Raw genomic sequence first — 63,856 nt, 5'->3', positions numbered from 1 at the left:
CCCCCGCCGTGATATTGCTGGAATATTGCTAGAAGCGGTGTAAAACCATACTCACTCACCATTAAGACTCTGCAGATGGTCAGGGCTGACGTTTGAATTCTTCAAAATACTCTGCGATGCTCTGCGAATGCAGGAACTACAGAAAACATTTCTGAGAGACATTCTAATTTAAATTATAGCTTCACAAAGGCCTCAAAGGAATGCTGGGACATTATGGATTCCCGATTTGCCTGTTAGAGAGATATAACATCTCATGTATCGCCTCTCCTATTTACTTCTGAATTAATTGCCATTCTTTAAGCAGTTTATTCAGTTAATGGCAACCCCCTTGGGAAAGACACAATGGTATCTTCGAGCCACTGATTTTGGAGCACAATCTTATTTATTGTTTACACTGCTTGGACAGTTCTAAGTATATATTTTGTTATACTACTACTACTACTACTACTATTGCTGCTGCTGCTGCTACTACTACTACTACTACTACTGCTGCTGCTACTACTACTACTAATGCTACTACTACTACTACTGCTACTACTACTACTACTAATGCTACTACTACTACTACTGCTACTACTACTACTGCTGCTGCTACTACTACTACAGCTACTAATACTACTACTACAACATCAACTACTACTACTACAACTACTACTACTTCAACTACTGCTGCTACTACTACTACTGCTGCTACCTCAACTACTCCTACTACTACAACAGCAACTACTCCTACTACTACAACTACTACTACTACTACTACTTCAACTACTGCTGCTACTACTACAACAACTATTACTACAACAACAACAACTACTCCTACTCCTACTACAACTTCTACAACACTTACTACTACTATAACTACTACTACAACAACTACTTCTATAACCTACACCACCGCCTCTGGTGTCGAGATTGCTTATTAAATATATACATTGATGAATATAAACAACAGCAACTACTACTACTACAACTATTACTACTACTTCAACTACTGCTGCTACTACTACAACAACTATTACTACAACAACAACAACTACTCCTACTCCTACTACAACTACTACTACAACTTCTACATCACTTACTACTACTATAACTACTACTACAACAACTACTTCTATAACCTACACCACCGCCTCTGGTGTCGAGATTGCTTATTAATACATTGATGAATATAAACAACAAAATACCCCAACTGCTCAAGAAACCCATGCTATATCATTAGGAACTAAGTAATTTATCAAACTACAAGACAAGATATTAAATAAAAATTACACAAGTACATGTAGTTTAAAGGTCACATGCAACGTAAAACACAACTTTGCAGATTCTGATACCTTTCGGTATGGACTTACCGAAACAAAGCGTCAAAAATGCAAATTCAACTTATAAAGTTGAAAAATAACGCGATGAAAAAAAACGCGCGAAATCGGAGTTCAAACGTTTCACTTATTTTCCCCAGACTTTTCTGGGGAATACGGGTTTCAACAGCTGGGCTGCGCTCATAGCACGTGCGCAGTGAAATAGGTTCGCGCAACTTGGAAGCGGGCTGTGTTGTGAATACTCGGTGAAGGCTTTGGTGTGACCTATTTTCATAATGTTTTGTTGATATCTCACAGGCGAGATGTTATGACAGTAAATAAACTGTTTATATAATTTCATTTGTCTATTTCACCACACGTTCTTCTTACCGAGTCCCTTTCTCAGTTCCATACTTAAAAGCAATGTCATTATTTAGCGTTGACACAATTTCTAACTGTGATATAGATATGTCGCTGTCACAGACAAAACTCAATGTCTTGTTTTATTGACACCTGTGTGTCTGCCTGCCTGTCTGCTAATGACAATATTCAATACACAACTGCGATCAGTGACCACATGCAATTTGAACTTAACACCAATCAGGCTATACACCATAAACAAAACGCATTGATTTATGGCCCGAGTTCGGTCTCTGTCACATTATGTAATTACACAGACAGGCAGGTGTGATACTTGAACACATGACATGTTATGATGTCTGTTGATTGCAACATGTTATACACAAAAAATGAGCATGTATTTACAAAACCCAACATCTCTATATATAACACACACAATGAGCCGTGAAGGCGGCATCTGCAAATGAACCAGCCGTTACACTTGAGTGCACACCCACCCGCTCTGACTGGGTTCGGTATCCCGGCTGCTTCGTTTCGTGGGAGGTAAACCCAAGTACAAAATATTGCACTTTTGATTTGCGATTATACGCTTATAATTTTGTTTATTTGTTTTTTCATAATCAGCAATGCATATTATATGTCATGAAGAAGTGATAATTGTGTTTTAATTATGTTTGATTTTTTGGTTGCATGTGACCTTTAAAAACATCTCTATTTCTTTTTTGAAAAATGAGCATTTGCAGTTGTCTTTTAAAATCCTGAGGCAATGTTCGTAGATTTGAATAGAAAACCATCATCACATCTGGTATGAGGAAAATAAGAAAAAAAACCATCATTATCTCCCTTTGAATGCATACCCGTGTAGATCCAGGTTAGAATTGTCTTCAGCAACTCATGCTTGTATTCGGAGGTGACTAACGGGATCGGGTGGTCAGATTCGCTGAATTGGTTGACACGTGTCATCGTATCCCAATTGTGTACATAGATGCTCATGCTGTTGATCATTGGAATGACTGGTCCAGAGTCGATTATTTACAGATTGCCGCCATATGGTTAGAATATTGCTGCGTTAAACAGCAAACAAACAATGAGTGAGTGAGTGAGTGAGTGAGTGAGTTGAGTTTTACGCCGCACTCAGCAATATTCCAGCTAAGTGGCGGCGGTCTGTAAATAATCGAGTCTGTAATCCAGTGATCAACAGCATGAGCATCGATCTGCGCAATTGGGAACCGATGGCATGTGTCAACCAAGTCAGCGAGCCTGACTACCCGATCCCGTTAGTCGCCTCTTACGACAAGCATGGGTTACTGAAGGGCAATATTCTAACCCGGACCTTCACGGGTCACACAAACAAGCAACACCGTTTGCATGCAACAAGGCGGCTGTATATACCTGCTGCCTAGTGACGTCACGTTAACTACACTAGCATTAGGCCAGCCACCTCTTTATATCTGTAATATAGTCATCGAAGTGTTCTTCATAATACCTTTTTAAATCCTCACTCTATTAAGCTACAAAGTCTAAAACATGCCTTCAGGAAGACGTGAAATTGAAACTATTTTCGTTCAAGGTTATCTTGGAAGATGCCAAAACGGTCCCACCGACGCCGCAGCATCAGTGACCAGCTGACACGGCTCTTCACATCCGGCGCAACAATATGGCGGTTTTGAGTCATTATCACATTCATCTTAAATGCTTTTCAAATGTGATTGAAAACGTTACCCAGGAGAGTTGGGTTTTTACTGAAGTTACGTGGAATATTGTTCTCATCCGTAATGGATTCTTAACGACATGTGATTATTACATAACACCGAGAAATTATCACTGATCTTCGTTAGTATAGTTGCGAGCAGTGCGCACGTTTCGATGTAGTTTTCGTCGTACGTGTAGCCCGGAGTAATAACTTCGTAACAGCCCATATATCATAAAGAAGGGGGCGGTGGGGTAGCCTAGTGGTTAAAGCGTTCGCTCGTCACGCCGAAGACCTGGGTTCGATTCCCCTCATGGGTACAATGTGTGGTGCCTATTTCTGGTGTTCCCCGCCGTGATATAGCTGGAATATTGTTAAAAGCGGCGTAAAACTGAACTCACTCACTCATAAAGAAGGGATCTATGGACGCCAACTTCTTTATTATGAGGCTACCCCATCGCCCCTTTATTATGAGGAACACAGCGTTTCGGAGTATATACCTGATGAAGGAGTAAGGATATACTCCGAAACGTTGTGTTCCTCATAATAAAGAAGTTGACGTCCATGAAACTCCCTTCCTTATGTGTACCACTTTTAAATGCCTTTCAAATCCATTATGTCGATTAGACCAGAGCAAGCCATGTTGCGTCAGTAAATGCACTATCGTATCACTGGATATTCTGGTAAATAGATCACTTGATTGTCTGGTGTGTTTTGAGGCCGCCCTCGCATGGCAACAGTACGTCCAGGCGGCGTCAAACAATGAAAACTTGTTTTTACGCAAATTGTGTGAATGGTTCGTTCTACTGGTAGGGCGGGTTATGCTGACCTTCTTCAACCAAGTGCAACCATGGATTTTCACTGTCCCTTCATATACTATTCGGCGGATTATAAACTAGTTTTCTTTAGAACAGGAACAATTAACTTTGTGTGGATAGACAACTTCCTTATTGCAATGGATGCGACGTTTCGCTGTAGATGTAAACACCGTTATCAAGCACGTGATAACTTGCTTGCTTGATAACGGTGATGACGTACTGGCTTGATAACGGTGATGACGTACTGGCTTAATAACGATGATGACGTACTGGCTTGATAACGGTGATGACGTACTGGCTTAATAACGATGATGACGTACTGGCTTGATAACGGTGATGACGTACTGGCTTAATAACGGTGATGACGTACTGGCTTGAGAACGGTGATGACGTACTGGCTTGAGAACGGTGATGACGTACTGGCTTGATAACGGTGATGACATACTGGCTTGATAACGGTGATGACGTACTGGCTTGATATCGGTGATGACGTACTGGCTTGATAACGGTGATGACGTACTGGCTTGATAACGGTGATGACGTACTGACTTGATAACGGTGATGACGTACTGGCTTGATAACGGTGATGACGTACTGGCTTGATAACGGTGATGACGTACTGGCTTGATAACGGTGATGACGTACTGGCTTGATAACGGTGATGACGTACTGGCTTGATAACGGCGATGACGTACTGACTTGATAACGGTGATGACGTACTGGCTTAATAACGGTGTGAGCAACTACACCCAAACGTCGCATCCATTGCAAAAAAGAAGTTGTCCTTCCATAAACAATCGTTCCTGTTCACCAGCTTCTAAATTCCACTCCTCGTTCTGTTTCATTCATGCTAGTACAACCATCGTCATTCATCATTCATTTAAATCAGCACTTCAGTTTCATTGTTTCAAAGGTCCTCATGGAATAGACCATGTGAAAATGTGGGTTCGAGTCAAACAATCTATCTACTAATACACATACTGATACACCAGCAGTCAGCTAATGCCACGGAGTCCTTGAAGTGCGTGCATATGTTACCTTCGCGGATAGAAGGTCAGTGCCAGCCCGGTTGTACAGAGTTGTGTCCCTTGGGAACACCAGAAACCTATGATTGTAGTCATGTGTGATTTGTTTCTGTGTTAGTTAGAGCCATACCGTGGTGCTCGTGAAGACCCGGGTTAGAACTGCTCTTCAGCAACCAATGCTTGTCGTAAGAGGCGATTAACGGGATCGGGTGGTCAGGCTCGCTGACTTGGTTGACACATGTCACCATGTCCCAAATGCTCATGCTGTTGATCACTGGATTGTCTGGTCCAGACTCGATTATTGACAGACCGCCGCCATATGACAACAACCAACCGACATGACGCCGTGTCCAGGCTCAGTGGACTACAGCTTGTTCATGTCTAGGATATTTTATGTCACAAAGTGGTTTCTTGTCGTCCCGATTAAGACTCGATTATTTACACAGACCGCCGCCATATAGATGGGATATTGCTGAGTACGGCGTAAAACTAAACTCACTCACTCACAAGCGTTTCTTTTACATAGTTTAAAACAAGAGTTGTCCTCCACAGTTTAAGAGGCTCCTTCCTAACCTACAGGATTTGCCCTTACCCAAACCACAAACTCTTTTCCATCACAGTATAAGACAGGAGTTGCCCTCACGCTATTGAAGAGGCTCCTTCCTAAACCACAAGGGTTGCCCTCACGCTATTGAAGAGGCTCCTTCCTAAACCACAAGGGTTGCCCTCACGTAATTGAAGAGGCTCCTTCCCAAACCACAAGGGTTGCCCTCACGCTATTGAAGAGGCTCCTTCCTAAACCACAAGGGTTGCCCTCACGCTATTTAAGAGGCTCCTTTCTAAACCACAAGGTTTGCCCTCACGCAATTGAAGAGGCTCCTTCCCAAACCACAAGGGTTGCCCTCACGCTATTGAAGAGGCTCCTTCCCAAACCACAAGGGTTGCCCTCACGCTATTGAAGAGGCTCCTTCCTAAACCACAAGGGTTGCCCTTACCTAAGCCACAAACGTTTCTCTTACACAGTTTAAGACAACAGTTGCCCTCACGCAATTGAAGAGGCTCCTTCCCAAACCACAAGGGTTGCCCTCACGCAACTGAAGAAGCTCCTTCCTAAACCACAAGGGTTGCCCTCACGCTATTGAAGAGGCTCCTTCCTAAACCACAAGGGTTGCCTTCACGCTATTGAAGAGGCGCCTTCCTAAACCACAAGGGTTGCCCTCACGCTATTGAAGAGGCTCCTTCCTAAATGACAAGGGTTGCGGCGTAAAAACCATACCCACTCTTCTAACGTTTTCACAGACCGCTGCCAATAGTTGGAATATTGCTGAGTGCGGCGTAAAACTAAATTCACTCACTCACTCATTCATTTTAAGGGTCCTGTAATCCAGAATACGGAGATACGTACTGATGAAACACTGTTCAGCTTAAACATTTCAAAAAGTCTAAACAATAACACTGCAAAATGTTCGAATACTTTACTTCATTTAAGCCCCACAGTTTCCAACGACACAGAAAGAACACAGATTAGTTACGTGTTAACGAACATAGATCACAATCGTGACCAAGGAAGAAGTAAAGAATATTGTAAAATGTTTTATCCAATTCCTGTTGGACACACATTCACTTCGGTCCTGTCATAATCACTGCGACCACTGCTTTGGGCTACTTCCGGTTCCGCTGAGTCCACATAAATATCTACAGTAGGCTGTCTTGATACAGTATAACACCATGCACGGGGACACCGCAATGCGTTGCAGATACATCCTCAAAATGACTGAAGAAATAAATTGTAAGTATCTCATAAAAATGTTCCTCTTTACACCCCTTTCTTGACATGCGCTCTGTGCCGGAAGCTTCACCAGTTTCGCCATGACGATATGCGTTGACAGCCAAAAGCGTCTTACAACAAACTGTCATCATCAGCGTTGCTTCTGTAAAGGAATAAAATAATATTTTAAACGAATCTATTTTATTTTGTTCTCATTATCAGACCTTAATCCGTTTCAAAAACGCCATTGACCCTCACTTGCAGTTACTCGTTTGCTCGTCAAGCGGAAGACATGGGTGCAATGTTTGAAGCCTTTTTCTGGTTTACCCGCCGTGATATTGCTGGAATATTGCTAAAAGCGGCGTTAAACCATACTCACTCACCCTTCCAGTTACTCGTAAATGAGGCCTCGCCGGTCCGTACATTATTAATCTGGACCCTCTAATTGTTGGACATTTATGGCAATTTTGGTCTATATACACACGGAGCGAAATCATTGTTCCAAATAAATCAAATATGTCAATCTGAACGATTTCATTTGTAAGGCAGCTAAATATATCATTCAAAGTTGTAAATGCTTGAGTTTGCAAATAAACAGAGGTGTATTCATAAATGAATCTTTTGATAGTGCGTCTGTGGTCTCATGCAGGCCGAAGACAAACATCTTTACTTTGCCATTTCCGGTGTCTTGACGCAAATAAGGCATTTCTTCAAGCGCTAACAATGCCCCGCCTCCTTCGGAGTCGTCGTCTTTGTGACATATTGCAGATGCAGAATCAATAAGTCTGTTAATAACATCCGCTATTGTTCATAAACAATAAAAGCCTGGAGGTTTCAAGTGACCGTAGACTGAAGTGTCCGTGGAGTCAATACACCACGTGACTGTACGGGATGCATGCATGGAGGCATTGATTTCTTAATTCAATATGCTATTCATTAATGTGTTCAGTCATGGTCGGGAACATACAATACCAGCCATGGAGATTATAATTCTTCTTTTTAAGTAGCTCTTTAGCGTCTTTACTATTTTTTATATTCCAAGCTAATTGTTCCAAAGTCGTTCAAATTCACACCAACTCCGGAGAATATTCCGTCCTGTTTTTAAGCGGAACAGATTCCATTGTGCGTAAAAGGCAAACTCAAAGATGGCATCCCTGCATAATTCCTTTAAAAATATCTTGGAGGAGGGGTAGCCTAGTGGTTAAAGCGTTCGTTCGTCACGCCGAAAACCTGGGTTCGATTCCCCACATAGATACAATATGTGAAACCCATTTCTAGGGTGTCTGTCGTTATGTTATTTGAATATTGCTAAAAGCGGCGTAAAACCATAGAGCCAAAGTTTCTGCCATATAAGTCCTGTCGTCTTAAGTGAACTATCCAGCTAAACGAGCTCGAGTTGAGGATGTGATAATGTATACAAAAGAACCACCGACGACCCTTACATAAGATCAAATAGTGAATATGACACATAAAAATATGTTCAAGCAAAGAACATCTTTACATGTATAAATAAAAAAAAATCAAAATAAATCAAAATGGCTTCATACCTGTCGTAATAGATAAGGTCATGCAGAGATAGAGCTTGAACAGGCAATGTCCGGGTCATTTGGTTTGAGGCCCGATCGGACAGTGCGGGACTTCCGGATCGCTTAAAGTAGCCAGTGTCTACCATTCCCACGCAGTTCGCGTACAATTGCCAGTTTCGTTCCAACCGCCCGTATAGGTCTGTGTTAGCAGAGCGTAGAATGCCAAGTAGGTGGTTGACGTTCTTGCCTGAAAGTAATAAAATACAAAAATATAAACAGGGTATTTGATAATGCCTGTTTGGTTTAATGCCACTGACAACTTTATATCAAGATGAAAATGGTTTGGGTGTAACGTATGTTACATTTGGGATTAGATTTTCTCAGAAAAGTACAGATTCTAGTACTTTGTCTTAGGTTGAATCCCATCCGGGATTCGAACCCACACTCTCAGAGGCAACGCTATTCGCAACGTCAACCATCTAACCCGCTCAGCCATCGCGGCAATCATGAAGATGGCAGTCGGACAAATGACCAGTTTCTAAATGGCATTGTGTATTCTTGGTGTAGGTATGAGTGAGTGAGTGAGTCAACCAAGTCAGTCAGCCTGATCACCCGATCCCGTTAGTCGCCTCTTACGACAAGCATGGGTTACTGAAGGCTCATTCTACGGGTTGGTGTAGGCATGTTGATAGCAAGTCAATAATCATTATCATGACGTATCCGGGATTAAAATCAAAGAACACTGAATTCTGCTGTTCTGAAAGGCGAATTGTTACCTTACCGAACCCCATTGCCCCAACCAACGATGTTAACTTGAAAAGACAATCCTCATTAAACTGTGTGCAACTGACCCATGACCTTCACATCTCCAAATGAAACATCATTCTTGTACCACAAAATGATGTGCACTCAGTCACAATGTATAATAAGAGGTACAAGCCCCGAAGGTGTCTGCACGCCGAGTTAAGATGCATGGCAGTGAGGTGTAAGGACCCCCACGAGGAAGATCTCATATCCCAATGGCATCGCAAGACAGATCAGACCTCATGATCTCATTAACAACACCAGATATTAACACTGGTACCTATGAGACAGGGCGGTAGGGTAGCCTAGTAGTCAAAGCGTTAGCTCGTCACGCCGAAATTCCGGGTTCGATTCCCCACATGGTTGCAATGTGTGAACCCCAATTTTGGTGTCCACCGCCGTGGTATAACTGGAACATTGCTAAAAGCGGCGTTAAACTAAACTCACCCATTCATATTCAGGAAGTAATGCTTCATTTAAAAAATAATTATGAATAAGTCACGTCTTTCGAACAACGAATTCTGATCACTTCAGCACCGAATTCGATGCTGACGCTATCCCGAAACCACCATGAGATTGTACACATACCACGCCATAGACTACGCCGTTAAAGAAAACATAACAATAGCATTGTTAGGGCTGGGGTTTCTTTTGCAAATATTCAATAATGGAAAAGCGCAAAACAAGTATTGACACCTCCTTTAAATCTTAAAAGAGTTATTTCATCTTTTGAAATCACAATGCTTCGTGTCTACAAGAAAACAACTGCAGCCCACTACCATGTTTTCACAATGTTCCTCATAGAAGGAAATATTTATAATATTGACACACTCCTGGGAAATGTCTTCGACTATGAAGTAAATATTGACAGAGCGAAGCTTCAATTATGGTATTATTATTTCGGTCAACCGCCATGTTCATCTCAGCTCAGTATATTATTCTTATATTTACATAAGCTATAAGTCTACCGTCGCGATGTTATGCTCGTTGTACACTACTCTGTATTTTATACAATATATTAATGACACACAACCTAATCAGATAAAGTAAATGCGTACAATACAAATATTGCATTCTCTGTCTGAGAATATTGATTATTGGGTCCTACTCTACGGACTGAGCAGAGGAATCGGTTCAGTCAGTGTAAATCTTCACAACCCATTTTTATGAATACGTTTAAATCTTCACAACCCATTTTTATGAATACGTTTAAATCTTAACAACCAATTTTAATAATACGTTTAAATCTTGAATACGTTTAAAACCTCACAACCCATTTTATGAATACGTTTAAATCTTCACAACCCATTTCTATGAATACGTTTAAGTCTTCACAACCCATTTCTGTGAATACGTTTAAGTCTTCACAACCCATGTTTAATGAACACACAATGACATTATGAAGGTCGTCAAATGTAAAACATGTTATATTTTGGATTACACTTTCTTTATGGCATTGTGAATGCCATCCGTGGGGGCCGTGCCATTTACATTCGTCACGGGGGTACACAAAGTCCATGGTCTGGACTACTAGATGTCTGACTTCCATTTTTGCAGAAACTGTGGTGGCTTAGTGGGTTAGACGGCTGACTTTGTGTGCTGGCGATTAGGTGCCTGACTGAGAGTGTGGGTTCGAATCCCGGATGGGACTCAACCCAACAAAAGTATTAGAATCTGTACTTTACTGAGAAAGTGTAATCCTAAATATAACATATGCTATATTTTTTATTGAAAGAAATCCCAAAACTAATTTACACAAATGAATGTTTTTCACATCATACATGATAATTTCTGCTCGGGGAACTGAACAGTTGAGTTGTCTTTCACAACACATATTTTATGCCATTAAGCATATCCCACGAAAGATTTATCGCATGCCACCTTATATCCTTTCGTTTCTCTTTCTTTCTCTTTGTGCTTTTCTTTTCTTTAATCCTTTCTTATTTCTGTTTCTTTCCTACACATTTGTGAATGTGTTCTACAAACCACTTACGTAAACCATGAAACTAATGTCACAAGAACGTTTTCCTCGACTTACTATACTGATAAATGACCTTGACTTTGAACTTCAAGACAATTAGGTAACCTTTTAAAGTAATAGGTTTGAGTCCGTACACTAATGCCACTGAATCGCGATCTCGTTATGAATTGTGTGTAAGGCCGTCTTAAAGCAATCCATTTGTAGAATACCAACTCCAAAGAAACCATCTTTGAAGACGTCATGGATTGAACGTTAAAGGGGAATTCCTCATCACGGTTTCGCTGCTCATTTCCAGTCCATGTCTAGTCGTCTAAAGCTTTGTGTGTTATTAAGACATTCACCAAGACGTCGTATTTACGAGTAATCCGTCATTAAGAGGTCGTATCTATTTTGATACTGTTACTTTTTGATGTGTAGCGTAGATATTGAACATGTAAGTATGCCAACATACCCGTGAACATCCGGGTTACAATTGGTCTTCAGCAACCCGTGCTTGTCGTAAGAGGCGACTAACGGGATCGAGGTGTCAGGCTCGCTGGCTTGGTTGACACATGTCATCGTATCCCAATTGCGTAGATCATGCTGTTGATCACTGGATTGTCTGGTCCATGCTCAGTTACTTACAGACCGCCGCCCTATAGCTGGAATATTGCTGTGTGCGGCGTTAAACAACAACGACTGACTGACTGACTGAGTTTGGTTTTACGCTGCTTTTAGCAATATTCCAGCAATATCACGGCGGGGCACACCAGAAATGGGCTTCACTCATTGTACCCATGTGGGGATTCGAACCCAAACAACAACGAAACCAAATCAAACTTGCCAACAATCTCACTCACTCACTCGGCATTTGGGACCGTCAGCAACGTACCTGTGAGCCTGGATAAAGACATGAAGCCTCGCAGTGGGTTCTCCCCACACGGATGAGCGGGGCACACGGAGAAGAGACACAAGTAGATGAAGAATACCTTCCCTAGATCTTTCTTCCTCACCATTCTTCTATACGACAGTAGCCCTGAAACAAACAACAACATTCTTCAGACAGTGACACATTTAGTTTTTTAAAGGTTTTGTGTGAGTGAGTATATTTTTACGCTGCGTTCAGCAATATTCCGGCAATATCACAGGGGCACAAAAAATGGGCTCCACACATTTGTACCCATGTGGGGAAACGAACCCGGGTCTACGGCGTCACAAGCAAACGCTTTAACCATTAGGCCACCCCACCGTCCCTTAAAGAATCCAAATGAAGTTGGTTAAAGGATCTTATTTCGGCACATCGGAAGTGTAGTTAAATTTATGGAAAACGTAGTGGTTATGGCATTACGTCGAAAAGCCGGGTTCGATTTCCTACATGGGTACAATGTGTGAAGCCCATTTCTGGTGTCCAATGATATTGCTGGAATATTGCTAAAAGCGGCGTTAAACCCAACTCACTTACTGAGTGAATATGGTTTTACGTCGCTTTGAACAATATTCCAGCAATGTTGAGACGGGGGACACCAGAAATGGGCTTCACACATTGTACACATGTAGACAATCGAACCCGGGTCTTCGGCGTGACGAGCGAACGCTTTTACCACTAGGCTACCTCACCGCCCCTTGTTGACATGAACACAGCTGATCATCTTCATAACAAATAAAAAATATACTTCAGTTTCTTAATCATGCAAATCCCGAGGCCACGTAGGAACCCTTAACCACCTTGTCCTTTTTTGGTTAAATATTGATTCAATAAACATTATTTCATTTGGTACATCATACTGTATCGCATGACATATCTTTGACACCACGCTCATGTCTCGTCAAACATGATCAATAAGCGTAATTTGATAGACGGCGGTAGCCCAAGGGGGGTGGTATTGGATCCTATACCTCCTGGTGATCCAACTTCGGATTGGCGTCTGGAGACGTTGTTCTTGACGAGACTCAAGAGAACTTTAATATATACATCTTATGTAAATGACTGTCATTTGCATAAATGAATAATAATTAGTCTTATCAAGTTAATAAAGATACCATTGGAAGGTATATCGATATTCATGTGGGACCTGCTGGAGATCAACATACACTGATGGGGCTGTGGGTGAATCGTGCTTTAAGGCCGCAGATGTTACTGTGATAATTGGAATACTACAGGCATTGTACATTTCCCTGCATAATTGCAGATGTGAAGTACAACACAACAATCGGTATTGTACTTATTGTGAACTGCTATTGTGAATGAATGTTTGGATACCAGGTGGCTTTGACGACTGAGGGTTGAAGAAGTGGTTGCCGCTTCTAAATGATTAAGGTGGCGCTGGGTTAGTTCAGTAGTTAAAGCGTTCGCTCGTCACGCCGAGCCAGAGTTCGATTCCTCACATGAAAGGCTCTATTACATGGGTAGTAATGATTGTTTTGTAGGCAATGTTGAGTCAAAATCGCGATTTATCAGAGGGAATTTCATTATCCTACAGAAGGGAAGTTGATATGTTACTTTCCGGCAGCAGTTTTGTCTTGCTCGTTTGTTGGTTAACGCCACACAACATCCTATCTAAATGGCGGTGATCTGCAAATAATCCAGTCTGGACCAGACAATCCAGTGATCAACACCATGAGCATCGGTCTTCGCTATTGGGATACGATTACATGTCTCAACCAAGTCTGGAAGCCTGACCACCCGATCCCGTTAGTCGCCTCTTACGACAAGCATGGGTTGCTGAAGACCAATTCTAACCCGGATCTTCACAGGTTGACACGACTGGATATACCAGATACCAGAAGATATATACATGTAAATGGCCCAGTTAAAGGAAGTTCAATTACTGGAAGAAGCATCACTGGAAAGTGACGCACTATTACCCATAATGGACCTTCCTAGCAGGAACCCTTGGGAAATGGGATTTCCTTTTGAATGTGTCTGGATTAACGAGGTTGCACTCTTCATGATGACTGAATACTTTCAGAAAATAACATGGATATTTCATATCCGTTTTACCCTCATGTTTACCTAGCCCCTTTGGAGTAACTGACGATCAAACCACGACAGGGCAATATCGCTGAACTGAGTATAATGGCCGCCATTAAAGACAGATGTTTCTTTCATGTCTCGCGATATGACACGAGACCTAATTCGTGTTTTCCGCCCCCTACAACTTTATCCCGAATTTTATCGTTCGTGTGGGAGTCATGTTTTGTTTTGTAGTCTCATCATGCGCACAATGTCGTGAAGGTACTTTATATAACCATTTATTACCGTTAGTCCTTCTACATCGTAATTAGGGCTACCTGTAAGCCAAGGTCAAACCGGTTCCCGATTGGATGGGATATTTAGAACATGATTATCAGTTTATGCTTCAGTTTGACTATTAACTTACTTTAATACCGCATATTATGTAAAACGTGTAAAAAACTCCTTTCCAGTCATAAAATGAATAGCTGAAATACATTAACGTGATGTCAGCGAAATGAGTTTGCAAACCGGTTTTCTTGAGTGGCGAAACCGAAATACGAATGAAAGGAAAGGAGAAAGGTTGAATTCGGTCAAGATAAAGAGACACTTCAAAAAGGACGGCGCACTTTCATCTGTGCTAAGATGCATCACCAGGACGCAACCTAACTAATGTAACCAGTCGTTTATAGATTTAAGAGCGACCCTAATCGTAGCTTGGAAAATTAAGCGATATCCGTTAAAGAAGCCCTATGGCCGCTATTAGCGATTGTCATTCATTGAGAATGACCTCTGATTGGCCGACATTGTACTTTCACTTACCGCGGAAACAACATAGAAATACGAAACATATTTGGTCTCAAATAGCTGCGTCATCTGACGTCTCATGAATGATAAAATATCGGGACAGACCATCTGAAATTCGCTCCAGAAATAATTTTTTTCTTATGGTTTTAAAAAAGATGTTTCTCGTAGGAAATCATGCAAAAATCTCTGCTCAAATTGCTATGATACCAATTATTCTCTGAAAACTGAAATTTGAATAGAAAGAGCGATCATAATTGTACTTCAAAAACTTCAGTTATAGACACCGAAAACTAGATTTTGGAATATGGCTCGACGTAAAAGGTGACGATTGGAAAGTTGAAATCATCCAATCTCTGTGTCACTGCATAGAGTTCCACAGATCTCTTATATTTCTAATTTAGATGGATAAATCAGATTAGCAAAACCTCCATGGATCAGTGAATCGATTTTCCCCCCTAAGTTTGTCAAGTGAGATTTTACAAAGTTGACAGCTTAACTGACTTGACATGACCGAACTTGGTTCTTTTCTGAAACTGTTAAAATTCAAGCAAATCCTTTTAGAGAATCCACATAATGTCAATTTACTCAGCTCCGACTCCGATACTTTCTATGAATATTTGGAGCGTCCTTCCTTCATTATATGAAGGATTATGGTCAACCTCTGAGAAAGGGATTTGGTATTACATTTGCCGGGTCCAATAACATGCTTGTTCTTGTTAAGATTGTTATCGAGCTTTCAAATTAAATATGTCATCAGGTTTTATTTTTTTTAAAGTCAAAAGTTCACAGTACCAATGCGTGTTACTTTTTCCTTCTCGGTTAAGACACTGGGCATATACGAGGCATGTTCTTTGATAAAACAATATAAGTAGTTAGATTTACTCATAACGGTTATGCTATTGGGGGTGTTATCAGTGGGAACAACTATCACCTTTTCAGGCTGGGCGGCCAGACTGGTAAAATGGCAAGGATTTATTCCAATTCTTTTTCTCCCTTTTCGACGTGTGCAGTCTACCAATGACATCATAACACACTAAATCAACCCATTCTTGAAGACATTCAAGAGATTCTCCTCATTGGCTCATTTTGGGCCATACGTTTCAACAGCACCAACAATGAAAACTTTGTGGTATCAAAAGATAGGGGACTGCAAAGGTGACGACATTCAACATATTCTCCTCTTTGGCTCATTTTGGGTCATACGTTTCAACAGCACCAACAATGAACATTTTGTGATATCAAAAGATAGGGGACTGCAAAGGTGAAGACATTCAACGTATTCTCCTCTTTGGCTCGTGATTCTATGTCCAACAGATTGGTATCAGTCATGTCATTTACACGTGGCGGAGTTTACAGCAGGAGCAGCAACGTCCTCGACGTTGAACACTATTATTGAGCAACCTGGAGGAAACAGTGTTCGTATAGGAAAACGAAACTGTTCTTAATTTCGAAATAAGATAAGATAATGCTTTATTGCCCGAAAGGGAATTTTGTGTACATCAGAGTTGAGAACATAAGAAAACAACATTTAAGACATGAGCAGCAACAATGACATTGAATGCATAGTAAACAACAGTATTTATGAGAGAAACATCTAACAATAAATATACTAAGAGAATAATGTTTAAGACTTGTTTAAAAAGGATATGCTAACTGGTATAAAAGAGTGTTTACTTCTCTTTGACGTTACATTTGGTAAAAGATACCTACGGCCAGATGGTAAAAGTGTATAACAAGGGTTTAAAACATGGGTTGGGTCTTGTAAGATTCTGAAAGAAAGATTTATAACTGATGACATGTACAGGGTGTCTACACTATCAAAATAACAACAAGCAATTTTTCCTGCAACTTTAACAATCATCTTTAATTTGTTCTTATTTTGAAGCGACAGAGGTCCGGACCAACACTGCATAGAAAATGTTAAAATGGATTGAATACATGATTTGTAAAACAGAGACATAAAAGTGGAATCAATGTGGAATGAGCATAGCTTTCTCAGGAAGTGGAGGCCAGACTGACATTTGTTGTAGACTGCGTGGTATTTTGAGTGAAAGTCAGTTTGTTATCAATGATTGTCCCTAGGTACTTGTACTCCTCTACAACCTCAACTGTTTGATCGTTGACGATGACAGGTGTAAGAGTTTAAATATTGATGTATATCCAGGAAAACCTATTTTGTTTGAGAATCCTCTTCAGGTTAACATTACACCATTAGGGAAACAATTTGCGTTTGCTGAACAAACTTAAGTCAATTTTAATTAGTTGAAGCATGCGTGTTTATACACTAAAAGTTAACGTACGTTGTAGGGACGACTGTTAACCTTATCAGTATGTAAATAAACATCAGTGGTATTTGCGGCTGCTGGTGTTTTATCACCGTTCATTTGGTCATTATCCTTCGAAGGTCACAAGAAAGTAGTTGTCCATTACTCAGACAGGATTACTGACCAGAAACATAGACATTTCAGCAGAAGCAAGTGAACGAAATGTAATCGATAATTACACGTTATACCTTAAATCATCTGTTTTTCAATGTTCTTTTTTCGTATCTGTATAACGCCGCTTTTAGCAATATCCCAGCAATTCCACGGCGCGGAATACCAGAAATTGGCTTCGCACATTGTAACATGTGGGGAATCGAACCCTGACCGCTTTAACCTCTAGGCTACCCCATCGTCCTAACACAGTGTATGGAATGCTCGAGCTCCAGTGAACACACCTGTGCCTCATGTTTAATTAGGTTATTTTTTTACAGTTAATGCAGTTTCCGTATCAAGGACGTTGGGTCAAAAGGACAACCTTGTCTTATGTAAAATACTTTCATTACATGACGCCGTGACCAGGCTCAAGGGGTAGCCTATACGCCTTGTTCATGTCTAGGGTACTTTATGTTACAAAGTGGCTTCTCGTTGTCCCGATTAACGAGTCCGACAGGGCAGGTGACTAACACATCAAAAACTCATATTCAAAAGGGATTCCCCACATGGGTACAATGTGTGAAGCCCATTCCTGGTGTCCCCTGCCGTGACATTGCTGGAATATTGTTAAAGCGGCGTAAAACCCGACTCACTTACTCACTCGCTCATATTGTAAAGGACCCGTGAAGATGCGGGATATAATTTGTCTTCAGCAAACCATGCTTGTCGTAAGAGGCGACTAACGGGATACGGTTGTCAGACTCGCTGACTTGGTTGACACAAGTCGTCGTATCCAAATTGCTGGTGATCACTGGATTGTCTGGTCCAGTCTCGACTATGTACAGATCGCCGCCATATAGCTGGGATATTGCTGAGTGCGTCGTGAAACAGTAGACAAATTAAATGTCACCAGTTAGCGATGTTAGTTACAATGTGTGTTATAATGAAGTTTTTAATATAATATATGGAAACACAAGAGACGTACTATCGATGATAGAAAACCGAAAAGCCCTTTTTAGATTGATTGATTGAGTGAGTATATGAACATGGTTTTACGCCGCTTTCAGCAATATTCCTGCAATATCACAGCGGGGGACACCAGAAATGGGCTTCACACATTGTACCCATGAATCGAACCCGGGTCTTCCGCGTGACGAGCGAACGCTTTAACCACTAGGCTACCCAACCGATGTTTAGAGAACAAATGGGTTATTCACATTCACTTTAAAAGGCACTACGCTGTCACTGCCTTAGCGGACCGCCGTCGCCGTTGTGGGGATACGGCGTTCACCCGGACAGCGTAAGGTCGGTGGTTCTTTGTCTGCCCGGATCGGACCGAAAAGACGTTAGACGATGTTACTAGCCTCCGGTGTGTCGCTCGGCTTTAATGGGATGCTTCAACAGCCGTATAATGGCTCTGAGTGGGGTATTCATGTTCAAGTGCTATAAGGTTTGATGTATTTGGAGCTGGTAGTATGTAAGCAGCATCAATCCGGACAAGTAAAGCACCGGACAGACACACAGACATCCACTCGCGCACGTCAGTGCAATATTCGTATACATGACATTAAACGCCATTTCACCACACCTCAATTATCCTTAAAGATGCTTTTTAGGAGATGGGTATAGAGTTCTGATTAAAGACGGATACTGTCCAGCTGCACATTAAAGCATCATTAGGACTCTTCTGTTGGGGTCAAAGCGGAAGGTCAGTCAACGACCACAATGATGTAGCCACGCACATTGGGGGAAAGCTATCGACAACAGGAAACAGGACCCTTCTCATATACTCTAACCACATCAATATATAGCGCAGCAAAGAAAATAGCAACACATTGCAATGTTGTCGAAAACGCTAAAACAGAAGCGACTTCGCGTATTGAATCCGTGTCCAGTAAACATCAACAAAAAGTTAAGGTTGGTTTGTTGGTTTGTAAGTTGTTTTACGCCGCACCCATCAGTATTGCAGCTGTATGGTGGCGGTCTGTAAATAATGGAGTCTGGACCAGACAATCCAGTGATTAGACAATGTACGCAATTGGGATACGATGACATGTGTGTCAATCAAGTCAGCGAAGCTGACCACCCGATCCCGTTAGTCGCATCTAACGACAAGCATGGGTTGCTGAAGGCCAATTCTAACGATTATATAAATGTCTTGTATCTGGAGAACCACATGGATATAAGATAGGCTTTGTAAATGAAATATTTGTTTAAAAGGGTTTTCAAACTGCAACGAACTCACTTAATAAACAGCAATAAGAACTCTTACAGTAAAGCATTGACTGCTCGGAACTTTATCACCTTGCTATACTTTACAAGACCTAACAAGCCCAGTTTCTCGCTAAAACAATTTTTATTTGAGCGATCGACTCAACAAAACTTCAACCAGACATGTTTTACTCAACCTATGAAGGATTCACCTTTTTTCGAAAGCACTCCACCACTGGTACATTAAAATTCACAATAGTTAAATAATAATCTGATCTGAACAGATTCATTTGGACGCAAAAGGCAAAATTGTACTGGAAATCATAATGTATGTCTCACGGAAACAAATGATGACACCGTGAGTTCGCGACAAGGGTAAACAAAGCGACAAAAATCTCCTATGTTCATAAGAAGTTGCTTTCAAAGCAGTAAAAAAAGTGTTAAGCATACGGGGTAGTCTGGTAGCCTTGCGGTTAAAGCGTACGCTCGTCACGCCGAAGGCCCGGGTTCGATTCCCCACAGGAGGGGGCGCGGTGGGCGAACTGGCTAAAGCGCCAGGCTAGTGATCCAGCGAGCTTGAGGTGACGGGACCGAGCCCACCTGTGACCGGGTGTAAAAACCTTGGAGTCAACTTTGTGTGCAGACTCTTTCAGTGTTGTCACAACCCCTAGTGTACAGTACACAACCCTGTGCACTTAAAAGAACCCACGAATCCGTAGGTATATGACCAGATGGTGGCCACATGAATACGTGCAAACACCCAGTTGCGGGTACAGCAACGTGCAGTGAACTTGGACAAAGTACTGTGACTATGTGTCCCAGTGCACCCAGCTGTGAATGGGTACCTCGTAAGGATGGGAATGCCACAATAACTCGGTGCGCCTAGTGGCTGCAAGAGTTTGTATGCTCCCCAGGGAGTTGAGATTGACAATACGATGTGCCGTTGAGATTGACATCCAGTGAACGAGGAAAAAAACAAAGCGCCTTTGAGCAGCTGAGCGGAGCTGGATATCGGCGCTATACAAATGTATATATGATGATGATGAGGAGTACAATCTGTGAAGCCCATTTTGGTGTCCTCCGCCGTTTAAGTGCTGGAATATTGCTAAAAGCCGCTAAAAACCATACTCACGCACTCACGCACGCCTAACTACCATCCTTGTGTGCCTGTGTACGTTCTGAGATTACAGCACAGAATACACAACGGCATTAGAGCTAAGATTCTTTGCATTGTCAGAAAGAGAAATATTCATCCAATGTACACTTTCCTCGAATCTACTTGGGCAAGGCATCAATCATTCGAAACGTACAGAAACAACCGTTACATTCTATCTTTCAAACCAGAATACGTCAATATTATCTGGGGCGGTGGGGTAGCCTGGTGGTTAAAGCGTTCGCTCGTCCAACCGAAGGCCCGGGTTCGACTCCCCACATAGGTACAATGTATGAAGCCCATTTCTGGTGTCCCCCGCCGTGATATTGCTGGCATATTGCTAAAAGCGGTGTAAAACCATATTCATTCAGTCACTCAGTCTATATATATCTTTCTGCATAATATATTTAAGAACAGTACCGCTACCGATGAAATATTTGGTTTGTATTATTCCGACATGAATAATCAGGAAATACACAATGCCATTTTAGAAAGGCGTCAAATGTAACATATGTTTTATTTGGGATCACACTTTCTTCGTAAAGAACAGATTCTAGTACTTGTTTTGGGTTGAGTCCCATCCGGGATTCGAACCCTTACTCCCTCAGAGTCAGGCACCTAATCGCCAGCACACAAAGTCAGACGCCTAGACCGTTCAGCCACCGCGGCTTCCGCGACTCAACCCAAAAAAGGAACTACAATCTGTACTTTACTAAGAAAGTGTAATCCCAAATATAACGTGTTACATGAATAATCAGAGCCAATGCGATATCCGTATTTTTACAACACAGTACAGCACGAGAAATATATCAATTATTCAGAAATAATAATCCGTAGAAGAATGTTTTGAGGTGAAACTATTCTTTTTTGTTCAGAACATTACTTTCTACAGAATGAAGGACTGATGTCTTGACAGATGGTACAATGCCTGAAGCCAATTTCTGGTGTCCCCCGCCGTGATATTGCTGGAATATTGCTAAAAGCGGCGTAAAACCACCCAACTCTCTCACTCACTTGTCAGATGGGCGAAGTTAAGAAGACAAGAAATATACTGAGCTCCCTCATACATAAAATTACAAGCATTCTTAAAACTACAACATGACATCTTTCACTTTAACAAACGCTGCCTGAAGCCCCATTCGGTTTCAAGCCCAATATAAAATATGTTGTAACAATCACTATTTTTCATTATTGATTAGGCACACGAGATTTAAGTTTTACAGGTAATATTGTTCCAAGCTTAAACATGCTTATGAAGTTTTACTTTTAATGTCTTATCATTTCCCTCGAATATAACGGTCACTTAATGGATATTGACGCAATCTGGTTTGATGTACTGTTAGATCACAGCAAGAAAACCGGTAATATAACCTTACTATCTTAGTCGTTGAAACACCTTTCAGTACCACTTTTCTGACATCAACATAGCTTGAGCCACTGAATGAAGATTTCTAACACCATCGATGTGCATTATTCCATGAACAATAGACTACGTTGAAATAAACGCAAGAACATGCCGGAACGGGTATACGATAGATAAAGTTTCACAGAATTCTAACTGATCAAGCTAACGTGCCTAGCATACATGTCAGAAATAGATTATGAACGTCCATGGTTATTTTTCTCTCTTTATAATAGGACATGAAAACCAAAAACGACTTCCCATTCTTTCAAGCACGTTCATTGTTGCCGTGATGGAACATCGTCTCAGTCAGTATTCAATTTAGTTTTGTAAAGAAAATCGGTAAGTGCTTTTCTTCTCACATATTGAAAAGGACCAGTTGAAGGCCTTTGAACATATGAACTCAACTATAACATGTCATCCAACTGTTATTACTAATCGTATTGAGATGACAAGGCTTAAACCAACCAAACACCATACAAAGACTTTAAAAACGCAATACAAAGCAAGATTAATAAAAGTAACAATTTAACGTTCAAAACGTTCATACAAACAATGCATCAAATAAATGAAATAATAATAAACAAACAAATCAACAACGGCTATATATGCAAAAATGAAACATACAACTTTATGGATAACAACTTTTTTGCTCTATGCACTAAACCAGAAGTTGTCATCCATAAAGACGTATGCTTCATTTTTGACTCACCAACTTCTAGAATGCCGATCATATAACCATTTATGCGTTTGTTTCCAATTACATAAATGTCTAAACATTAATTCAAAAGTTTTGACTTAAAAGGTACCTTAAAGGTTTCTGGAGTTGTGTGGAGAAGGGCTATCTACGCGTTACGGATTCCATTGATGCCGGATTCCTGTCATCCGATCATAGTTGACTGTTTCCCAGCTATCATCTTCTAGATAGTGCCGGGTCTCTCTACATCTATATAATGCCGCTACCACCGCCTCACACTACAACCACAACCCGCGCAGTGGGGGCGTACTGAGCATCACGTGCAGGTGATGTTAACCACACGATATAGACACACAAGTCATTATTCCACACCGACCTCAAACGAATGGGCGCCGTCTAGGATTATTGGTCGTGCAAGCTAAGTATATGCTGGGAGCGTGACTGACTTGATTTGAGCTGATTGTTCAGTAGTATTACAGCTCCTGTCATCACGATTTTAAGCGGAATATCTATTTTATATTCACAAACCATCCCCGTGCCAAAGCGATTGATGAAGTCAGCCAAATGCCTTCACGACAAAACACAAATCATGCGTGGGACGGTTTGAAACAAAACTAGCATATCCTTTTACTGGAGCATGGTTTTATTGAGAACATTTTGATGTTAATATATTGCTAAGCCTTGGTGTTGACTAACATATTCTTGTTTACGTTACTGAGGCGACAGTTTGCATATTTCCCAGTGCGTTGTTAAGGAGAGCTTATTGGTCGGCACCAAACACCAAGTTTATAAAATAAGTAATAAATATACAACGCTCTATACCTTTTTTTGGAGGGTGGGGGTGGGGGGGGGTGTCGACATAATCAAACACAAACCCGACTCCGTTATTGAAAATAGTTTAATTGCACTGTGCATAATCAGTAAATTATCAAAATTATATCCCTACCAGACCCCCACTAGGGCACTGAAGTCTTCTCTGACTGAATGGATACACTCTTCCGTTACAATAGCTCACAACCTCCCTCAACATGAACAGAAAATTAGAATTTCGTTCACATTGAACAGTGTGATCCCAGCAGTGGTATGACAAATATTGTTTGTTTTTCGGTCGAACAGTTGACTAGACTTTGCATGTGTTTATGACGGGCTCGATCCTTATGGGGCAGGATACGCTCACCTTTCGCGCACCTTGTCTCATCACTAATTACTTGTCATTCATAAGCATGTGCTCATGATGTAGCTGGATTGTACAAGAGACTCTGCGTTCAGCGGAGACTTTTTACGAATGTGGAAAAGGTTTTGTCGCTTTGTTTCATTTTTAAAGTATTTAGTTACACAAAGGTGGGCTTTTTAGGAGAACTTCGAAATATTGGTGTGTTCGAACAGCCGACAAAAACGTATTATCTAAAAATGCATACAGCCACAGTTAAAATGAGTGAAAAATAAACGAACTTTGAGTGAAAAAAGTATTACTTGGTTGTAATATTGCTTCTTTCCCCCTCTAACATAATAACAATAACTTTTAGAGATATAAGTCTTTTCTAGTTAGATGTGCTGTATTTGAAGTTTTTGAAATGAACAAATTTTAATTCTGATTCATATGCACACACCTGTTAATTTTCATCGTGAGTTGATGCCAGAGTGTTAACCAACTAATAACGAAAAATATAGGCCTAACGTAAACCAAGCTATTTTTTCTGCAGACCCATATAAAATACATATATTGCTTGGCCTCACCATGTTGCCGATAGTTTTCTCTAGGGCGTCTTCTTCCTGTAGGCTTTGAGGCTATATGACATTCTGCAGCCCCCTTGGGGGATTCAGTTTGAAATAATACGTGGGAATAAAAGGGACAACCCCGCAAATCAAAGTGACGACTTGCAATACGGCAAATCTGGTTTAGAGTTCTCATTTGTCTTGTTCTCTGAATGAATTAAGTAGATTAAAGTGGTAATTGAATCCCCGGGATGGGTTATGAATCATAGATGTGTGTGTCCGTTAAGCACCGACCGAAAAAGTCAATCACATTATAACGGATAACGGTACTTCTATCATGGTGGCTTGTGTACCGAGGTGCCCTTTATGCCACGTTTTCTATACGACTTTTACATGCAGACTAAATCATTCAATAATGATTAGTATACGATTGCCTGGTAGGTATCTTAGTGCTTGTGAAACTCTTTCAGGCAGAGTAACAACTGCTGTCCTTTTACGTCGATTGGTTTGAGGGGGCCTCGAAATCGAACCACCGACCTCCCTTTAAAATAGGATGGTTGGTTTATTGATGGTTGATCAATAGCTTGAACATCGATCTACGCAATTGGGATACAATGACGTGTCAACCAAGTCAGCGAGTCTGACCACCCGATCCCGTTAGTCGCCTCTTACGACAAGCATGGGTTACTCAAGACCAATTCTAACCCGGATCGTTACGGGCGTATATTAAATGACCTTTATTGCATGGGATTAAATGGTTCCATTTTCTGTCTCGATTTCTTGACAATGGACAAGTTCCAAGTTCTCGTCAAGACACGTGGATTCTAACAACATCGATGCTTCTTTTTTGCTGACGTTTTAATGTGTTTTATCAATGCATACTCAAAAAACAAATACAGAGGTGTCTCAGTAATATTCATATGTGGTCTCAGGAAATCGGTGTTAATGTTTTACATTCTTTTTATTAAGCGGAAAATGCACAAAAGCTTTGAATTGTTCTTTTATACTACACTCATCAACGTAGTTAAAGAGACAGGTTTTACATTTGATAGCAAACTTTTATACCCATGGAAAAAATCTTAAATCCAAATGTTTAAAGGCACGTTATCCTCTTAATATTGTTCGTTGCAGAGGATATAAAGAAACACTTCTTCATTCCCACAGAGAGGTATTAGAATCTAAGCTGGACTAGTGACGTTACATTCATGGCTCAACTCTTAAATCACACTTGCGTGAGCTTGGTAGTATTCGCCATCGGAGGCTGTGCTTAGATGCATTCAGAAGTTTTCCTGTCGTAAGTCTGTATGTTAAGGCAAATGAACCTCGTCCAGTGAAGAAGGGTAAATCTTTCTTGGAATTATATTACTAAACTCTCTCTACATTATATTACTAGACTCACTTGGAATTCTTCTAATCCAAGCATTAACACTGCTTTGAAATCCGTGTCTCAAAAAGTCTAATGCAATACCTCATTTGGTATTCGCATGAAACCTCACATATAAGATGTTTAAGTCTCTCTTGTTTGATCACAGATGTCGGATATATTTCCCTTTCAATGTATACAACCTATAGCCAAAGCTGAAAAAGGCAATAAAACGCCGGTATCAAAATCGTTTCCTGAATTGAGATAACTTGTATGGCTCAATAAAAGAGTGGGCGATCTGGTAGCCTAGTGGTTAAAGCGTTGGCTTGTCTCGCCGAAGACACTAGTTCGATTTCACATATGGGTACAATGTGTGAAGCACTTTTCTGGTGTCCCCCGCCGTGATATTGCTAGGATATTGCTAAAAGCGGCGCAAAACAATACTCACCCACGTCAGAAGGGCAGAAAATATCAGCTGCTGCATAAACAAGTGGTAAGACCTTCTGATGGAAGTCCTCCCGTCAGAAGCAATGGCTATTTTGTTAGCTTTGTAGTATATTAGATAGTGAGTGAGTGACAGAGTTTAGTTTTACGCCGCTTTTTAGCAATATTCCAGCAATATCATGGCGGGGGACACCTATAATGGGCTTAACACATTGTACCCATGTGGGGAATCGAACCCGGGTCTTCGGCGTGGTAAGCAAATGCCTCAACCACAAGGCTACCAGACCGCCCACTCTTTAAATGAAAATTCAAGTAATAGTCATTCAGGATTGTCCATTTGCACAAAACCTAAAATAACCTATAGTACCAACTCTTTCTGAATATGCTTACACGGGCCACCTAAATCTAATTACAGTGTAATTGTGAACATTTGTTTATTTCAATTGTTGCACTTACTAATTGCAATTGTTACAGTCGCTTCTGGCTGTTGTTACAACCACGTATTTTATTTACCCCCAGCCGCGTATTGTTTCTTTCGCCAGCACAACAAAATTTACATTATAATACAATTATATTAACAACAACTGACTCAATATTCAAATATAGGACGTTGGTAAACAGTTCTAGAATGCGTTTTGCAATGACAACAATTTGTATGTTTGTGCCGGAAAACCTCTTCACAATACTTCAATCGAAAATATTATGTTCATGCTATGCATAACTCCCTTTGAAGCAATCACCGGTCTGAATCCGTCTTTTGTATCCCACACACCGGAAGTTGTAAAGGAAAGCTGAAATACAAGGCGCAGGTATACCAATGTAGCTATCACGATGGCAATTTCAACGCCACAGGTGCTACAACGCTGTGCCTGGGAGCACTCATAGACTTCATTCACTTGGAATCAATGACAGGAAAGATGGACAATACTTCCATTAGTCGAAATAAAGCGTGACGGCTTTCTGGTAAACAACGTACCTTTGTCTGGTTTGCCGAGACGGGACAAAACGAAATCCGGCTTGCCATTTGTGCAGTTTAATGATAAGCAGAATGTGTCACAAGCAATGATGTTTGTTTTTACCCTAGAGCGACTTTATCAAGTAGAGGGTATTTAAATGTCATTATAGTAGGATCAGATTCATGTAGGTCAATGTTTGCAGTGTGCACTTGACCACACTTGGCCTTTAAAGGTAAAACGTGTATTCAATCACAGAGGAATAAGACCATTCGTAACTACTCGTGTCATTCCGGCAAGCCGGATGGCTCTTCTTGTAGGTCACGGAAAGAGTCGAGTAGTTACGAATGGAATAAGACTTGCGTGGATAAGATTAAAGTATTCTTGTAGTGAACCGATTTTGGTCCATCCATAGCCGCATACGACGTTGATGTTTGCTCGGAAACATATAAACCTCTGGATTTATTTGAAAGCTGTTAGAAATATCATTATGGATAAAACGTGACACGACTAAATATAAGTTTGTTTGTTTATTGTTAAATGCCGCACACAGCAATATTCAAGCTATATGGCGTCGGTCTGTAAATAATAGAGTCTGGACCAGACAACCAGTGATCAACAGCATGAGCATCGATCAACGCAATTGGGATACCATGACATGTGTCTAAATATAAGTAGTTGCATAATATAACAATTGTACAATATACTTTCACTTATCACTTGAGCTAAGTTCTAAATGGCAAAGTATTTACGTTATATGAATATATGCTTGATGACTCCGTTTCACAAGTAACTCGGGTTGACGAGGGTGATGTTTATAATCCTGTAGAACTATATACATTCAAGTGACATACATTGAATTCGTTCCTGTATTTTAACGAGGAATTTTTCCCGTCCCTTTTGACTTGAAGTCATTATGGTCCTGAATAAATAATTCACACATTCCCATTTCGTTTCCCAGTTATATTCAAACGATTCAGCTTTTAAGCCCATCCTGAGGGAGCTTTGGCAGACATTGGTCTCACTAACAAGGGGTCGAGGTCTGCTATATCCCGTTATATTAACTAAGCAGAGAGCTATGTGAAAATACGGATTGGGGCGATTGAATTTTCCCATTTGCTGACATAAAACGATGCATGAGATTAACTCTTTTGATTGGTAAAAGGGCTGAAAGAAGTATGCACGTATATGCTCAATTTGTTCGAAATGCGGGATTTCACTCAGTGAAACAGGTAAGTGCTGTAAAAATGATCCAGGTGTTTGAAGTGGGTGTATATTGTGGAAGCATCTGCAAACAAATGTGTCCTGGTCAATTCAGTGTAAGCGCCGCGTTTCAGAAGAGTTGCTTCCCTTACGCGTACCAGGCTCCGCGTGTCGTGGTTTAAAAGCGGGTGTTCCTTCCTTAGTAAGAGGACAGGAAGCGATATAAATGGAAGTGGCGTAAAACAGAATCCGCTCTTGGTGCCTTCTATCCGAATTTGCTGATAGCCATGCGACCACAGAGTAAGTGAGTGAGTTGGTGGGTGAGTGATTGGGTGTGTGAGTGGGTGGGAGTTTTTTCGATGAGTGAGTGGTTAAGTGAGTGAGTGGTTGAGTGCGTGGCCGAGTTGAGTTGAGTTCATTTGAGCCGAAGTCTTCAAAAGAGCGCGTGTGTAAATAGTTTTACACGGCTTTTAGCAATATTCCCGCAATATCACGGCGGGCGGCAGCAGGAACGGACTTCACACATTGTACCCAAGTGGAGAATCGAACGTGGGTCTTCGTGACGAGCGAACGCTTTAACCACTAGGCTACCTTACCGGCCCTATTCAAAAGAGATTAATCATAAATTGAAAACACACTCTGAAATATACGAATAGCTCCGAACTTGGAATCACAGTTTTGTGGCAAATGGCAAATGGCCAATTTCCGACTTGATGAGCAAATGTTTGTTAAAAGTATTTTATAGAGTCAGAGACGCTTAGTGCCGCACTTCCGCGTACAACTCACTGGGTCACTACAAGCGTCATCTCGATCTGGATGATGGTCCTCGGGGAAACGGATCATCGCAAAATCGTCTCGAGATGTCAGTTTTGGCGAAGTGCTGCCACAAGACACACTCTCTAGCTTTTAGTCTGCTGGAATCCGAATAATGACGATGTTCATGATTCTGATGATTTAACTTTGTTCTTTCCATGGAAACCATGATATACATTTAGTGTTAACGTCGTTGATAATATGGTGTTTGTACTTTAACTGTTTGAATGATCAAATATACTTGGCACATATATTTGGAAAAAAGACCTTATGTCTGTGTGTGTTACACTGACAAAACACGGCCAGACAATCCAGTGATCAACATCATGAGCTTCGATCTACGCAATTGGGATACGATGACATGTGTCAACCAAGTCGGCGAGCCTGACCACCCGATCCCGTTAGTCGCCTGTTACGACAAGCATGGGTTGCTGAAGATCAATTCTAACCAGGATCTTCACTGGTAGGTAGCGTGTTACACTAACTGACACCCTAACTGCGATAAAGATTATGCCATCAGATCACAACGGTATATTTCGTGAGTTTAAAAGTAAATAAAGATGTCAGAGTTTAATGAAAACTAAAACGAAATAGGAAACATGGTTACATGTAAATTCGGAAAGGATCCAATAGCGTGTGATAGCGTCAATAACAATGGAATACATTGCGTCAAATGGCAATATCAGATTGTGTAGATACCGTCGAATAAATGTTCTACATATAGGACGTTTGTTCGAACATTCGACTTAGAATAGTCTCCCTGCATTTCCTTTTGAAACAAACTGCTAGATAAAAGCTTGTCTAAATATGATCCAAATATTGAAGTCCTTAAAAGCCTGCCAAAAAGTTCATACCTCCGGTCATTACCGTCAGACAACCTTCTGATCATAGATTCCCATTAACACTCCGTTCTTTGGAGACTTTATGAAAAAGTAATTTACTTGAGACTCGGGACACCCTGGGGTTTACCGTTATCGCACACTGAGGTGTTCTGGTACTTGTATAATGAAACCTCAACTGCTTTAAACAATGTGTGGGCGTTTAAATAAATTGCAAGTGTCCCTATAGTGGATATGTCGGTGGCTCGTATCACGTTCTTCACATCTGGGGGGTTCACAACACAAGGTCCGAGAACTCATCTAGATACCGTCAAGTTAGCTGCATCTATACTTCCACTGTATACAGTCTATGGAGACATGTCCTGCTCTTATCTACTGTGCCGTTCCGCGTTAATGTTTTCGAATAAATTGTCACTTTGTGCCTGTAGTGGTGTATCATCTCAATAATTCGTTTATGCGCTGGAGGCTAGTTGGTTTGTTGTTTAACGCCGCACTCAGCAATATTCCAGCTACATGGCGGCGGTCTGGACCAGACAATCCAGTGATCAGTCAGACAGCATGTCTACGCAATTGGGAACCGATGACATGTGTCAACCAAGTCCGATGACCCGTTAGTCGCCTCTTACGACAAGCATGGGTTGCTGAGGACCAATTCTAACCCGGATTTATATGTTGAAGGCATGGCCACAACTGTGAAGCGTTCCAGTTCTATTCCTGTTTCATGTGTTTGTAACTTACCTTTCATCGAATGACCTTACTACTTTTGTATCCATTTATACATGGTAGGGGCGGTGGGTAGCCTAGTGGTTAAAACGTTCGCTCGTCACGCCGAAGACCCGGGTTCGATCACCGCATGGGTACAATGTGTGAAGCCCATTTCTGGTGTCCCTTGCTGGAATATTGCTGGAATATTGCTGGAATATTGTTAAAAGCGGCGTAAACGTAAACTCACTCTCCCTCGCTGATCAAAGCGGCCCATCCGAGTACGCTGTATTATGTTATACGCATGCACTAAGGCACTCCTCCTTCTACAACCACCACTACTACAACAATAAACCACATCAACATCGACTACTATTACAACTGCAACTACTACCACAACAACTACTACTACAACTTCTACCACTATTACAACTTCTACTACTACTGCTTCTACTATTGCAACTTCTACTACTACTGTTGCTGCAGCCACTACTAGTGCTACTACTTCTACGACTACTACTACTGCTGCTACTACTTCTACTACTGCTGCTGCTACTACTACTACCACTACTTCTACTGCTGCTATTACTACTACTGCTACTACTACTACGTCTATTACTACTGCTACTACCACTTCTTCTACTACTACTACTACTACTACAACTTCTTCTACTACTACTACTTCAACTTCTACTACTACTACTTCTACTATTGCAACTTCTACTACTACTGCTGCTGCAGCCACCACTACTACTGCTACTACTACTACTACTACTACTGCTGCTACTACTTACTACTACTGCTGCTGCTACTACTACTACCACTACTTCTACTGCTACTGCTGCTGCTACTACTACTACTGCTACTACTACGTCTACAACTACTACTGCTACTACCACTTCTACTACTACTACTACTACTACTACTACTACTACTACCACTACTACTACAACTTCCACTACTACTACCACTTTTTTCAATGCCACACAGCAATCATTCTCTAAATACAGTTCAAGTCACTGTTTTGAAATTGAACTAAGCCGGAGTTTACTGCATGCGAGATTGCCGCTGTCAGCCAAGTGCTTTCAGATCCATATTTACAGGCCTTGTTACACTCTACACCATATCGCTAGGAACTCTCAAGACGACCATTCCTTGGAAACAAGGAGCCTAAGTGAGCGTTGTAAACATCTGCTTAGCAAAACTTAGATAGCACCTGTCAAGACAGAATCTTACTCGATTCTCACATATCGTTCTGCGAGACTTCAGCCCGTGCATACAAGTCCCCGGATGATTGGCTCACGAGATGTAACGGATGTTAATGCTTCCTATATGTCCCTAGTGCATTCTGGGATATTGTAGAGATTCTCCACGATGTCGAGATACATTGTGCATGAATCGGTGGCTTACAGTGCTGAGATGTAGTTTTTAACTAAGGCAATACCGTTCTGTTAAAGTGCATCGGGCGTATAATACGTAGTACCAAAATTTATTGTACGCAGACTGTCCCCTATGCCACAAAGAGCATGGTCAAGACGTTATTACTGGAGGTGACAAAACTAATGTTCCTCAAATACACGCCATGATACAAAATTGCGATTTAAACGTCGGAGCACGAACGAGGTCGGTATACAACAAACATCGTACCCTGGGGAACTCGCCGACAAGAGGGTTTCATGTTCATGAAGTTGTACCAAGACTCTTGCACGGTTCAAAGTCGTACTTGAATACGTACCTGAAGGTTGTTACACCAAACTAAACTCACCATTATGGCCTGAGGAATGCTGTCTCAGACCAATAAACTGCGGTTTACATAATGACGACATCGTCTCGGCATGAGAGACTACTGAGAAGGGCTATTCGGGCTTACTAGGAAGTGTCGGGTGATCAGAGTCATGCCAGGGTAGAATGGTCGCTGGGAGGCTTACACAATGAACATCAAGAAACAACGTTGCCTCTTAAAGTTGAGATGCCATAGCTGTTAAACATTTTCTCAAGACTTGTATTGCCACAGAAATCAACCAAAGTGATTGGACTCACTCTCATGGTGCCACAACAATTAACCAGATTCTCAAGACTTGTTTTGACACACAGAAATCAACCAAAGTGATTAGACTCACGCTTATTTTACCACAGTAATCAACCACATAGTGACGAGATTCACAAGACTCGTGGTGCCACAACAATTAACCAGAATCTCAAGACTTGTTTTGACACAGTAGTCAACTCGTGGTGCCACAACAATTAACTAGATTCTCAAGTCTTCTTTTGCCACAGTAATCAACAATAGTGACTAGACTCGCGCTCGTGTTACCACAAAAATCAACAATATTCACAAAAATGTGTTTTGACACGGCAATCAACTAAAGTGACGCGGTGCTATAGTAATTCCATATTCACCAGACTCGACCTTTTGGTCCCACGACAATCAACCATTTGCACACAAATCATAAGATTTAAGATCTTTACAGGCTTGGAACAATTGTAGTATGACATTTGTTACAAGATCTGGCTTATAACAGCATCCCAACCAATATGCAATCGTGGTACAATTACCCTGATGGCGATGTCTAGTTTCATTAATAAAAGAAGATTGAGTGTACAAATATTAGAAGTACTATCACTGCGCTAGGCGAGATCAAAGGACATGCCCATCAACTAAATACACGGCAGATAGAGCCATATAGTGGCCAGTCAGACTCTCGCTAGCTTACATTAAACGGACAACAGGGCTTTGAATTATATTTCAGCTATAAAATCATTACTGGGAGAGCTAAGATTGACTGAATCATGCGTTCAATGACAGGACATCCTCAGCCCCGCCAGGCTTTGGGTGGATAAAGTCTGAATGGGAAGGTTGTTCAATATGATTGCAGTAATTGTCTCCAAAAGAGTGGGATTTGATGTTTGTGATAAACGATAGCCTCTTGTCTTGTTCACCATACTTGCCTCATACAGCTTACCAGGCTTATTCTAAACTACAAGAGTTTCCCTTGTGCAGTTTAAGACAAGAGTTGCCCTAACACAGTATAAAAGGATGCTTCCTAAACTACAAGAGTTGCCCTAACACAGTTTAAGAGGCTGCTTCCTAAACTGCAAGAGTTGCCCTAACACAGTTTAAGAGGCTGCTTCCTAAACTGCAAGAGTTGCCCTAACACAGTTTAAGACTAAACTGCAAGGGTTGCCCTAACACATTTTAAGAGGCTGCTTCCTAAACTGCAAGAGTTGCCCTAACACAGTTTAAGAGGCTGCTTCCTAAACCACAAGAGTTGCCCTTACCCAAACCACAAGCGTTTCTCTCACACAGTTTAAGACAAGAGTTGCCATAACATAGTTTAAGAGGCTTCTTCCTAAACTACAAGATTTGCCCTTACCTAAACTACAAGCGTTTCTGACCAGTGAAGGTCCGGGTTAGAATATTGATCTTCAGTAACCCATGCTTGTCGTAAGAGGCGACTAACGGGATCGGGTGGTGGTCAGGCTGACTGACTTGGTTGACACATGTCATCAGTTCCCAATTACGCAGATCGATGATCATGCTGTTGATCACTTGATTATTTACACAGACCGCCGCCATATAGCTGGACTATTGCTGAGTGCGGCGTAAAACTAAACTCACTCACTCACAAGCGTTTCTTTTACATAGTTTCAAACAAGAGTTGCCCTCACACAGTTTAAGAGGCTCCTTCCTAACCTACAGGATTTGCCCTTACCCAAACCACAAACTCATTTCTATCACAGTATAAGAGAGGAGTTGCCCTCACGCTATTGAAGAGGCTCCTTCCTAAACCACAAGGGTTGCCCTCACGCTATTGAAGAGGCTCCTTCCTAAACCACAAGGGTTGCCAAGGGTTGCCCTCACGCTATTGAAGGGTTGCCCTCACGCAATTGAAGGCTCCTTCCTAAACCACAAGGGTTGCCCTCACGCTATTGAAGAGGGCAAGGGTTGCCCTCACGCAATTGAAACCACAAGGGTTGCCCTCACGCTATTGAAGAGGCTCCTTGAAGAGGCTCCTTCCTTCCTAAACCACAAGGGTTGCCCTCACGCTATTGAAGAGGCTCCTTCCTAAACCACAAGGGTTGCCCTCCTGAAGAGGCTCCTTCCTAAACCACAAGGGTTGCCCTTACGCAATTGAAAGCCTAAACCAAACGTTTCTTTTTACACAGTTTAAGACAACAGTTGCCCTTAAGCAATTTCAGAGGCGCACCAGAAATGGGCTTCACGCATTGTACCCGGGCCAGGTTGGGAATCGAACCCAGGTCAGCATGACCCGACGTCCCCGCAGCTTGCAGGATCGGAGCGCTTACGTTACGTCATATAATTCAGGTTGAGTTATCTGGACTCCTTTGTGGGGTTGGGTTACAGCCTGGATCCTCACACGTGGCTTCATGGCCCACACTCTGGGACATTTTCTCAAATACCACGATCTCATTACACAGACACTATATCCCGTATACACAAGGACAAAATAACAAAATAAAAACATGTTCCGCTGTTTGAATGCCTTATTGGAGTTTCTAAAGGTCGTCATGTTGACGTTACTGTCGTTGCAGATCGGAGTCTTCAATGCCATCATTTCATCAAGAAGACTTCAAATCTCTCGGCTGTCGGTCTCGCTGGCTGGCTTACGGGTCGGATACGGCCGCCTGACATTGTCAGTTTTCAATACCCTTCGTAATCGGAGAAAATGAAATGGTGATTGAAGTTTAGGTCTGACAAGGTGCACAGGGGTTTGCTTTGTCTATTTCAGTATAACGGTAAAATGTAAAGCTGAAGTTATTAAGTATAAAATTGGAAATCGATTCATTCAAAGATTGCAGATCGAAACTAAGTAAAATGAATGTTGTTATTTCTCGGGGGAAATCGAAAGGAAACAATTTTAACAAATGTTTTCTAGACGTAGGCGTCGGTGGTGCAGTACCTTACATTATCAAGTCCCAGTAGGGACGCCACATAAGACATCCACCCCTGCAGGGCGATGTGGTAGCCTAGTGGTTAAAGCGTTGGCTTGTCACGCCGAAGACCCGGGTTCGATTCCCCACATGGGTACATTGTGTGAAGCCCATTTCTGGTGTCCCCCGCCGTGATGTTGCTGGAATATTGCTAAAAGCGGCGTAAAACCAAACTCAGTCAGTCAGTCAGTCCTCCCCTGCAAACTAGACCTGTGAAGATCCGGGTTAGAATTGGTCTTAAGCAACCCATGCTTGTCGTAAGAGGCGACCAACGGGATCGGGTGGTCAGACACGCTGACTTGGTTGACACATGCCATCATATCCCAATTGCATTGATCTACGCAATTGGGACACTATGATATGTGTCTCTACGTTTTGCTGAGTAGAAATGAAAAATAGAAATCATAGAAATAAAACAAGATGACGTTAGACAATATTGGAACACACCTATTATGCACACTATCGTATGTTAGTACAAAATAACAAAATTAGTAATGAAATAATAATGTTTCAAAGTAGACTTTTTTTTGGTAATACCTATTTTGAAACCTTGCAAAGGTTGCAAAATATATAGTAGCGAACCGAAAAAAACTACAAACATATTTTTCCTCGGATTCAACCCCACTCATGCAATAGCCCAAATAACGTGTCGTGGAGTGGTCCAACGTCATCAATCAAATACATGAAGGGATAGATCTATCCCAGGAATACATAGCCGATTTAATCAACAGCATGGAACTCCGTATCCAACAGTGCATCGAGAGAAACGGCGCACTAACAGACAATTGACTTGCATATTCTTAAACTTCCGTATCCAAAGTACGTGTATGTAAAATATCTTTGAATCTGACTGAAGAAAATAAACATTTTACTTCTGTGAAAAGTCGCATTTTTTCTGCTCTTTACTGTACCTGTTAATATCCATCTTAACTATTCTCAAATACTTCGTCACGTGGACCCTTTCATACGGGTCAGATATAAACATATGTTTGTATAGTCCGAAGAGGCGTGACAAAAATATACATACCTTTTTGTTCCGTGAATATTCAAACTTCCATTCTCGTAGAGAGATATTTTCAATGACAATCAGCTTTGTGATACTTATCCCGTTAGAAGTAAAATCATTAAACTATCGCTCCAGTGTGAGGTAGGCCCTCGCTCCCTTATCTAAGACACAACCAACAATAATTGGAAGTCTTCGCCAGGCGCCGATGACGAAGTACATTTCACAACGACCTCAATCTGAGAAACAAGTACGACCCGTGACAATGCTGAGATTGTTGGGGACACTGAGACAATACTGAGATTGTTGGGGACAGTGAGACAATACTGAGATTGTTGGGGACACTGAGACAATACTGAGATTGTTGGGGACAGTGAGACAATACTGAGATTGTTGGGGACACTGAGACAATACTGAGATTGTTGGGGACACTGACACAATATTGAGATTGTTGGGGACACTGACACAATATTGAGATTGTTGGGGACAGTGAGACAATACTGAGATTGTTGGGGACAGTGAGACAATACTGAGATTGTTGGGGACAGTGACACAATATTGAGATTGTTGGGGACAGTGAGACAATACTGAGATTGTTGGGGACAGAGAGACAATACTGAGATTGTTGGGGACAGTGAGACAATACTGAGATTGTTGGGGACACTGAGACAATACTGAGATTGTTGGGGACACAGACACAATATTGAGATTGTTGGGGACACTGACACAATACTGAGATTGTTGGGGACAGAGAGACAATACTGAGATTGTTGGGGACAGTGACACAATACTGAGATTGTTGGGGACAGTGAGACAATACTGAGATTGTTGGGGACAGTGAGACAATACTGAGATTGTTGGGGATAGTGAGACAATACTGAGATTGTTGGGGACAGTGACACAATATTGAGATTGTTGGGGACAGTGAGACAATACTGAGATTGTTGGGGACAGAGAGACAATACTGAGATTGTTGGGGACAGTGAGACAATACTGAGATTGTTGGGGACACTGAGACAATACTGAGATTGTTGGGGACACTGACACAATATTGAGATTGTTAGGGACACTGACACAATACTGAGATTGTTGGGGACAGTGAGACAATACTGAGATTGTTGGGGACAGTGAGACAATACTGAGATTGTTGGGGATAGTGAGACAATACTGAGATTGTTGGGGACAGTGACACAATATTGAGATTGTTGGGGACAGTGAGACAATACTGAGATTGTTGGGGACAGAGAGACAATACTGAGATTGTTGGGGACAGTGAGACAATACTGAGATTGTTGGGGACACTGAGACAATACTGAGATTGTTGGGGACACTGACACAATATTGAGATTGTTGGGGACACTGACACAATATTGAGATTGTTGGGGACAGTGAGACAATACTGAGATTGTTGGGGACAGTGACACAATACTGAGATTGTTGGGGACAGTGAGACAATATTGAGATTGTTGGGGATGGTGAGACAATACTGAGATTGTTGGGGACAGTGAGACAATACTGAGATTGTTGGGGACACTGAGACAATACTGAGATTGTTGGGGACACTGACACAATATTGAGATTGTTGGGGACACTGACACAATATTGAGATTGTTGGGGACAGTGAGACAATACTGAGATTGTTGGGGACAGTGACACAATACTGAGATTGTTGGGGACAGTGACACAATATTGAGATTGTTGGGGACAGTGAGACAATACTGAGATTGTTGGGGACAGTGAGACAATACTGAGATTGTTGGGGAGACTCACACAATACTGAGATTGTTGGGGACAGTGAGACAATATTGAGATTGTTGGGGACACTGACACAATATTGAGATTGTTGGGGACAGTGAGACAATACTGAGATTGTTGGGGACACTGACACAATATTGAGATTGTTGGGGACACTGACACAATATTGAGATTGTTGGGGACAGAGAGACAATACTGAGATTGTTGGGGACAGTGAGACAATACTGAGATTGTTGGGGACACTGAGACAATACTGAGATTGTTGGGGACACTGACACAATATTGAGATTGTTGGGGACACTGACACAATATTGAGATTGTTGGGGACAGTGAGACAATACTGAGATTGTTGGGGACAGTGACACAATACTGAGATTGTTGGGGACAGTGACACAATATTGAGATTGTTGGGGACAGTGAGACAATATTGAGATTGTTGGGGACAGTGACACAATACTGAGATTGTTGGGGACACTGACACAATACTGAGATTGTTGGGGACAGTGAGACAATATTGAGATTGTTGGGGACAGTGAGACAATATTGAGATTGTTGGGGATAGTGAGACAATACTGAGATTGTTGGGGACAGTGAGACAATACTGAGATTGTTGGGGAGACTCACACAATACTGAGATTGTTGGGGACAGTGAGACAATACTGAGATTGTTGGGGAGACTCACACAATACTGAGATTGTTGGGGACACTGAGACAATACTGAGATTGTTGGGGACAGTGAGACAATACTGAGATTGTTAGGGACAGTGACACAATACTGAGATTGTTGGGGACAGTGACACAATACTGAGATTGTTGGGGACACTGAGACAATACTGAGATTGTTGGGGAGACTCACACAATACTGAGATTGTTGGGGACAGTGAGACAATACTGAGATTGTTGGGGACACTGACACAATACTGAGATTGTTGGGGATAGTGAGACAATATTGAGATTGTTGGGGACACTGACACAATATTGAGATTGTTGGGGACAGTGAGACAATACTGAGATTGTTGGGGACAGTGACACAATACTGAGATTGTTGGGGAGACTCACACAATACTGAGATTGTTGGGGACACTGACACAATATTGAGATTGTTGGGGACACTGACACAATATTGAGATTGTTGGGGACACTGACACAATACTGAGATTGTTGGGGACACTGACACAATACTGAGATTGTTGGGGACAGTGAGACAATACTGAGATTGTTGGGGACACTGACACAATATTGAGATTGTTGGGGACACTGACACAATATTGAGATTGTTGGGGACACTGACACAATACTGAGATTGTTGGGGACAGTGAGACAATACTGAGATTGTTGGGGACACTGACACAATATTGAGATTGTTGGGGACAGTGAGACAATACTGAGATTGTTGGGGACAGTGAGACAATACTGAGATTGTTGGGGAGACTCACACAATACTGAGATTGTTGGGGACACTGACACAATACTGAGATTGTTGGGGACAGTGAGACAATACTGAGATTGTTGGGGACACTGACACAATACTGAGATTGTTGGGGATAGTGAGACAATATTGAGATTGTTGGGGACAGTGACACAATATTGAGATTGTTGGGGACAGTGAGACAATATTGAGATTGTTGGGGACAGTGACACAATACTGAGATTGTTGGGGACACTGACACAATATTGAGATTGTTGGGGACAGTGAGACAATACTGAGATTGTTGGGGACACTGACACAATATTGAGATTGTTGGGGACAGTGAGACAATACTGAGATTGTTGGGGAGACTCACACAATACTGAGATTGTTGGGGACAGTGAGACAATACTGAGATTGTTGGGGACACTGACACAATATTGAGATTGTTGGGGACAGTGAGACAATACTGAGATTGTTGGGGAGACTCACACAATACTGAGATTGTTGGGGACAGTGAGACAATACTGAGATTGTTGGGGACACTGACACAATACTGAGATTGTTGGGGATAGTGAGACAATATTGAGATTGTTGGGGACACTGACACAATATTGAGATTGTTGGGGACAGTGAGACAATACTGAGATTGTTGGGGACACTGACACAATACTGAGATTGTTGGGGACACTGACACAATATTGAGATTGTTGGGGATGGTGAGACAATACTGAGATTGTTGGGGACAGTGAGACAATACTGAGATTGTTGGGGACAGTGAGACAATACTGAGATTGTTGGGGACACTGACACAATACTGAGATTGTTGGGGATAGTGAGACAATACTGAGATTGTTGGGGACAGTGACACAATATTGAGATTGTTGGGGACAGTGAGACAATACTGAGATTGTTGGGGACAGTGAGACAATACTGAGATTGTTGGGGACAGTGACACAATACTGAGATTGTTGGGGACACTGACACAATACTGAGATTGTTTGGGACACTGACACAATACTGAGAATGTTAGGGACACTGACACAATATTGAGATTGTTGGGGACACTGACACAATACTGAGATTGTTGGGGACAGTGAGACAATATTGAGATTGTTGGGGACACTGACACAATACTGAGATTGTTGGGGATAGTGAGACAATACTGAGATTGTTGGGGACACTGACACAATACTGAGATTGTTGGGGATAGTGAGACAATACTGAGATTGTTGGGGACAGTGAGACAATATTGAGATTGTTGGGGACACTGACACAATACTGAGATTGTTGGGGACAGTGAGACAATATTGAGATTGTTGGGGACAGTGAGACAATACTGAGATTGTTGGGGACACTGAGACAATACTGAGATTGTTGGGGACACTGACACAATATTGAGATTGTTGGGGACAGTGAGACAATACTGAGATTGTTGGGGACAGAGAGACAATACTGAGATTGTTGGGGAGACTCACACAATACTGAGATTGTTGGGGACACTGACACAATATTGAGATTGTTGGGGACAGTGAGACAATACTGAGATTGTTGGGGATAGTGAGACAATACTGAGATTGTTGGGGACACTGACACAATATTGAGATTGTTGGGGACAGTGAGACAATACTGAGATTGTTGGGGACATTGAGACAATACTGAGATTGTTGGGGAGAGTGAGACAATACTGAGATTGTTGGGGACACTGACACAATACTGAGATTGTTAGGGACACTGACACAATACTGAGATTGTTGGGGACACTGACACAATATTGAGATTGTTGGGGACAGTGAGACAATACTGAGATTGTTGGGGACAGTGAGACAATACTGAGATTGTTGGGGACACTGACACAATACTGAGATTGTTGGGGACACTGACACAATACTGAGATTGTTGGGGACAGTGAGACAATACTGAGATTGTTGGGGACAGTGAGACAATACTGAGATTGTTGGGGACAGTGAGACAATACTGAGATTGTTGGGGACACTGACACAATACTGAGATTGTTGGGGACACTGACACAATATTGAGATTGTTGGGGACACTGACACAATACTGAGATTGTTGGGGACAGTGAAACAATATTGAGATTGTTGGGGACAGTGAGACAATACTGAGATTGTTAGGGATAGTGAGACAATATTGAGATTGTTGGGGACACTGACACAATATTGAGATTGTTGGGGACAGTGAGACAATACTGAGACTGTTGGGGACATTGAGACAATCCTGAGATTGTTGGGGAGAGTGAGACAATACTGAGATTGTTGGGGACACTGACACAATACTGAGATTGTTAGGGACACTGACACAATATTGAGATTGTTGGGGACAGTGAGACAATACTGAGATTGTTGGGGACAGTGAGACAATACTGAGATTGTTGGGGACACTGACACAATACTGAGATTGTTGGGGACACTGACACAATACTGAGATTGTTGGGGACACTGACACAATACTGAGATTGTTGGGGACAGTGAGACAATACTGAGATTGTTGGGGACAGTGAGACAATACTGAGATTGTTGGGGACACTGACACAATACTGAGATTGTTGGGGACACTGACACAATATTGAGATTGTTGGGGACACTGACACAATACTGAGATTGTTGGGGACAGTGAAACAATATTGAGATTGTTGGGGACAGTGAGACAATACTGAGATTGTTAGGGATAGTGAGACAATATTGAGATTGTTGGGGACAGTGAGACAATACTGAGATTGTTGGGGACAGAGAGACAATACTGAGATTGTTGGGGACAGAGAGACAATACTGAGATTGATGGGGACAGTGAGACAATACTGAGATTGATGGGGACAGTGAGACAATACTGAGATTGTTGGGGACAGTGAGACAATACTGAGATTGTTGGGGACACTGACACAATATTGAGATTGTTGGGGACAGTGAGACAATACTGAGATTGTTGGGGACACTGACACAATACTGAGATTGTTGGGGACAGTGACACAATACTGAGATTGTTGGGGACAGTGAGACAATACTGAGATTGTTGGGGACAGTGAGACAATACTGAGATTGTTGGGGACACTGACACAATACTGAGATTGTTGGGGACAGTGACTATCTTCAATTCCCGACATGGCAAGACCTGCATTGGCACGTCTATACGGTGCCTGTTATGTAAGGGTGTTAATATCACGGCAAATGATCAATGAATTAGAATGATCTTGTTGCGGGTTTCGTAAAAATGTACATATGGAAAAGATTCAGCCATAGCTTAAAACTATTGTGATTCTGTATCCAGTTTGTGCAAAGTGGTCTATTCAGTCCTTGTTCAGTGTTTTGTGCATAGTGGTATATTCAATGCTTGTGCATAGTAGCTTATACAGTGTTTGTGCAAGTGGTGTATTCAATGTTTGTGCATAGTAGGGATGTATTCAGTGGTTTCTGCATAGTAGTGTATTCAATGTTTGTGCATAGTGTATATTCATTTGCTGTATTCAATATATCTGCACAGGGAGTATTAAATCTATCTGCATAGGGGTGTATTCAGTATTTCTGCATGGGGTGTATTCAATATTTCTGCATGGGGTGTATTCAATATTTCTGCATTGGGTGTATTCAATATTTCTGCATAGTGCTGTATTCAGCGGTTTGTGCAAAGGATGTACTGGTGTTTCCAGTGCATTGGCGGATCAGAAGGTGGGGTGGGGTGGGGGAGTCAGGTTTTTTTTACCACCCTCCACCCCCTTTTCCAAAATTCCTGGATCCACACATGCAGTGGATGTACCTGGATTACAACCTACACCACGTGATCAAATGACGATACTGTCTTTGACAGAAAACACCGCTCTGTGCTTTACAATTAAATAATGGTTTCGTTGACGTGACTAAATAATTTTTGATTTGATTAGGACTGAACTTTGTATTTTCCGCCACTTATGATAAGACACTGTGATCAAAACATGTGCCCGTACCGAAGTCTAACGAGATTCGTTATGAAATGGAGATTCGGTGTTCAACTCCGTATGGCAATCCATTTACTTAACGAAGCTGTGCCCTTTTGTCCGAAGGGGCTTGGTTTGCTCATAAAACGCCTATCAACATATAATATTCAGATAATTGATAAACATGCATGGGTTTGCCCTCTAGGAAATGCATACTAGCCCCGAAGCATGAATTTATAACCGAGAGCGAAAAGAACGTGGTGCACGTGCGAAAGGTTAAGTGAAAATTCTCAATGTGTATGATCTCGACCCTCTGGGCGTGTCATATAGCAGTTCGTTCGATAAGAGTGAGTGACTGAGTTTGGTTTTACGCCGCTTTTAGCAATATTCCAGCAATATCACCACGGGGGACACCAGAAATGGGCTTCACACATTGTACCCATGTGGGGAATCGAACCCGGGTCTTCGGCGTGACGAGCGAACGCTTTAACCATTAGGCTACCCCGCCGCCCCCAGAACAATGACGACCCAGGTGAAGCCGTGTTGACCAAGGTTTGATTGTTGTTTAACACCGCACACAGACATATTACAGATATATCTCTGCAAATAATCAAATAATAATCCAGTGATCAACAGCATCAGCATCGATCTATAAAATTGGGATACCGTGACATATGACAACCATGTTAGCGAGCTTGAACACCCGACCCCGTTAGGCGCCTCTTACGACACGCACGGGTTACTGAAGACCAATTCTAACCCGGATTTTCACGGGTTGCTGACCCAGGAAAACCCATGTTTGGCTGTTCAATCTCAGGATTTTAGTTGACTGGTCATATTGCTGTTGACCACCGTTGAACGTTAATGCGTTCTATTTCAGATGCTGAGCTCGACGTAATGTTGGGTTTACACTTGTAACATATGTTATATTTGGGATTACACTTTCTTAGTAAAGAACAGATTCAAAAAAAAAAAATTAGTACTTTTGGGGTTGAGTCCCATCCGGGATTCGAACCCGCATCCTAAGAGTCAGGCACCTAATCGCCAGCACACAAAGTCAGACGCCTAGACCCAAAAAGTACTAGAATCTGTACTTTACTAAGAAAGTGTAATCCCAAATATAACATATGTTACATTTGACCACTTTCTAAAATGGCGTTGTGTATTTCATGGGTTTACACTTCTTATCTCTGGTTGAATCTTGCCATCCCTGGTTGACTCAGGGTTGACTCAGGAGTTGAATAATCGAAAGCACATACATTTTCACCGTGGAACATAAATCTCTTGAACAAATTTTCAAATTTTTCCTGTAAAAAACATTTTAGGTAATAATGCTTTTGCATCCTAGTGGTGGTTTGGAAAGGTTACAATGTCCCAAGGCGTCTACATACTGTGACGCGCAATCAAACAAGTGTCCGAGCTCGATCCTCCGATCCATTAAGTCTCCTCTGGAGACAAACACAGGTATCTGGGGATTAATTCTAACCCCGTTAACTTTATAAAACAGGGTGATTCATATTAGTTAGTGAGGTTTCGATGCTAACACTCTCCGGCAGACGTTCCTTCAACCTTCCATGGAGGAGGACCATTTTGGTGTTTATAACGCTCGTTTTGTATGCAGAGAGAGTTACACAGTGACGTCTCTAGATCACGTGTCAATGCAGGTCTGCCAGTCTTCGAGTATCGTTCGATGGGTTCCTTTAATACCCAAGCGATAGACATAAAACATTTCATTTCATGAAATAAAATGCATTAGTACAATAACAAATGGACAATTACTCAATAAATGTGAAACCAAAAGTAATAAATATATCTCATGTTTGTTTGTTATCATTGTTAAGACATAAATACGGATAGAACAGCACCTCAGGTCGATACCAGCATGAAATATTCACGTAGGCACCTTCGGAAAGAACATAGCCTCATCCCTGAAGTAATTACCAGAAGGAGATGGGAATAGAAACTAATGCAGTATGACAGGAATGGTGAACTCGAGGCACTATGAATCTTGCCTTTTTGACAATTTCAACTTGATAATGTATATGTTTCCGAAGCTGTTCTGATAACCATTCATCAAATACTATATTTTCTCTGATGAAGACGTCCTTGGTGGTTTTCGAAAGTCCCATTCGAAAAAGCTATAATGTCAATAGGATATGAATATGATTAAAACTTTTAGTTCTATTTCATTCATTTTCTTAATTTGTGGAGAAAATATAGATGCCCACTCCTAACAAGCTGCAAACTAATTTCCATAACATCAGTTAGATCAAATATGGGAAAATATTTTAAATCAAAACCTATGGTAAGCTTGAACTGACTGACTGACTGAGTTTAGTTTTACGCCGCTTTTAGCAATATTCCAGCAATATCACGGCGGGGGACACCAGAAATGGGCTTAACACATTGTGCCCATGTGGGGAATCGAACCCGGGTCTTCGGCGTGACGAGCCAACGCTTTAACCACTAGGCTACCCCACCGCCCCGGTAAGCTTGAAAGCCAAAATATACATTTGATGGAGACAAATTGCATGGAGAGTCAGTTTGAGGGATCCCCCATGCAAAGTGTTTGTGAGCATTACTGTTTTGGCCACTGAATTGACTAGGAAGGTTTAACGCGGAATTTAAATAATTATCATGTGTGTGGACACCAAAATATGGACAGAATCTCTGCTGTTGTACAAGTAATAAAAAATTAATGTATGCTTTTTAGTTCCAACAAAATCGATAGTGCGCTATTGAAGGAGTTGATTCAACGTTGGTTAACCGCAATATGGCCTCAGTCAACTAAAATCCTATGATTGAACAGCCAAACATGGGTTATACCTTGGTCAGCAACCAGTGAAGATCCGGGTTATTACTGGTCTTCAGTAAGCCATGCTTGTCGTAAGAGGCGACTAACGGGATCGGGTGGTCAGACTCGCTGACTTGGTTGAAACATATCATTGTATCCCAATTGCGTATATCGATGTTCATGTTGTTGATCACTTTATTGTCTGGTCCAGACTCCATTATTTACGGACCGCTGCCATATAGCTGGAATACTGCTGAGTGCGGCGTAAAACAACAAAATCAACCAACTATATTCAGAGAAGACTTGGACTGTACGTGGCCAACGTTCCAAAACTGAGTCTTTACAAGCAAAACATTCACTTCCAAATAAATGTCATGGAGACATACCATAGATAAACAAACTATAACGAAACAAATACAGTTCAGGATCACAATACATTTGTAAGAGAGAAATAGACATCATGAACCCATTTTAAGTATACACACCCATACCCCTCGTATCAACTACCTGATCTGAAATAGGGGTCCTTTTCGGCCATATTGAAAGCCACATGTATCATTTCTTTAGTAGTAGCTTAATTGGAGCTTTTTTCAGGAAATGGCACCAAGATATGTATCCATTTCCAAGACAGTTCAGCCTAAAGTATGTATGTATATATAGCGTCATCGCATGCGCACTAACGGTTGGCGAAGATGATAGCTGCCATTACAATGGCGCGTGTTAGTCGTGTGTTTCGCCGACCTGGGAGCATTGTTCCCTGTTGATGATGGTCGTGGGCCAAGACTTGCTAAAAGCAGAGAACAATGGCCAAATTATTTTCGAACCTAACTTCTTGAGAGAAATTCGAGGATAAATATTTTCATCACTGTGATTATATCGATTCTTCAAGCTGAATGAATCGGTCACGTTTATTCATGTAAAAATAAACTCCCGAGGCAAAACCATAGGTCTTCAAAGCCAGAGGCCAACGGTTAGAGAACACCTAATATCATTGCAAAATACATCCAGTATTAACAAGATAGACCCTGGCAACGGCAGTTGAATGATTAAGAAGAAAGTGTCATTACACCAACTCTTATATCTAGAACACTTTCAGGTCTGCTACGCGTTCATTTAAGTGAGCGAGTATGGTTTTACGCCGCTTTTAGCAATATTTCAGCTATATCACGGCGGGTGACGCCAGAAAATAGAACTGTACCCATGTTGGGAATCGAACCCAGGACTTCAGCGTGTAGAGCGAACGCTTTAACTACTAAGCTTTCACATCTCCTTTATGCTTGGAGTGTGTGAGTTTAGTTTACGCCGCTTTTTAGCAATATTTCAGCTATATCACGGCGGAGGGACACCAAAAATGGGCTTCGCACTTTTAGCCATATTCCAGCAATATCACGCCGGGGGACATCAGGAATGGGCTTCACACATTGGGCCCATGTGGGGAATCAAACCCGGATCTTCAGATTGACGAGCGAACGCTTTAACCACTAGGCTACCCCAACCCCCTTTACGTCTGAAACTTGTACAGTAAATCGTATAGCATGCGGAAGTTTTACATGCCTAAGGCCCGTTGGGACCCAGCTTCCAATGGCCAGTGGTCGTCCGTCACAGTCCGCACAGCTGGCTCATCATGATTCAGCATTAGGGAATACATTCGCCTTGTAACGTCAATCTCCATCGTTGTTTAAATCAGGACTGTTTGTAACTTGCAGATAACCGCAACTTGTCGCCTACGTGGCTGTGTAGCTTGTCTTGGGAAGCCGTGAAATCAGTTGGGATTTGAGATTACGTTTCAAGATTAACATAAATAGGTTCTTTACGAGGTTTAGGCTGTGTAAGCTTACAAAGACTGTTAATTGTGAGCTCAGTATCACTGTTTTCAATTGTTAGCACCGCGTTAGACGTACGATACTTCATCGGACGATGTTCCGAATGATCAGAGGGGATCAGAGCATGAGTGGGTGAGTGAGTTGGGTTTTATGCCGCTTTTAGCAATATTCTAGCAATATCACGGCGGGGGACACCAGAAACGGGCTTCACACATTGTACCCATGTGGGGAATCGAACCCGGGCTTTCGGCGTGACGAGCGAACGCTTTAACCACTATGCTACCCCACCGCCCCTTGTCGTAAGAGAGGACTAAAGGGATCGGGTGGTCAAGCTCGCTGGCTTGGTTGACACATATCGTATCCCAAGTGCGTAGATCGATGCTCATGCTGTTGATCACTGGACTGTCCGGTCCAGACTCTATTATTTACAGACTGCCACCATATAGCTGGAATACTGATCAGTGCGGCGTTAAATAACCAACCAATCACACACTATTATGTCCCTTCGCAAATTATGTGATTTGTAATTGTAGTAATGTATGTCAGTGAGTACCACTGAAATGATAAATATTACATGGAGTTACAACGCGTCTGATTCCATTCATTGTTCATGTCGTTAGATTATTAAAACCCTGGACGAGGGATCGGCGTGCACTCACATTATAATCACATCTCCCTGGGGAGAGTGCAAACCAATTCACAAGCTGCTGCATGAGGACTGACTGACTGAGTTTAGTTTTACGCCGCTTTTAGCAATATTCCAGCAATATCACGGCGGGAGACACCAGAAATGGGCTTCACACATTGTGCCCATGTGGGGAATCGAACCCGGGTCTTCGGCGTGACGAGCCAACGCTTTAACCACTTGGCTACCCAACCGCTCTTTAGTGAGCTGTCCAACTCATCGAAATGTGCAATTTATAAAAACATTATTAACAACACAGTTTTATAAACATAATGACTTCAAAAAACATAAATGTTATAAATAATTTGGGCCTATTTTTATATAATGTTGGGAAAATAAGAGATTCTGATGTTTTTATGTAAAACCAGGGAAAATCTACAACATTATATAGTCTCCCTGGTAAAACGCATGTAACTTTTTATTATATTTATGAATGTATTTTGGGCCAGTGGCCTATTACTGAATATATGTCTGTCCGTCTGTTATTAACCAGTGTATTAACTGTAATAAACGAATCTATAACTATGTTTTGAAAAGAAATCTATCTACTCCCGACATGGATTATGCTTCCCGGCACCGTATCTTTAGCTTTGGTGGTACTCCCCTACTCCCTTGGTAATTTGCTCTCCCTGGAAATCCGAAATATTAATTTTAGCCTTACCGGGACCTCTGAAAAATACATTTTTACCTTCCCGGCGAGACACCCGCTGCATGAGGAGCAGGTTAATGGCCACATTGCCAAGTCATACTACCGGGTACCCATTCAAAGCTGGATAAGGCACCCATTTCTAACAAAATCTCTTGATTACAGGACCGAAATCTAAGAGTGAGTGAGAGTTGGGTTTTACGCCGCTTTTAGTAACATTCCTGCAACATCATGACAGGGGACACCAGAAATCGGCTTCACACATTGTACCATGTGGGGAGTCGAACCCGGCGTGACGAGCGAACGCTTTAACCAACAGGCTACCCCACCGCCCCGGAAGGTTAACAACTCTCGGCAGTCAAACAATGAAAAGCAGAATCGTTCCATCTACTCTCTACGAGCAACGTTTCTGTCACCTCATATGGCAAGAATGTATTCAAAATTAATGTCCTTAGAATTGGTGTTTGCAAAGCGTTGATCTGTATTTGCACGCCTCCAGTCAAACTAAGGCCAATTGCATTACTAACATTTCCTATGGCGGTTAAGCATTGGCACATTTTTTCACTGAGATGAAATATTAGCACTGGGTCGTTCTCGATCTCAAGTTTACAAATACAGTTAATAATAAACGGGTCGTGAGGCCAGGTTTGATATGTATTACCGCCACTGTCGCCATATCTTCTATCCAGCTCTGATCAGTATCGAACAACACCGTCCCTTGAGATCGGCTTTGAAATGCCACGAATGGATGAAATTACTATGGTGTGAATTAACTGTTAATAGGATTCTTCAATAAAACATTTGATTTTGTGCTTCTGAACGTTTCAATATTTCTGTCTTTTGTGAGGCAATTTTTCTGTTTTCATGTTGATATTTTGAATTTTTATTTAGATATTTTGAAAATACATGTAAAGATTAATAAACAAGAGGGTGAGTTAACAGCAAATAGCCTAAGACCAAAGGCTCGCCTGGTTTGAACAACTGTTAAAAGTGATTGAGTGAGTGATTGACTGATCGAGTGAGTGAACTATTATAATAAAATCCATATTTCTATTTTCATCATTCAGTATTTCGTTGTCCGGAGCCAAATAATATTTGCTTGAAATTTGCTTTGATTAAGGGAGGTTGGGAGGTAAAATGGGTTTATCATAACTTTCAACCTTATTGCACTTTTGAAGAGGCGTGCTTGCACTTGTGGTTTTCATGTGATTTCTTGTATTGTTTGTTTTGTGAGTGAGTGAGTGAGTGAGCGAGTGAACCATTATAATAAAATTCATATTTCTATTTTCATAATTTATTGAATACTAATGTGCTGCCCGACGACAAATATTATTTGCCGCTTTTAGCAATATTCCAGCAATATCACAAATGGGCCTCACACATTGTGTCCATTTGGGGAATCGAACCCAGGTCTTCGGGGTGACGAGTGAACGCTTTAACCACTAGGCTACCCCGCCGCCTCCTTTGGTATGAAGCGTCCGGGCATCGAACCGCCAACCTCCCGCTGTCCGACAGACGCTCTAGCCACTAGACCACCACATACAGAATGACCTATTCATAATCAATGACACTAATAATCACATATTAAATGAGCAGAGAATTGGATCAACGCCAGTGTTACAGGACACGTGATTTGCCACAGGAGATCCTTTCTAAAGGTGATAGGAAATGTTGGCCGCCTTCACATGTTAAATGATTACTTGATCTATCACACTCCTGTAGCTATTGACTGAGCGGCCCAGCCAGGTTTCCCAAGCCAGCACTGCCATCTGAACGCAGCGGTCACAATTACCGGCTATTCATGACATACAAAGTGGTAGTGAGTGAGTGAGTGAGTGAGTGAGTGAGTGGGTGGGTGGGTGGGTCGGTGAGTGAGTGAGTGAGTGAGTGAGTGAGTGAGTGAGAGCAATATCACGGTAAGGGAAATCAGAAATGGGCTTCACACGCCCTGTCCATGTGGGGAATCGAACCAGCGTCTTCAGCGTGACGAGCGAACGCTTTAACCACTAGGCTACCTCACCGCCCTTACAACGCGAAATATTCTGAACATTACTGTTTCCGATCTTCGTCGTCCGCTAACAAAATAGGTCATTTTTAACCGAATGTTTCCAAAAGATTATAAAGCGTTTCTATTTATCTGTAAGCGGCAGAATATCTGCATTAATATCCAGCAGTCATAATTCTTGACTTCAAACAAGTGAGTGAGTGACTAGTTACACGCCGCTTTTAGCAATATTTCGACGGGGGATACCAGAAATGAACTTTATTCGCCGAGTGTGAGTACGTTCGTGTGTGGACGTTTTCTATTTTAGTAGGGCGGTGGGGTAGCCTGATGGTTAAAGCGTTCGCTCGTCACGCCGAAGACGTGGGTTCGATTCCCCACATGGGTACAATGTGTGAAGTCTATTTCCCCACCGTGATATCGCTGGTATTTTGCTAAAAGCGGTGTAAAACTAAACTCACAGACTCACTCCAACATCAAGCTGACATGAAGTCAAATATTTAAAATACCTGTCAATACCAGAAAATACAATGTTCACTGTACAATGAAACCTCGTTATACCAAACATGTTAATCCAGCTAACCCATCTCCGAGGTGACATATATACATTCGAAGGGATGTTGTCAAAGGTCGTCATTTTCCGTTGATCGTACATCCGCAAATCTGTGTTCATCTCGAATTTCGGCAGAACCATCCGGATTAACCTAATTTCTCAAAACATTTCCATCGTTTCCGGAATTTCACGAATTACACTTAATAACACTTGAAAGGAACAAAATGTGTGATAACATTTTTCAAAATTCAACAGGGATAACCCGATTAGATGATAACCAGAAGCGTATACTCCAATAACATTACCGCTGACCTTTAAGAAGCAGCGCTCAGATCCCCGCCCCCACGTGATCTTCAGTAACCTTTCCATCAGCTTTAGCGACAAGCACACACGGGTCAATCATTACCCGTTCCCGGGGGCACACCCTGGCTGCTGATAGCGTGTGCCCGGGGGAACTGCGCGCCGAGTCACACATGACATACGGGATAGATATGATGACTGAGGTGTTTTGTCTCGCCACGTCAGTCGATCTCCTGAATTATTGATCAGAATGGCTGAAAAACAATACCACCATACCAGAATGATTCAGCCATTGCAAAAAAATATTTGTTCGCCGTTGCCAGAGGTTGGTTTTTTTTGTTTAAAAAAAATTAAAAAATTCTCGAAGCGCGACGTACTTGATTGTGGAGGGTCGTTTGGATTTAGTTTCCTATTCAGTTTTTTTTCCATATTTTTATTCTATCATTTATTTATTTTTCCTATTCTAATGTAGACGACAGAATCGGAAAAGGGCCATATCTTCAACTTACTCGATTCCATCATCGTTGCAATTTATAAATCATGAAATCCTCATCTTTTATACATCATATTTCATCCAACAGTTAAGTTATGCTGAATTCCTTTCACTTTCAACCATTTCATCTCGAACATGTATTTGCAAATACTGGAATATTTTGTCTCACTTTTAACACTTCCACTGATGTGTTTTCTTCAGAAAATAATGATTCACAGAAATATGTAACTTGCACGTGTGACATTATGTGTTATAACAGCACCTTAAATCAAACTATACTTGTAACATAATATATTTGATGTCGAATTTTTGCTTAATGTTGTTTATCATTATTACATTCAGTTTGAATACATTTATCACAAATTTAGGGCAGTATCATAGACATAGTGAACCAATCCCTACGCGATACCAGAACATTTTATGTGCGCCTCTACCATTCGTGACCAACTCGTGTTATTCTGGGACAAGCCGAATAGCGACTCGTGCCCCTGTGGAAGGATTTCCATTCGTGACCAACTCGTGTTATTCCGGGACAAGCCTTGGAGGTTACGGAAAGGGGCGAGTGGTGACGAATGATTCGGCTTGGCCCGGAATAACACGAGTTGGTCACGAATGAGTTCTCTGCATTCGTGGCCAAATAGTGTCATTCCGGGACAAGCCTCTTTCTACGGAAATATGCGAGTGGAAACATTCGTATCGTGTCCCTTTCCGTAACCTCCAAGAAGACACGGCTTGTCCCGGAATAACACGAGTTGGTCACGAATGGAGAGAACTCGTCACCACTCGCTCCTTTCCGTAACCTCCAAGAAGACACGATATTCGGCTTGTCCCGGAATAACACGAGTTGGTCACGAATGACTTGTGGACTTGTGGCTTGTAACAAGTCTACAATGTCAGTCAAGAATCTTTGTTGTTGACGACTGCTCACAATACATTGCCACCGAGATAGCGTGAAGGAGAACCATATAACGTTAAATGATGCAACGAAAGCTACGTTTTGAAAGAGACGTCATCCCCTGTCCCTGTCTTATCACAGACTTAGGTCATAATGTCTGTCGTTCGTTCATGTGTGTACTTTGATTGAACAGCTATTCATTGGACATTTGAACGTAGCCTAAACAAAACTATGGTATCGAACGAAACAAAGTTGTTTATTATAATAGTATAACATGAAGGCATCAGTGGGGGTGACTATTGAGGAGGAAACAACTATTGTGGTAGCGATAGTCTATTGCGAACTACTATTGCAACAGTTTGTTTCTCCTTGAATTGTCTCATTTGAAGTCATTTCCCAAACGAATGTATAGTTTATATGAAAAGAGACTGACTTACTGAGTTTAGTTTTACGCCGCTTTTAGCAATATTCCAGCAACATCACGGCGGGGGACACCAGAAATGGGCTTCACACATTGTACCCATGTGGGGAATCGACCCCGGGTTGTCGGCGTGACGAGCCAACGCTTTAACCACTAGGCTACCCCACTGCCCATATGAAAAGAGAACAAGTTGAAGTAGTTTCAGTCTCTTTTAATAACTGACAAGAAACCTGAAACCCAGATCAAGTAAACAGTTAAAACATAAACTCATTGAAGCTGCAAGTCTGCACTCTAAATTAAAGTAAACGAATCTGGTACTTCCTGTATTGTGCGCTGCGCATTTATCAACGGAAGTCAATTGCTAAAGAATCGATAGTTACACATACTCAACAATTGCAATCCATCAATAGTTCGATACATCATTACAGCTCGAGGTATCAGACATACATGCAGATCCGTGTGCGATATGTCGGAATGCGCACGTAAAATATCCAAATGATCATCGTGTAACGACACGAGCGTTACATCCCTTGTTGTAGTCTGTCTCACAGTCCCTGAACCACATTATTTTCCCTACTGAATATCCCTCTCTGCAGTGCTAACCCTAAATCCTCATTCACAGAAAGTAGGATATATTGGATTCAAGATATACAGAACATGTAGGATACACAGCATACGCTTTTATTGACGAAATATGCTAGCAGGAATCGTCAGTTCTGTTGGAATACCGGTTTAACGTGAACCATGGCAAACTAACCATTATTTGAGATTATACGTGCGCTTGTTTTATTCATCATTCTCGTGTCCAAGAACATGTTATTTGCTTGCTTATCTCCATTTCGTTGCCATGTTTTGTGTAAGGAACATGTTCAGGAGATACGAACAATGAACAGGAGGGAGTTGTTCTTGTTGTTGGCGTGTGTGTGTGTGTGTGTGTGTGTGTGTGTGTTTGTTTTGCGGGGTTGCTGGTTGTGGGTGGGTGGTGTAGCCCTATATAAATACATAATTATAATTGGCCACATATATATCTATGAATACATAACGTATGTTACACTTACACAGCGCTGAACCCCACACCGCGTGGGCATGCTCTAAGCGCATACAACATGGTGGACATTATTACCCCGGTTAACCCGAAATGGCCTTCACGTATTCCATCCGTGTAGGGAATCGAACCCGGAGCTTTGGCGTGACTAGCGAGCGCTTGAACCACTTGGCTATCCCACCGCTCCGTTAGTAAGAGGTTTATGAGTTCTATTTGAAACTCGGTTTCCGATTGGCAGTCAGGTCGGGCTACCACAAGAGGACACAACAAACATAATACCATGAGGCTTTATACGCTACCATGAGGCTGTATACAATGTCATCAGCCTGGACACAATGATATCAGACCGGACACAATATCATCAAAGTAGACACAATTGCATTATAATCGACACAATACCAACAGACCCGACAAATATCGCAAAACTGAACATGATTATGCTTATCCGAAAATCCACTGTCCGTTTTCTCGACCAAATATGGAACATTTTGAACGAAATTTCAATAATAATTACCGGGTTCATCAACTACAACACACCTCGTAAAGAAAAAACAAAATGCCGCAAGGATTCTAGAAGAAAAGCCGCAACCATGTACAAAGTGACCGACTATGCAAACTGTCCGCTTGAAATCCGATTTCGAGTCCCTGAGCTCCATCCACTGTCAATTATAAACAATTATAAACAATTCAATTGTGCTGGATCAACTCCCGAGGCTATAAATGTTAATATCGACCACCGAGACACGGCGAATAATAATTCCCTTTATCTACAACAGGACTGAAAACATTTGATACAATTAACAACCATTGGCGATATAGATGTTTCAACAAATGGAAACTTGACAACGCTCTGTCACCTCGGTACTATAACTCCCCCGCTCAGTTGGACAACCACGCTTTTCTTTTTAAAGCGGATTGCACTTGAATACGTTTATTCACGCCAGGGTGAGTGAGAGTGGTTTTACGCCGCTTTTAGCAATATTCCAGCAATATCATGGCGGGGGCACCGAAAATGGTTCACACATTGTACCCATGAGGCGAATCGAACCCGGGTCTTCTGCGTGAAGAGGAACACTTTAACCACTAGGCTACCCCACCGCACCTAATTCACACTACAAGCAATTCTTATTGATTACACCATTTCGCAACTATCAACTTATTAGGGATGAAATTAAATAAATAATTATTTTCTTAAAGTCTTGCTGAATAAGAGAGACCAGTATGGCCTTCACAAATATGTATTGAAGAGAATTGAACCCGGCAATGGCAACATATGAACGAAATTCCAATAATGCAGTTCGAGACAGAAGGGTAAATTTGTACTTATTAAGGCATCTGGGGACCCTAAAATGAGTTCGGCACAACCGGGAATTCGACACTTCTAGTTCGAGACATCAGGGTAAATATAATGATAAGTATAAGGAAATCGGCAGGGACCGAGAGATGAGTTCGACACAACCGAGAATTCGTCTCAACCGAGTTCGAGTCACTGGGGTTCGACTGTAATTACCGGGTTCATTAACAACAAGCCACTTCGAAAAGACAAAAAAGCAAAATGCCGTATCGATTCCTCGAACCCGGAATGTACAAGCTCTCCCAGCTAGGCAACACAACAACAACAACAACAACAACAACAACAACAACAAAATCTACTCGAAAGAAATGATCAAATACGAATATGTTTGTTTTATAAATTCCTCACTGTGAGGTTGTTTCCGGTATTTGAACAGCATCGCACGAACGCATCCATCAATAGCGTGCGCCTGCACGTGGACTTCACAAAGAGACAACAATATACACAAACTCTCAAAATGTCATGAATCAGTTTTTCAATAAATCGATGATGGAAAACGACAAAACGCTTTCTTTATTCATACATAACCTCTACTAAAAGCCATTTCCGTATATGTCGAAAGTTAAACATTTGAAAGCTTTACTAAGTGCCCGAATGGTGTAACCCGGATCAAACAACCTGTGAGGTCGTATGACTCTCTTTGAAATCTTTGAACAAGGCATGCACGATTGTAACTCAATAGTTGTAGGGGCGGTGGGGTAGCCTAGTGGTTAAAGCGTTCGCTCGTCACTCCAAAGCCCCGGGTTCGATTCTCCACGCAGGTACAATGTGTGAAGCCCATTTCTGGTGTCCCCCGCAGTCATATTGCTGGAATATTGCTAAAAGCGGCGTAAAACTAAACTCACTCACTCACTCAGTATTTGTGAAATGTAGACACCCGAGGCTGGAATATTGCTCCATTCATGCCCCGTCATACCTTCTTGTGCTTATCTAATTTAATTTATAAGTAAATAGTCAAATTATATTATTATACATATTCCTAAAATTCTCAATAATTTCTGGTCATACTCTAATACCTCAACGGCTTCGCAATTTCGACGGCATCTGATTCGCCGCCAACGTATAGCCTCCGAGGCGTGTGATACACGTGCATGTCACCTTTACAGTGTGATATCTATATATATATGTATATATGATTCCAAAGAGAGTCAACAACGTATGTATTTTTCAGACATTATAGGCGGCACATGTGTCACTAAGATGTGCGATGGTGCACATGATTACACAAGGCGTGAATCTTCACAGGTGAAACTCGCTCTCGGGCCTCCGTGGTGTAGTGGTTAGAGCGTCAGCCACGAGAGCGGAAGGTCGCGGGTTCGATCCCCGGCCGCTTCTTACAAAAAGACATTAAAATATGGTACTTGTTGGTACATGATCATGATTAGTTAATATCTGCGATTAGAATACTCGTTTCAGCTGATCCTTGGACATCTAAGGGACCGAACTCTGTATAGCTACACAACGGTGGCGAACACAGACAGTTGGAATAAACCCGATAGGCTACACTACATCCCTTATTTGGAATAATTATATATTTAAAAGTTTATATCTTCAAAAACATATGACGCAATCTGGATGTAATAGGACTTCGCTTCTCTCAAGTTGTGGAAACTTTTGTTATACAAAAATCGGTCTAAAACACAAAAGGCACCACATATACTATAATATGTGGACAGGATGTTTTATTCATTTCAAATTGCGAAAAATTGTTTCAAATGTTTTTGTCAAATTCCCCAAATTAAGTTAAATAACTCGAGCGTGGACACCTGGTGTCATTATTGATATTCAGGGATCCATTCATATATTTTTCACCGCCATATTGCCCTTTAAGCCCAATAGAATCTCTTCCGTTGGATAATCTTGATTGGGTATTCTTCGGTTTATATTTCGAATATTTTCATAAGGTTTGATTTTGTAAAGCGTTAATTAGAGTAAAGCAGCGGTAACGTCGGTCCGCCAGCACGACACCCTGACGAATGGTGGGAACCTGACCGAGCCGATTGTTCACCAACACAATGCATGTGAAGAATCAAAGTAGTGTTCAGACCGTTTGTTATGACGAGGCTTTGATAACACTCCAACGAGGGGGATTGTCATGATGGCTTTTTCAATATATACGCCGTCCTTGGTATTGTCAGCCGGACAAAAGCGTTAATTCAAGGTGACGGTGACAAATATATGCGGGTGACCGTGACAAATATGAGTGAGTGAGTTTATTTTTAGTCCGCACTCAGCAATATTCCAGTTATATGGCGGCGGTCTGTAAATAATCGAGTCTGGACCAGACAATCCAGTGATCAACATCATGAGCATCGATCTACGCAATTGGGAACCGCTGATTCTCAGACGCTTTCCATAATACATGAATACAGCAACATTTCTAAGTATATGCTCGTTTTCACAAGACATCAATACGCTAAACTTTTTGTATAGTTCAGTCAGCAGTTCCACAAACATGGAAATCCTTCAGTCAGTTCACGACTTTATCGTTAAAAGCAAAAGATTTGAGCAATTTTAAATTCATAAAGCAATGATAACTGTATTATCGCACTTTTCCTCAGACACCACTGACTCGAAAATACTGACTTTATATGCTCCGTTTGTGCAACTATATATTATGTTAAGCACTGTCTTGTAAAACTATACATTAATAACCAGCTGTATTAACGTTTTACCTGGAGTCGGGGTGGGGGTGGGTGGGTGGGTGGGGTTATTTCAATAAGCAATCATGAAAATATGTTTATACCGAATTGTTTCCTGGTTTTATCATACATCTGGCACACTAGCAAAAAATGGAATTTGTGCAAAGAAAGAAAGAAAGACACTAAAGTTTTGAATAATTCTTTACCGCGTATCTTTTTCTGAACTATCACAGCAACCAATCAATATAGAAGCAACGTGCTGTACAGCAACGTGCAACACGCGAGTTGCCTGGTCAGTCAGCTGACCAGTACACGGAACAATAGATGACGCTTACGTATCCCGTTCCCATAGCAACTGTAACACTGATGGATCAGTCCCCTTACTTTCGTTCACCACCTCTGCATTTTCAATTTGAGAATTGCTAATTGTCTGTAAAAGTTACAATGGTCTTCTGTTTCACATGAAGTATTTCAGGATCACGATTACAGCATTTGGTTTAATATTTTTGAAAGTTTAAATGGATTTTGACCAGGGTGGAACGAACAATATTTTAGATGATTAAAGGGGCTTTATTTAAAGATTGTTAAAATTATGCAATCCACTTTTTTCATAAATGCTTTTCGTTTGTAAAATAATGCCGTACTTAGCAACATTTATACACGACAGCTGTTTGTTAATGGAGCCTGGGAGCGATTGAGTGAGTATTGTTTTATACCTCCTTTAGCAATATACCAGCAATAATACGACGGGGGACACCAGAAATGGGCTTCACACATTGTACCAATGTTGGGAATCGAACCCGGGTCTTAAGCGTGTCGAACGGAGGCTTTAACCATTGGGCTACCCAACCGCTCCAATAGAGCCTGGACCAGATAACCGGCAACTGATAAAACACGCAGTGTCGTCAGGTATGATTACTAGCAAGAAACAGGCTCGATCTTTTGTCGCCCATTACGCCCGGCTGATCAATTCGTTCTCGGAATCCCCATGGAGATATTTAGTTATATATTGTATTTATGTATTATATTACAATAGCCTACTTATCTAGAACCCGTAAAGATCCGAGTCAGAATTGGTCTTCAGCAACCCATGCTTGTCGTAAGAGGCGACTAACGGGATCGGGTGGTCAGGCTCGCTGACTCGGTTGACACATGTCATCGTATCCCAATTGTGTAGACCGATGCTCATGCTGTTGATCACTAGAGTGAGTGAGTGAGTTAATATTTAACGTCACATCGGCAATATTGCAGCCATATCGTGACGAAAACAAGCCATACAATAAAAAGAAGAAACATTTTGAAGATTAAAACCTGTCGACGATGGACAGTAAAAAGACTAGAAAATCACAGTTATAAATATAAAAGTAGCGCAAAGTTAAAATATTCCAATTAAAGAAGACAATACGATATAAAATACGGGCTATAGATCGCCAACAACCAAAGGTAGATCACCATACTAGGAACCATGGGGACTTACATTGCTTTTGCTACCTGCATGGACCCTTGCTGGATTTACACCATCCCTTCAGCCATTGGCGTTGATGCTCAGATTTAGCCATACATTAAAAACACAAAAATACTACGATTAAATGTTGATCACTAGATCCGGTAGGATCAGATGGTCATATGACGTAACTTTCTACCTTCCACAGGCAGCTTGTGATGTAGTGCACACTGATCCAATGACTGCAGTAGTAGTGTTACCGCTCTGAGCATACATTTGCCGCCGTGGTGTAGGGGTTAAAGCGTCCACCCGAAGAGCGGAAAGTCGCGGGTTCGATCCCCGGCCGCGTTATACCAAAAGACGTTAAAATATGGTACTTGTTGGTCTCTGCCTGGTGCTAGGCATTAATGGGTACAACAAGGACTGGTCGGCTCGGAGTCAGTATACTGTGTCTGAGTGGGGTATTCATGCTTCACTGCGGCATGGTATCTCAGTGGGCTAGCATTATAAAACCAGCTTCAGTCTGGGCTAGTGCAAGCAGCCACACATACACACGCATGCACGTCGTCATTTGAGCGAAATATTCTTAAGTGCGACGTTAAACCCCATTTCACCACCAGCACCAAGTCAGCTATCTGATTTTCCAGCCCACTTGAAGTTCTTTGCTCTGATCCTCTTCGTTATATGTTAACTGCTCCGTCGACCAAGTCACTTTGTGACGGGGTAAAACGCGACCCCCCCCCCCCCCCCTCTCATCCTCATCCCTGATTCAGCCCCTACTATGAAAACCGTTCTTGTCCTCCACTGCAAACTGTTCTAAAGTTTCTTTTCTCTAAAAAATACCCCAGAGCATATCACTCCCGACAATTGCGTGGGTGCAAAAGAAGGGCTTGTATAAAAATGAAAAATCGATTTGTTTCTACGAAAATCCATTTGCTTTGATGTTTTTTTTGGTGCAATTAAGTTTTCCCAGAGCATGGAATGTGTGTGAGTTTGGGTTTTTCTCACTTATTTGATGAAAGAATTTCTTTTAAGAGCATCGCAATACACAGTGTCTCACATAGCCTTGAATCGGAGTTCCGACACTTCCACACTGTGACACCTTAGCAAGACGTCGGTGTTAACAATAGAACAAACATTAATCATAGTGTTGTCAACACTTCAAGCTGTGACGAGTGTTCCAAGGCACAGTTCTTGTTTTTCTCACAGTTTTCGTTAATTTGTTGTTTAGTCCTTATTTAGAAACAAAGTCTCCTACAGATCTCCTATCATAACTGAGAGTGGCAATAATAAGACTACAAGAAACCCATAACCTACCACGTGACCACGAAATTTGCTACTGCAATTAGAATAATCGCAAGAGAGAGAGTTTCGAGGGCGATGCTTGCTCTGGGGAACCAACCACTATCACCACGACGGTAAACATAAGTGCCGTGGCAATTGGAGGCCACAAGTTTCTCGCATAAGTCAATAGAAATATTCATGAACCAAGGCTTCCATCCCCAAGAGAGATAAAAGCTTAAGATGCGCGTGTCCAATGGCCGCATACCCGGCAGGATCCAAGGGAGTGAGTGAGTTAGCTGAGTTTTATGCCGCACTCAGCAATATTCCAGCTAATGACGGCAGTCTGGACCAGACAATCCAGTGATCAACGGCAGGAGCATCGATCTGCGCAATTGGGAACCGATGACATGTGTCAACCAAGTCAGCGAGCCTGACCTCCCGATCCCTTTAGTCGCCCTTACGGCAAGCATGGGTTACTGGAGGCCAATATTCTAACCCGGACCTTCACGGGCCCCGGTACAAGGTGGAACCTTGTGGGGGTTTCGGGGTTTCGGGGTTTCGGGGGTTGTGGGCTGTGGGGAATGTGTGGAGGTCTTGACCAGAAATGGCACTGAAAACGATGTATTCAGGCCTATTTGTGTGATATTAAGTGGTCAAAATGTGCATGCTAAAACATAACTACAAATATCTTAGTATGGTTTCATTTTCTTGTATAATTTAATCACATTTTCCATATGAACAGTCTTGCGTGAGATTTATCAGTTTTGTCGTGAGAGGCGTGACATGAGACACAAAAGCCTAAGCTTCTTTACCCTTTAATATCACACACAACTTAATCGGTAGATCCACGTGGAATACGTTCTTGAACATGGCGTTAGTACGGGTTAATTTACAATTCACGAACGGTTTCTTCATCCTTCTCATTAAGGAACCCGATCGTCGGTCTATCCGTGGCGTCCACACACGTTTCAATAGAAAACAGAGCTGGAATGTCACATTTCTTCTGTAATTGGATATACTAGCTTCCTTACTACGATGTCATTGTGTATTGTGTGTCCTATATCTCGTCAATGTCACCGAGGCGTTTCATTAGAGGCAGCGTTCGAAATTAGCGTCGATCCTTAGGCCCGAAGCCGACTGGAAACCACTCGGACCTACAGAAGGGGCTCCTTTCGCGAAGCAACCTTTACTAAGGTTAACCTTAACTCCCATTCTTTAACATTGCACTAAGGGTACGTTAGTGACTTACGATCACCTTAGTGCTTTGTGAAAGGAGGCCCACGTCATTATGGTCGACAGCTTTTTCATCCACAATTACTAAGGGTATTATTTTTCAGAAAATATCTTTCAGTAAGTTCTAGTTTTTATCTCGATCAGCAGCTGTTGTGTGTAAGTGAAACGACTATCATTTTCGGGGAGGCAATTTAGATTACTGATACATGTATATGATCTTTTAACCTCGAACACGTTATCCATTAACTCTTTAACTCGGTTTGTTAGTTGTCA

General features: G+C 41.7%; 1 protein-coding gene across 2 annotated transcripts; it reads right to left on the bottom strand.

Moving 5' to 3' along the window:
• Positions 1–6,651: 6,651 nt before the first annotated feature.
• On the bottom strand, positions 6,652–37,024 carry LOC124280880. 2 transcript variants are annotated; one of them, XM_046716871.1, is made up of 4 exons: positions 36,903–37,024; positions 12,142–12,285; positions 8,507–8,732; positions 6,652–7,122 (listed from the first exon to the last, which is right to left on the bottom strand). In XM_046716871.1, exons 2-4 carry the CDS (start codon positions 12,263–12,265, stop codon positions 7,092–7,094), a joined length of 381 nt encoding a protein of 126 aa, XP_046572827.1. In that variant the 5' UTR covers positions 12,266–12,285; positions 36,903–37,024; the 3' UTR covers positions 6,652–7,091. The 2 variants fall into 2 exon arrangements, with proteins under 2 accessions (XP_046572827.1, XP_046572826.1); XM_046716870.1 differs by lacking the exon at positions 36,903–37,024 and adding an exon at positions 23,002–23,200.
• Positions 37,025–63,856: the final 26,832 nt, after the last annotated feature.

The sequence above is a fragment of the Haliotis rubra genome, unplaced genomic scaffold (assembly GCF_003918875.1).
Source record: "Haliotis rubra isolate DU_JTF1 unplaced genomic scaffold, ASM391887v1 Scf275, whole genome shotgun sequence".
NCBI classification, from domain to species: domain Eukaryota; kingdom Metazoa; phylum Mollusca; class Gastropoda; order Lepetellida; family Haliotidae; genus Haliotis; species Haliotis rubra.
The sequence above is the reverse complement of the archived record's forward strand: the minus strand, read 5'-3'. Positions and strand labels throughout refer to the sequence as shown.

Bases quoted from the DNA above. Each gene is read 5' to 3' on its own strand.
- LOC124280880 (XM_046716871.1), bottom strand. From the start codon at position 12,265: ATGGTGAGGAAGAAAGATCTAGGGAAGGTATTCTTCATCTACTTGTGT. The intron at 8,733-12,141 runs GTACGTTGCTGA...TATTACTTTCAG, and splicing joins GTCTTTATCCAGGCTCACAG to GCAAGAACGTCAACCACCTA. The intron at 7,123-8,506 runs GTATGAAGCCAT...ATTCCTTTACAG, and splicing joins GACCTTATCTATTACGACAG to AAGCAACGCTGATGATGACA.